Source organism: Schistocerca piceifrons, unplaced genomic scaffold (assembly GCF_021461385.2).
Source record: "Schistocerca piceifrons isolate TAMUIC-IGC-003096 unplaced genomic scaffold, iqSchPice1.1 HiC_scaffold_835, whole genome shotgun sequence".
Classification (NCBI taxonomy): domain Eukaryota; kingdom Metazoa; phylum Arthropoda; class Insecta; order Orthoptera; family Acrididae; genus Schistocerca; species Schistocerca piceifrons.
The window spans coordinates 1,469,786-1,541,294 of record NW_025729097.1 but is presented as its reverse complement, the minus strand read 5'-3'; the positions used below and the strand labels follow the sequence as shown (position 1 = coordinate 1,541,294).

Sequence of the window (71,509 nt, the reverse complement as noted above, 5' to 3'; positions counted from 1 at the left end):
TTTTGTGTAACCCGTGCTGGCGTTCGAGTGGCGTCCCTTTTGGTAGTCAGTCACTGACGTGTGTGAGGAAACGCAAACGTAAGCAGTGGCGGTTGGGCGGGGTTTTGTCATCCTGCACTGTCACACATTATCAGACAAGACCAGGGTGCTGACCGCAGTCTCAATTCTTCGATAAAATGAAAGTGCTTAAAACCGTAAAATGATGGAATGCTGTGGTAGTGTTTTTTTCCCTCGAAATACAGCAAGAAATCCGGCACCTGTGACCATGTTTCGGGAGTCGATATGATAGCGTTTACATGACGAACCAGAAGCGGTAGCGGCAGTTCGGTTTATGGAAAGCACATTCGTTAGCCGTGTGTAGAACTGTTAAATAACGTTTATATTTTGTTTGACAGAATGGAAGCGATTATTAACATACCGTTACTTTCTCGAAACGGAAACACAAGAGATTCAAAAATTTTATTTTTACGCTAAACATTCTCCTCCGTTCGACATTTATAATTTACTATAAAAAGGTATCAGAATTTCAGTGTCCATATTATCCACAATGGAGCCCGTATGCATCTTTTTCGCGCTGTGTATTCCGTTTCACCGTCATATTCCCTGTATCAAAGCTTAACACTGGAAGTCGCATTCTGCCATCTGTCGGCCATCAACGACACTGCGTCCTCTGTAACTCCTTTCGCAGTTACCTTCTTCTGCAACACGGGGCGCCATCACAGCGTATACCGCTGATTCGGGTGCGAACACGCACTTCCAAGAAATAAAAACAGAACATCCGTACATCGAAATCTCTTGTAGTGGGCAACGAGGGAGGGCTGTAGCCTATATGTATGACAGACGATAAAATGAGATAACTGTGAGCGGACAAGACCGCCACACCAGAGAAACAGGCGGCTGCGGTTCCAAATTCGCCTCCACACAGCACCAGAGAATATCGTATAACGCAGTCAGGAGTCGTAGAATAAATTTCAGACTGTTTTCGTTCTCGAGCGAAGCGTTGCTCATCGCTGTCAAATAAGTAGTAGCATATTAAAACATAAAATAAGTTTATATTTCGTATTTCTTTTGCAAAGAATGGAAATAAATACTGTTTTTTTCCTCACATTCCAACACTCCCCGGAACATCTTTTCTTTTTTCCTGAGAGGAAAAAAAATTGATTTCAATGTGAGGTGCAAGTATATTGCCTACGAAGTGTACTTTTCAACTACTCAAAATAATACGTGGCATTAATTTTTCTTTAGTTGTTCGGTAAAAGGGCACAATTCGTAGCATGGAGTAACAAGAGGCATAAGCAGTTAGGTGCGACGCTGGAAGATACATCATCTGAATGGAGAAAGAGCCAAATTAACAACCGGCGGCAGTCTATAGAGAAAGCGGTCGCGGACCGCGTGTTACGAGCGATCGACTGTCTGGCGGATCTTGAAACGGAAAATCTGAACTACATCGACAGCAGCGGGAAGCAAAGAGCGGAAAAGTTCTGTTACGTAGGGGGACTACCCAGAAATCTGTGGGCGGCGATATGGCACCGGGTGGACAGATTAAAATCGGCGTAGCTGGTCAGTGAGTGGGACACGTTACTTGAATGCATCTTACAACTGGCAGCAGACGCGTAATAAAGTCTGCCTTTTTCATAGATCAAGTTTTGCACGCAAATCATACAGACGTGTTAAGCACCTAATACTACTAGAGATGTACCTTGTAAAGGCGGGCCAAGTTTCAGAGGTGCACGTAACTTGCTTGACGCTGGGTTTAGATTGAGGAAATACAGTAACTAACGAACAAGTGCCCGACAAAATTGAATGTAAAATTGTTAATAATCGTGCCGCTCGTAAAAAAGTATTATACAGAGCGTTTAAATTGATTGTATTGATACCGAGAAAATATACCAGACTTCAAAGGTGAGTAAATATGGAAATGCCCGATAAAGAGAAATAAGTGATAAGATATAGTAACACACGTCGTGCGTTGTCTTGGAGACAGGGGTGCCTTGTGACGTCACCCCACACTGTGGGCTGCTGCTGCATCTGTGGACGAGCCTCGGCAGCCGTGGCCGCCATTAAGATTTCACGAATGACTCAGCTGCCACTGCAGCTCGGTGACGGCAGATATCTGTAGCCGAGTCTCAGTATTTTGTGCCCGTTGTTCTTTGTTGGAAAATCGCAGCATTCATTCACACTATGCAGTACTTAACTCGGTTCGCCCTTTTACTAAATATTCAGTTTATACAGTAAAGTATGAATTACATGCAAAGGTAATTGTAAAATCATTCCTGTGTCGGAGAAAGAAATGCTCTGGCTGGAGGAATTGTTTCCAGGATGATTGCATGATGGACGCAAGACCGCTTTCTCGTGTGAGCATTGTGCTAATTATTTACCTAAAAAAAATACGAGAGTAGCAGTAGTAGTAATAGTCAACTTGGTCATGAATTACAGGCTCAGTTATGTGTAGTTCATTGGAAATAGTACAATTCCGTTGGGTTTAAAATGAAACTTGGCACGGACGATAACTATAGTGAGTTTGTCTGTGGAGGGCCCAACTTAAAACCTGGGTTTCTGTAATTGCTGGTAACGCAGTCGCATCACCAAAGTTATCATTCAAAATTGTCATCGCATTAAACTACCAGAAACGTACTGTTTGATTCCGAGTTGGCTCATTCGTTACTTCTTTCTGTTTTCATTCCTTTAACAGAATCCCAGTTACTCCGGAGAAACTCTGAATGTTAACTGCCATCATCCCGTGGCGCCAGCAGCAACAATCGACCGCTGATGCAGCGACAGAGCTCTGTGGTCTGCGGGAGACGGAGAATTAACGGAAAGATAATCTCAGCTTCTACATTACAACGATCTGCAATTGCGATTAATGTCCGAATGTGCTTACAACCAGTACAGTGTCACTATGCGAATCTGGTGCGGTTTCGTGATTTGTGGATCGCGTGCTGGCTTTCCAGTGACGTGGCGGAATATAGGCGGACAAGCTGGCTTGGTGTCATTCAGTGACATATGTGTAACGAACGCATAAAGCGACTTATTTAAACAGTGCTGTTTGAGCGAGGTTTGCCATGCAGCACCGATGTACAGGGCGTGGAGAAACAGTTTGACCAAAAATGCAGGGCGGAAGGACAGCATGAAACATAGCAATGTGTGTATGGCAACTAAGAGTCGTAAATGCATATTTTCAGCGCTACGGGAATGTAATTGAAATCTGCCATACTGAGGCCCTTGTTCAAAATGATAGGTATTTTCCAGAAAATGTATACGTAAACAGAATGTTTGCACTAACCAGTCGTCACGATAGGAACAAGATAAATTTCAAGCGTCACAAACACGTGTATCTTATTTAGCTGACGAACGAGACAGTACTTCTTCAGAAATGAGGACAATCACATGCCCATGTTTCTTGTTTGAGTATATTTAAAAAAAGTGAAAATGAGTGAAAAATGAGCGACCACTTAATTAACAGGAGTATGTATAGAAAACGTTTTAACTGACCACCGTTTCCATGCTGCCGTAGCGCCTTAAATATTTCACTGCGACCTGTATTTCTATACTCAGATTCCTTCGTTTGACACTCTCTTTGTGCCCTACGCTTTTGGTGAAACAATGGCAAAATGTCAGAATGCGTTGGTAGCGATTTGTAACTTTAAAGCTCAGTAGACAGTAACTATGTTAAAGGAAATGTGACTCATATAACGAGGCACTACGGAATTAGACGTGTAATATGTTTTCAGATTACAAAAAATTCGCTAGTAGAGCGGTAACCGCATAAATGTCGTGACAAGTGTGTCTGTCACGCTATTATGGAACAACGTATGAGACACCACAGAATCTGTATTAGTGAAAGCACGCACCGTTGGTCAGTTGACAAAGCGTTCATAATTAAACAAAACACCTAACTGGGTCTATGACATTGGAACTAGCATCGTGAATGAAGACGAAATAAATTTATAGTGTCTATGATGTGGAAGTGTGGATTCAGAGACTGATGAATACGGTGAATTAAATTCCTCTATATTTTTTTTTGTTCGATAAATATCTACGACACTATGGAACCAAGTAGCCACTATTCCTTCTCCTGACCAGAGGCAAACACTATTCTACTTACTAACTGTTTTGACAATACTGAAATGTGGTGAATATTGCTTCTAGCCCTCCATCAAGGTGGGCTAACAGAATCGGATACCTGCCGCGAGTTTCCATGTTTGTACTGAGCAGTCAAGATGTAAGGCGCGGCAGAGACATCGACTACGCGGGACACAACATTGGGATGCCCAAAATTTCGGAAACCAATTTTCTGTTGTGATGGTTACATGTGAGACCTTAATCGATTCCACTAGCCGGAAGGAACGCCTGCGGTGCGTTCCAAGCTTCATACGTTTCACACCCATGGTCTTCGCTGAGCAACTGTCGACGATGAAACAAACTTGGCGGTGTTGTGAAAGGAAGACGTCAACAAGTAATGTAGAGTACAAATTCCTTACGGACGCCAGTGAAAATATAAGATGGAGAAGTGTGAGGAGCAGATCACACGTAAAGGGATGTTCAAAAGTCTTATCTAGGCCCATTAAAGCGTTCGTGGCTGCTTTATTAATACACCGGAATTACGCTCGTTGTCGAAAGAAATACGAGGCGGGCACTGGTGGAAGCGTTTTGCACCTGAAAAGATTAGGCGTTTAGGTGTGGGCAGAAGACTTGAAGTAAATTCACATTCCCACCGCTGTACGCAGCGTTAGGGGATGTTTTTGTCACCAGCGACTGTTGTGAGCCGGAGGCTGAGCCACTAAGCGAGAGGCGGCTGTGGTTGTAGGGACACATCCAGCATCGATATCGCAGATGTGGAATGTAGTAGCAGTCCTACTATTTTACTGTCACAAAACGATTTGAGGGTCGCATACAGCTCCGTAAATATGTATATAACCGCCAAATCAGAGATTCGAATACTAGATAATAATTGTATCATAACGAATTTCCCGCAGATGTGCTTGTCCCACACTGGGTAATCATTTAGAAAGAGTACGTAGACATACAAATCGCACTGGCTCGTGGGACAACTTTGCGATGTCGACTATTGAAACACGAATTATAGCACGTTTAATAAGAGACAATCAAAATACTAACTTTTGTTTTACGTGATAATAAAAAAAAATTTCAAGATTGTTTCAATATATGGCAAGAATATGAAGGACACTACGGCAGACTTTCGAGATTGGCGGAAGGTACGGAACACGGTTTGTGTCCAAAATTTTGCACAGGCCGGCGTGCAGCGTGTAACGCATTCAGGCACCGTGAACAAAGCTCTTGCGGTATTGGTTCTCGCGACCTGCTCTGCCCAGAAACAGGACAGAAGAATATGGATGAGACAAGTTTTTTTGTGTTATTTTTCTACCGCCTTGTCAGTGAATTACTGTTTGACTTGAACGTGTTCTTTGTCCTCACAGGTGCAGTGTGTAAAGGTTCTGGATAGATATAATTTAATCTGTTTCCAGTTACGAATGGAATCTGTCGATACACACCGCGTTTAAATTCCGCATCGGCACAAAGCAGGTGATATTGTCGACTACTTTTAATACATCTTCACAATCGATGTCTGTTGACAAAATAGACGCTGACAATGCGTATGTGATTAAGACTTGGCCGTGACTCAAGACGAATCTTTCTAGCCGCTACAAGTCTTCATAACCTTGAGGCGTAAATACGTAACAACTATTACGACACAAAGCGTGTGATCCGGGTGGGCATAATAAAACAGAATCTCATGCATTAACTGACCCGGATAAAAACGTTTTGACGGTGTTTTTTGACGATTTCTGTACGTGTTTTCTGGAAGATTTTCTCACACAACCTCCACCTCCTCCTCAGAAATTTAGGATACCATCAGCTGGAGGCAGCTGTGACAGAAGGCCGGCCATGAATGTGCGGACTGCGAAACAGCACTGTCGGCATGCATTAAAATGGTGCAACTGGCCATCGACTAGGCGTGTGATTCACATGTTGGAACGGACACGCATCTCGTGAATGGCGGGCGACGCGACGTCCTGCTGTGGGTGGATTTCAAGAAAGGTCAGATAACAGCCGCGAGAGAGTCGAACTGCCATCAGTGGCAAAGCTCTGTAGGCCGCAGGGGATGGAGAAATATGTTCGGCTTAACTATGTATAATATTTCGCACTTGGGTTTTAAGCAAAAATATTGGCAGCACTGTTGACGACGCAAAACCGAGACAAACAGACTTTTTTTATTTCATACAAGGGTTTTACGTATTGTCATCAGAGAGGCCGCACAGATCAGATTTCGCAACTGTAGTTTCAACCTGGACAGCGGCTGTACTCCAGAGTAATTCGTCGAATCATTGACGCCCCGACGTGGGGAAACAGCGTCGCAGACATCGACATCTTCCCTGGCAGCCCGACGACAATGATACGGTCACCAAAAAAAGAGCCATGGAACTTCATAAGATAATCCTGAATCGCTACTCAAGTTTAACTCGTCAAGAGCACCGACAGCGTCTGACGCATGAATGGCGTCGCGAGCAACTCCGTTCCCAGCTGTATCGGAATTTTCGGCCCACAGCAGGTTTCGCGGCAATTTATAAACACCGCGTCATTTTAATTGTCCGTTTATCTCATACCGAACAGCTATAGAGCGGTGACCGAGAAGGAAATCCAATTACGATGATGAAGTGAAGGCTTTTCTCAACTGTAGTTTAATCGGAAGACCGTAATATTTCTTGTCGTCTTTTCTATTGGTTAAGGGAGACAACACTACGCTCTTTCAGTGAATTCCCCTAGTCAATGAAAGTAAAAAACAGAAGATTTACCCAGAGTTGGGAAATTGCTTCATCGCCTCACTAGTAAAGACGACCTCATTTCGTGGCAGATGTGGTTTGGAAACTGAGTTTCAGCTGTGGGCAAAAGTTTGCTACCGAAACTAACTAGAGACGCTCCTTACTTCCCAAATAAAGCATCGCATACGGCGAGAACTGAATAACAGGCACAGAAGTGAAAGAGAGGAACTCATATATAATGATTTAATCGTTGTTTTCCTTTCTGGTCTCAATATACACCTGCGGCACAACCTGAGCAAAACGCGTGTGACGTTGTGGTCCACGTGTAGGAACGGTCAAGCATAGTCTGTCGGAACAAAGAGGTGCTATCAGTTTCTTAAGACCAGAAGACAAAACAGCTTCATTTGTCACCAATCCTGATTAGACTGAAAGCTGCTACACGTAGCCTCTGGAACCGTACGTGGATAAACTCCAAAGCAGTTTCGGTATTTACTTCGAAGCGTCGGTCGGAACGAAAGAAAAGTAGTATGCGTCATTCACAGAAATATTCAGAGTACGTTATAGTGCTACAACGATGAAAAATACTATTACGACAATGTCAAAACTTATTTTCATAAAATAAACAATAACTGACGATATTAAAATTGTAATTATAATTTTATTATTTTAATTTTTGTGCTCTGTGAATCAAATACTTTCTATTGCACGGAATAAACTAGCATTGTTTGTACTACGAAACTATATATGATTCTTAAGTGAGAACTAATTCTATGTAAGACATTTTGTCTGGGCGGGTTTTGTCCTCGTACTGGTCGGTAGAGAAAGAAAAGTTTCTTAATCGATGTATGTAATGTGAATGTATAAAGGCTATAAAAAGGAGAGAGCGGGAGAGAGAGAGATAATTCTCGCGGACAATGACCATATTGTATAAGAAAAGGTAAATACAAGTTATTCAAAACAAATATCTCTAAAGCGTATCGTACTGTGATTTAAAAAGACTGAAAATTGCGATGTTTAATCTAAACCTGTCCTGCATAACAGCGAAGAACATTTATGTCATCATATATTTTCTTCGTTTGACCACGGTTGTGATTCGCATGTTACTTTTTGTTACGCGACGTGTTAGGAATATTTTCATTATACGCGCGAAAGCGCACACAGCTTTGATCGAACCTGCATCTTTCGGAAACGATAACTCTTAATCAGTACAATGACGCGAATACCGTCTGAATCGCAACCGTGATCACAAAAGTGTTTCCTGGACCTGATTTTTATAAATGTGTAGACTTGAAAGCGAACAATATTGCACCATCGCTGGCTCGCAACAATTGAAAGAAAACAAAACAGGGACTGAACAACTTTAAATTTTAAGGCCGTCATCGTTACGAAATCTGAACGACGTAAGTTAATTAAGTAAATATTAACAGGAAGAGAATTATTAAATTTTAAATATTAAATGATAGCAAGAATTTAAAGCATTTTAGCATCAGTACGTTTCTTTGCATTAGTAGCTGAGTATCAGATACCATCATATCTATTTAAAAGATAGTGCGTAAATAACATTGCCACCTTTTAAAATTATTGTTCTAGCAATTCAACGTGAGACGCTTCCCTATGTAAAGTCAGTGTATTGGAGACATATTAAACATTTTATTAGTACACACTAGTTTTAGCTTAGCAACTGTGCTTGCCGTAATTGGGACACGGTTTTTAAAGATTATCAACATACACAATGCGTGCCATTTTGTAGTGCGGTTTCCTGGTATGGACTTTTCGGACGCGTCGGAGAGCGGACACCACACTTCGTACGAGCACCTAGTAATGTTAAATTTCTTCTCTATTCTCATTAGGGCAACTTTCATGCTGATTTGATACGTGCATGGAATGCATAAGAAATCACAGCACTACTTCGCAGAGGAGGAAGCAAACCACAACGAAAACTCTTTGGCAACAAAGGCTGTGCAATTCGAATGTCGATGCAGAAAATAAAGCGATGGAAATTTGTGCGTTTGGAACATGTAATCCCCGTTTTCCTAACGATCGATTAGATGTACGCCATTTATATGTTTAGATAACATATTAAAGCAGTAGCAGAACAAACAGTACACCATTTAAAAGCTAAAACTTAATTATAGGACAAATCTTTCGCAGTACTAAACGCATCGTCTTAGTGAGAAGACTGTAAGGCCGAGCTCTGTCGAAGGCAGGGGCTGCACGTGTGGCGCTGCAGAGTCGGCCGTAATAAACAGGGCGAGTGTGTCCTTCCATGGGTTGAAAGCAGGGATGCGTGTCGGTCGTCAGGTGTAAAACGCTACGAATGGCGAAGATTTTGAGACGACGGGATGTTAATCTCTAACTCGGTATACGGGCGTCCTCCATCAGTAACGTATTCGGTTCTTCACGCTTCATATCTCGATACTGTGTCGCTATCTGTACTGGAGTATGCAGGGACCATAGCCACTTGTTCTGTGTAAATTCGGACATCACAGATGTTAGTTCTTAAGGCATAATGACGCACACCACACGTACTCCCGAGGAAACGGCCAGAAAACTGTATGCTTCCCGCCAGGCCGATATTTGCTCTCCTGTAGAAGCGGCCAGCTAAATGAGCCACAGTCTAACAAGAACAGGAATTCTGTCGTTCGTGAAAATAAAGAATTGTCAGGACAGTGTGTGAAACGTTTGCTGTCGTCCCACCTGACCAAACGCAACAAGGATAGATACCGGATTAGCACTGCGAGTCTTGGGGAAATTAGCTTAACAGAATTGCTACACGTGTGACGCTAATACGACACGGAGATCCGTCGTTGAAATGAGTGCTTAATACTGCAACTGTCTTATCCACCTGGTTTCGAACCTCGGCACGGCAAGGATAGATGCATTTGCCGTCTACATGTGTGTGACTATGGCCTAAGGTATGAAACGCTGTGTGTGTGTGGCCAAAGTTTCACGTGCGCCAACGAGCGCCGTACAACGCAAACAGGCGCCGTAAATTAAAATAAAGCTTTGGTGGCGTTCGTTCTCGCGTTCGGCGCTGCCCAGACACGACAGAATAATATCGCTGACGCAAGATTTTTTTTTCGATTTTTATCACGTTTCCAGTAAATTACTTGTTAGTTTCCATACGGTGCTCCTCTTCACATGCGCAGTGTGTTAGGGGCGATGATAGATCTTTTTCCTTATCCGTTACCAGATACGAATGCAGTCTGTAGAAACACAGAAGGACAATAGCTGGACACATTGCCACGAAGTAAGACAGCTTTTCACACTGCGATTATATTCCGCCTCGATGCGAAACAGACGACGCTGTCAACTTGTTTATTAAACCTTCACAATCGATGGGTGGTGACAACATATCTGCTAATCCTGTGTACTTGTTTAAGGTTCCGCCTCGACTCGACAGGAATTTTTCTAGCCATGATACGTTTTCAAAGCCGTGGGGTGTAAATAAGTTCCATCCCTTACCGCTACGCATATTCTGCACCACGTGTGTCATTAAAGTGAGCATAATATAAGAAGCACAAGCGTTAACTGGCTTGGATAGAAAGGTTCTGAAGGTATTTTTTGGCGATTTCTATACGTGTTTTCCAGAAGATTTTCTCACAGAATCGTCTACTTCTTAGGAGTGTAGGATACAATCAGCTGGAGGCAGCTGAGACACAAGACCATCCATGTACTGTAGGTGCGGTGTGCGAAAGAGCACACTTCGAATGCATTACAATGTTACAACTGCCAGCGACTAGGGGTGCGATTCACGTGTCGGAATGGACACGCATCTCGCAACTGGACGGCTACGCCAGGCTCTGCTGCTCGTAAATATTAAAAATTAAGTCGCTGTGCCAATTAGGGATTCACTCTCGATCAGATGATGCATATACATTTTTCTCCCGCTTTCGTTTGCTTCAGAAAACCGCCATTACTCGCGGCAGACTTTAAAATTGACATCGTTCTGCGTAGTAGCAGCAACAATCAGTCGCTGAGGCAGCGACAAAGCTCTGTCGGTTGCAGGACGCGGAAGACTAATGGAGAAAGAAATTCATCTTACACATTACTGCAATCTACATTTGTGATTAACGTTTAAATATGCACATAATCGGTACAGTGTAATTACGCGGATCTGATCCTGGTTTCGTGATTTTATATGTCGCGTGCTAGCGTTCCAGTGACGTGGCAGAATATGGGTGGCAGTCACCCAGCGTTCGTAAGAAAAGAAAAATTTAAGCTGTTGTGATTCAGCGAAGTTTGCCATCCGGCGTCGTCATACAGGGTGCATAGAAACAATCTGACCAAAAGTGTATCGTGGAAACGCAGTATGAAACACAAAAATTTGAGTATAGCAACTAGGCTTCGCGACTGAATATTTTCGGCGGCACCGGAACGTAATTAAAATCCCACACACGACCGTCTTGGCTCCAAATGACTGGTAGTTTACAGAAAATGCATACGTAAACACAGGCTGTGTGAACTAACCAACCGCCACCATGAGAACAAGATAAATTTAAAGCGCCACTTACACGTGTATCGCACTTAGCTGACTTAGGACACTGCACGTTTTTAGAGATGAAGAGAATCAGATGTCCATGTCTCATGTTTCAATATGTCTTAAAAAGGTGAAAATGAGTAAGAAGGGAGCCGCCACTTATTGCTATAAGTATGTCATAGCAAATCTTCAAAGTGACCACAGTTGCCATGTTGGCATAGCGCCCGAAATATTCAACTGACACTTGCAATACCGAAATTCCTTCATTTGATGCTGCCTTCCTGCTCTGCACTTTCGGTCAAATTGTTTTTCCCCACCCTGTTTGTTCTAGACGTGACGCGACAGTAATGGTCGAATTCTCAAGTCATACAATACACTTCGTCTATGGTAGAAAGTGCTAAATACGGCAAAATGACGGAATGCGTTACGAGCGATTTATAACTTTGAAGTTCAGTACACAGTGACTACGTAAAAGCACATGTGATACATTTAACCAAATTGTTACGAAGCAAGATTTAAATACGTTTCCTCATTAGAATGGGCAATGATTTCTGAAGAGTATGTAGATACACAAATCGTGCCAATCTGTGGTACAACTGTGCAATGTCGGTCATTTAAACGCGACGGATAGCACACTTCACAAGAAGAAATAAAAATGATAATCTCGTTTCTCGTAGTAAAAAAAAAAAATTGCGGTATTTTTTTTAACGTATAGCAAAAATGTGAAACAGACCACTGTAGAATTTCGAGGAGGAAGACGTGACGGGAACAATGTCAGCATGTTGTCAACAGAGGACAGGAGATCCGTTTGTCGAGGCGAAGACAATGCCGTAAAAAAGTATTTTTGCGCTTATCGCCCAGAGAGTAAAACACAGTCGAACAGATATCCGCCATTTCCACGTTTTAAAACTGTTTTACACTTACAGTAGAACAAAATTGAGACGCTTTGAAATAGCGAAGAATTTAATTTTATCAAAAAACCATAATGTGTCAGAGCACTCACTGTATTATTTTAGTGAGGAGAATGTGAGGCCAGCCACACTCCATTACAGAGCTAGCATATGTGGCAGTGCAGAGCCATTCGTAATGAATGAGTCGCGAGTGTGGATGTTATGACGTCACCATAGTGTATCAGCAAGAGACGCCTGCCCTGATCTTTAGGTAATAAAGTACTGTCGCAAAGAAACTGCATAGATACTCACTAAGCTCTTGATAGTACGAGACACAATAAGAACAACTTTCTCTTTTCCATCATCATTGTCATCAGGACAATCATAACACTCTCTTCATATGTGGCCGGAATATGTAAAGGGCCACAGCCCCACTTCGCAATGGAAAATGCTGTAATAAGGAAAACATGTCACCAGTCAGCTAGTAGAAACACGGGTAAGGCGAGAAAAATAATTTGTAAGGTGCAGAGTTGCAAAAGGTTACATATACACGACTAAATGTTTTTATGGCGCTTTAAAGCTAGAGCCAAACAAAAAGTGCGCCCTTGACATTCCCTAAGTTCCTAAACAGACGGTATTTTTCGAGTGCTAATTTTATTTTCTTAGTGTGGCCAATAACAGAGTAAGCTGTGTAGGTTCCAGAATACATGTAAACTCTCGTAAGTAGCTACCTTTGCAGGTACGCAAATTCGTCTCCGATGCCGGTTTGACGACGATGAGTTTTCTGCGCTGGTAATGATGCATTTGCTTGCCGACGACCACAAGCACATACGAAAACAGTTAAGGTATTACAAAACCTGAATACATTTAAGATGAGTAATGCGAAAAAGCAGTTACTAGTAACTGTAAATATTGGCTGTGGTGTTGTACGCAATAATAGTTACGTTACTTATATTCACGTAAAACCGAGCCCCATCACTTGTGTGAGAAGACAGGCCGCAGAGAGGAGAATGTACAGCAGCAACTTGTAGCCGCACGGCGGCTGTTGCCGTAGCATCGACAGATGACAGAGGAGTCTCAAGACTCGTTTACGTTTTAAGCACGGGGGAAGCAGCGTCGCAGACGTCGACACCTCGTTTGGCAGCACGGCTGGTGTCAGCTGGTCCAGGAAGAGGCGGTGGAGACATTCATCCGAACCTCGATTTGTTACTCACGTCTAAGCCGGTCAAGAACGCCGGAAGTGTGTGTCAGAAGAATGTCGTTGCGACACACTCCGTCCACAGTCGTAACGGAATTTTCGGCGCAGTGCTGTTTTAGTGGCATTTCATAAATATCTCGTCTTTGAAACTGTTACTTTATGTTTTGCTGAAGAACTGAAAACCCTTGAACTAAGAAGAATGCAATTAACAGTTGACGAAAGAGAACGGTTACAGAAATTACTGTCGCTTTTATCAATAAGTACTGTTTTCTAGAGACGAATACGATAGTTAACTCATGTTCGGATGAACGACGAGTTTGGTGATTCGGTTTCCACATGTGCTGTTTGATGACAACAAATCATCATCTCTCCGTGTGAGCAAACCGGTGGTCGACGCTCACATAACATATGTGAATACTGACGTGATAATTAAGAGGACCAAAGGTGACAGCTTTGAGTATCTCCTAAATTACTATTGCGGAAATATTGAAGTGCTTCTACATCGGACAGAATGTGTAATAGAGCTCACAGCCGTTTATTGTAGTGAGGTGGAAGTGTTATGAAAACATTACGCCACAAGTGATTAGTGGAAGTCAGTGGCATTTTTCATCGAAGAATACGATGCGTAATTTCGTTTGGACATAACGGTAACTTTTGCGACATTGTGCGTGGAAGGCCCAACTCTGAATGTGGATTTATGCAATAACGGTTATGTGTGCCCCATTGTCGTAATTTTTGGCTTAAGGCTTTGCTCGCCTATAACTTCGCTAAACGTTACGTTTGACTGGTGGTTGTGCAATTATCATCATTTTCCTCCGTTTTCACTTACTTAATAAAATCGACATTACTAGCTAGAAAGTTCAACTGCCGACGTTGCGGAAGGCTAGCACCAACAATCAATGGCTGGGGCACTGACAAAGCTCTGTGGGCTGCAGAAGAGGGAGAATCAACAGAAAAATACATTCGGCTTCTACGTTACTAAGATCTGCAAGCATAATTAAATACGTTCAAAGTCAATACAATGTCATTATTTGGCGATTTCGTGTAACCAGTGCTGGTATTCGAGTGACGTGGCGGAACATGGGGGGTCGACCCGTTTGGAAGTCATCCAGAGACGTATGTGCCACGTTTGTGAAAAAAGGCGTAACTTAAGCAGTGCTGTTTAAGCGAGATTTTGTCATCGTGCACCGTCATTCATGCCAGAGATGAGCCGACTTGAGCGCTGACCGCTTTCCCAGGAGTTCAATACTTACTTAGTCTCTGATAAAATGATTGTGCTACAAAAGGTAAAATGATGGAATGTGGTGGTAGTGTGCTTTACCTTTAAAATACAGTAAAAAAACCCGGAACCGGTAACCGCATTTCGAAAACCGATATGATAGTGTTTACATGACGAACCACAAGCGGTGGTGAAAGATCGGTTTGTGAAAAACACACTCGGTAGGCATACGTAGAACTGCTAAGGAATGTTTTACTTTTTGTTTCACGCAATGAAAGTAAATATTAACATACCTTTCCTGTTACAAAACGGAAACACAGGGAAGCAAAGATTTTATTTTTACGCTTAACATTTCTCCCGCTTTCGATATTTACAATTCTCAACAAAAGGCTATCAGAATTTTCGTGTGCACTATTATATACAATGTCGGTGATCGCCGCGTGTCACAAGATGCCCAGTAGACATGTTACTCTTTTCCGCGCTGTTTATTTCTTTTTAGCGTCTTATTGTTTATATCACTGCCGGACACTGCAAGTCGCCTACTGCCATCTGTCGACCAACGGCTGCACTGCGTCCTCCGAAACTCCTTTCGCAGTCAACGTCTTCTGCCACGCGAGGCGCCAATAGAACGTCTTTCCATATCGCTGGTTCGGCGCGAATCACGCATTTTCGTGAAATGAATAAAAAAAAAATAGAAATCTGTTTTTGTGTGCGTCGAGAGAAGGCTGCGGTCTTTTAGCATGAAAGGAGGTAACACGAAATATGAAATAACTGTGAGCGAACAAGACTGCCACGTCACAGAGACAGGCGGCTGCGATTTCAAATCCGTCAGCACACAGCGCCAGAGAGTATCGCATAACGCAGTCTGGCGGTGTGGAATAAACTTTGGATTGCCTTCGTACGACCGTAGCGATGGCCAGCGCTTTCAAATAAATTTGTATTACAGATATGGGATAAGTTGATTTTTTTGTACTTCCTTTGTAGAGAATGGAAATAAATAGATTCCTTTTTTCGTCACAGCTTTCAACACTACACAGAACGTTTTTTCTCGTCCGAGGTAAACTCTGAATTGAATATCGGGTTCGAGGCTACTCGCTAAGAACTGTTACTTCCATCAGTTTAAAATAATAGTCTACGTTGCATTAATTTTCATTTAGCTCTTCGGAATGCAGATAACCATTCATGGCATGGAGTAACAAGAGGCATCAGTCATTACAACCAACGTTGGAAGAAAGGTTATGTGACTGGAAAAGGAGCTAAGTTCACAATCGGCGGCAGACTGCAAAGAAAGCGGTCGTGAAACACGGACTGGGAGCGACTGTCATTTGGCAAACCTTGAAACGGAAAGTCTAAAATACATAAACTGGGTATAAAGGCCGTGCACGTTCTGTAATAATCTGTGGACGGCGAAACAGCTCACTCTGGACAGATTACAATGGCGTAACTGATCAGTGACTACTGGGCACGCACGTTGCAATCGGCAGTATATGCGGGGATGAGCTATGGGCGGAGTTTCGGACATACGTTCGCCGCTTCAAGTAGGGAGAGATTCCGACGCGTATCTTAAACAGAGATAAGGATTGACGTCTGTCTTTTTCGTAGAAAATTAAGTTCTGCGTGTAAATTACAAAGACATGTTATGTACCTAATACTTCTAGAGATGTACCTGGTAAAAAGGTCCAAGTTTCGAAGGTACGCGTGATTTGCTTGACGCTAACTGAGCGTAGAAAGAGGAAATGGGGCAACTAGCAAATAAGCTATTGATAAAAATTGAATGTAAAATTGTTAATAGTAATGCCCCTCGTAGGGGAGTATTATACAACACGTTTCATTTGTTTATACCGATCACAAAAAAAACTTACTAACGTTTCAGGTATGAGCAAATAGTGAATTGATCAAATGTAGCGAAACACGTTGTGGGTGGTCAACCGAGACAGGGGTGCCGTGTGACGTCACACCTCAGTGTGGGCTGCTGTGCGGTTGCTACGGCTGTAGACGCGCCTCAGCCGCTGTGGTCACGGCCAAGGCTTCATGAACCACTCGGCTGCAACGGTAGCTCTGTGTTGCCACTATTCTACAGCCAAATCTCGGCACTGACTGGTTGTTTGTTGTTGTTGCCACCAAAATTGCAGCAATTATTCACACTGTGCAGTATGTAATTCGGTTGGCCCTCTTACTAAATATTGAGTTCATAAAGTTACAGATGAATTCCATACAGAAGTAATCACATAATCATTCCTATGCCGCAACAGAAAATGCTCTGACTGTAGAAATTGTATCCTGGATGATTGCATGCTAAACGCAAAACTGCTATTTTGCTCGTTCTTTACCTAAGAAAGATACGATAGTAGTAATACAAACAGACAACTTCGACATGAGTTATGGCCTCAGTTCAGCTCATAAGAAGTAGTCAGAATCAGTTGTCTGTAAAATGAGAAGTGGCAAGGACGAAAACTTTACTCAGTTTGTCCATCGAGGGTATATTGCAGATTCCTGTGATAGCTCTCAGTTCCACTGCGTAGTTTATTGTTTAAAATTGTCATAGCATTAAACCACCAGGATCGTTGAGTTTGACTACTAGTTGCCGCTTTCGTTACTTCTTTCCATTTTCATTTATATCGTAGAATCCCTTATACTTGGAGGCTATTTGAATTTAACTGCCACCATTCCGTGGCGGCAACAGCAACAATCGACCGCTGATGCAGCGATAGAGCTCTGTGGGTCGCACAGTGCGGGAAACGGTCGGAGAAACGAGACGAGACATATTCATTGCTGCTTTCTGCAATTGTGATTAATATCGAAAGTAGCACACGTTTAATACAATAGCTTTACAAGAATGTGATGCATGTATCGTAATCAAAGTCTTAACTGTATTGTTCGCCGAAACTTTCAAAAATGACCATTCTACGTGAATCTATTGTGAAACGAATCAAAATTATATACACCTCTTAACCGAGCCAGTCAATTTACTTCCTCGCATCGTCAGTCAGGATGACCGTGTGTAAATAGTGTCTTTGCATTAAGCATTTAGAAGATGTTCACTACAACAACAACTTGCAATGTCATTTTACTTAGGAAATTTATACTATCTCAGCGAAGAAGAACTGAATGATGTCGATGTGTGTAGGTTACCTAGCCCCATAAACTGAGTAGCTGTGACGTAAAGTCTTTATGTTATCTCGTTATATGCATACGACAGAGTAACGAATCTGCCCCTTGGATGGGACAGTGTACTGATACGAATTGTTAAGCTCTGTCTGTGGAAACACATAATCGCTTTTAGTTTCTCCTGACCAGAGACTACTTTCATTCTGCTTACTAACAATGACAACAATATCGGAAGGTGGTAAATGTTTCCCATTTTCCTTAATGTAGGTGAGCGACAAGAATAAAATACTTGCTGTAAGTTACACAATGGCGATATCGAGACATTAGTATGAACCATGCAACAGAATTCTTTGCGGAGGTTTCAAACACATGGTGGCATTACACTAGGCCCTGAATCACAGCTATCGAACTGATTCGGTCAATTTAAGAGTTTCACATGTGTGTCTGTGCACGATTTTCGCTGCATGCTTACTAAGATTGCAAGGGGGGACGGGAATGGTTACCTCATCCAAACCAAGCGACAGAGGTAGATACGTATGTGACACTTATCCATAGCTTTCATACTGACTGCATGCGATGAAAGAGTTGAATTTATGAAATGTGATACATTATGAATCCATAAACAGCATAGGGAGCTCCCTAAAAGCAAGTACCTTGAAAGACTTTATGTATGAGCCAAACATTGATATTATTCTAGTTACAGAAGTAAAGGATACTGCACTACACGTTGTATTGGGATATAGCGCTGTAATTAATGCTGGAACTGGAGATGAATTAGAGACCGTGATACTCGCGAAAGAGGGCATAATAGTGGATCACGTTGAAAACTCACATGTAATACAGTTGTAGCTTGTACTGTTTACAACACCTGGCTATTTAATATATATGTTCAACCTGGTAGCAGTAAACTACGTAAACGAGCAGAGTTCCTTTAATTACAAAATGGTCCCTCTCTTCAGATTTCATTAAGGTAATATCATTTTGGCAGAAGATATGAAAGGCATTCTACGTCCAAGAGGTCAATCTCCTAATAGGAACTCTTCTATTGAATTATAAAACGTAAGACAAGAGTACCATTAAATTAACACGTAGAGCATAAAACAGCGACATGGCTGGGTTTACATTAATTATTAACTGCTTGGAAGGTCGCTCGTACAGGCTACACCTGTGGAACAGAGACCAACGTGCTGCACACAGAAGTGTGGCGCAGCAGCTGCACTGAGCACGCTGCACTCGCGTGCACAGCTGATGTGGAGCGACAGTGCGCCCACCACACCAGAAGTCATGACGGACGGAACCTCAACCCTGCACACCTACTGCCAGATGCCGAATGCTGCGACCGTTCCCGCAAAAATATGCAGGAATGGGAAGGTAACTTCACATCCTATATTTCTTTCCTCAGTTTGTGGACAATATGCACGAAAGTAAACTGTCTCCAGAAGGTGTGCTGCCTTTGGGATATGTGCTGTCCTTTGGAGGAGGGCTGTATTTAGGAAATGTGCTGTCTTTGCAAGGTGTCCTGCATTTGCAATGTGTGCAGCCTCCACAAGGTGTGCTGCCTTTGCAAGGCAGTTGTTCTTTGCAAGGTGTTCTCCTTTGCAAGATTTTGTGCCATTGCATTCTGTCCTGTCTTCGCAAGGTGTGCTACTTTCGTGAGGTGTGCTGCCTTTGCAAGCTGTTCTGCCTTGACACAGTGTGTAACCTTCGCAAGGTTTTCTGCCTCTACTATCAGAAGATGTGCTACCTTCACAAAATGTGCTGGCTTCTCAAGGAGTGCTGCTTCACAAGAAATGCTGCATTAGCTAGGTGTGTTGCCTTCACAATATGTGCTGCCTTTGCAAGGTTACCTTGCGGAAGCTGCATATCTGGTGAAGGCAGTCAACCTCTCGAAAGTAGCAAACCTTGCGAAGGTAGCACAGCATGCAAAGGAAGAAGACCATGTGAAGAAATAAGACACTGCAAAGGCAGTACATATTGTGAAGGAGGGCCAACTTGTGAAGGCAGCACACCTTGTGAAGCCAGTACACTGTATAAATGCAGCATACCGTATGAAGGCAGCACACATTGTGAATAAGCCGGCCGCGGTGGCCGACAGGTTCTAGGCGCTTCAGTCAGGACCTGCGCAACTGCTATGGTCGCTGGTTCGAATCCTGCCTCGGGCATGGATGTGTGTGATGTCCTTAGGTTGGTTAGGTTTCAGTAGTTCGAAGTTCTAGGTGACTGATGACCTCAGATGTTAAGTCCCATAGTGCTCAGAGCCATTTGAACCACATTGCGAAGACAGAATCACTTGTGAAGGCTGCAAACATTGCAAAGGCAGCACACATTGTGAACATAGCACACTTTGCTAAGGCAGCATACCTTGTGAAAGCTGCACAGATTGCGAATGCTGCACACCTTGAAATCACTGCAAGCATTGCAAATACTACAAATTTTATGAAGGATGCACACCTTGTAAAGGCTGCATACCCTGCAAAAGCAGCACATGCTGCAAAGGCGGCACACAATGAAAATGCAACACATGTTCAAATGCAGCACAGACTGCAAAGAGGCACATGCAGCAAAGGAAGCACATGCTGCAAAGGCAGCACATGCTGCAAAGGCAGCACACATTGAGAAGCCTGAAACACACTGGAAAGGCAGCACAAACTGGAAAAGCAGCATATACTGGAAAGGAAGAACACAGTGGAAAGGCGCAGACATTGGTAAGGCATCACAAACTGGATAGGCAACACTCACTGGAAACGCAGAACACACTGCGGAGCCACATCACTTGAAAACCACACACAATGTGAGGCAGCACACGCTGCGACTGCAGCCTTACCAGTGTGTGATGCCTTTTCAGTACGTGGTGCCTTTCTAGTGTGTGGTGCCTTTCCAATGTGGTTCAAAATGGCTCTGAGCACTATGGGACTTAACATCTATGGTCATCAGCCCCTAGAACTTAGAACTACTTAAACCTAACTAACCTAAGGACAGCACACAACACCCAGTCATCACGAGGCAGAGAAAATCCCTGACCCCGCCAGGAATCGAACCCGAGCGTGGGAAATGAGAACGCTACCACACGACCACGAGCTGCGGACTCCAGCGTGGTGCTTTCCACTATGTGTGCTTCTCCAGTGTTGCTGCATATTAAATGTGTGCTTCCTTTCCGATGTGTGCTGCCTTCCCAATATGTGCTGCCTTCCCAATGTGTGCTGTCTTTAAAATATGAGGTGACTTTCCAATGTGTGTTGCCTTTCTAATATGTGCTACCTTTGCAACATGTGCTGTCATGGCAGTATGTTCTGCCATTGCAGCGTGCTGCTGCCACAGCAGTGTGTGCTGCTATTGCAGCGTGTTCTGCCGTTGCAGCATGTGCTCCTTTCCAATTTGTGCTGCCTACCATTGTGTGTGGATTTCTAGTGTGCACCGCTTTTCTAGTGACTGCTGCCTATCCAGTTTGTGATGCATTTCCATTGAGTGCTGCCTTTCCAGTGTGTGCTGCATCTCCAGTGAGTGCTGCCTGTCCAGTTTGTGATGCATTCCAGTGTCTGCTGCCTTTATAGTGTGTGTTGCATATCCAAAGTGTGCTGCCTTTATAGTGTGTGTGTTGCATATCCAGGTTGTGATGCATATCCAGGGTGTGCTGCCTTTCTAGGGTGTGTTGCCCTTCCAGGGTGTGCTGCCTTTCCAGGTTGTGCTGCCTTTCCAGGGTGTGCTGCCTTTCTGGGGTATGCTGGCTTTCCAGAGTATGCTGCCTTTCCATGGTGAGCTGCCTTCCCAGTGTGTGTGATTTGCTGTGTGTGCGGCCTTTCAAGTGTGTATTGCTTTCCGATGCATGTGCAAGCATGTGCTGCCTTTGCAGTGTGTATTACCTTTCCAGCATGTGCTACCTTTCCTGCATATCCTGCCAATGTAGCGCATGCTGACATTACCACATGTGCTGCCATAGGACCACATGCTGCCATAGCAGCGAGTGTGGCTATAGAGGCATGTGCTGTTATAGAGGGAGGTGCATGCTGCCTTTGCAGCATTTGCTGAATTCCCAATGTATGCTGCCTTTTCAGCGAGTGCTGGCTATGCAGTGTGTACTGCCATTGCACCAGGTGCTGCCTTATGATCATGTGCTTCACAGCATGTGCAGTGTTTGCAGGGCCTGCTGCCTTTGCAGTGTGTCCTGCCTTTGCAGTGCATGTTTTCTTTGCAGTGCCTACTACCTTTGCAGCGTGTGATGCATTTAAAGTGCAGGCTGCCTTTGACATGCATGGTGCCTTTCCTTTGTCTTCTGCTTTTCTAGTGTTTCCGGCCTTTCAGTGTGTGCTGCCTATCCACATTGTGACACTTTACAGTGTGTTGTTATTTCATTGTATGCCTGCTTCCCAGTGCATGCTGGGTTTCAGTGTGCAGTACCTTGCCATTGTGTGACGCCTTTCCGATATGTGCTGAATTTTCAGTTTGTGCTGCCTTTTTCAGCATGGGCTGCCTTTGCAGTGTGTGCTGCCTAGTATTGTGTGCCGCCTTTGTAGCATGTGCTGCCTTTGTAGTGTGTGCTGCCATTGCAGCATGTGCTGCTGTTGCAGCGTTTGCACCCTTTACATGGTGTGCAGTCTTTGTAGCATATGCAGCCTTTGTAGCATATGCAGCCATTGTAGCATGTGCTGCCTTTGCAGCTTGTGCTGCCATTCCATTGTGTGCTTGTTTTATAGTGCATATTGCCTTTACAGTGTGTGCTGCCTGCCACCTTTCCAAGACAGCAAAGACAGTACGATTTCCAAAGGCAGTACACCGTGTGAAGATAGCACACCTTGTGTAGACAGCTCGACTTGCGAAGATGGCACACCTTGCGAAGACAGCATGTCTTGCCAAGACAGCATGTCATGGCAAGACAGCACGACTTGCATACGCAGCACACCTTGTAAAAGCAGTATGACTTACAAAATCAGCTGACCTTGAGGGGACAGCTCAACTTGAGGGGACAGCTCAACTTAAGAGGGCAGCTCAACTTGAGAGGGCAGCTCAACTTGAGAGGACAGCTCAACTTGAGAGGACAGCTCAATTTGAGAGGACAGCTCAACTTGACAGCTCAACTTGAGAGGACAGCTCAACTTAAGAGGGCAGCACAACTTGAGAGGGCAGCTCAACTTGAGACGACAGCACAGCTTGCGAGGACAGCACAGCTTGCGCGGACAGCACAGCTTGCGAGGACAGCACAGCTTGCGAGGACAGCAAAGCTTGCGAGGACAGCACGGCTTGCGAGGACAGCACAGCTTGCGAGGACAGCACGGCTTGCGAGGACAGCACAGCTTGCGAGGACAGCACAGCTTGCAAGGACAGCACAGCTTGCGAGGCCAGCAAGGCTTGCGAGGACAGCACAGCTTACGAGGACAGCTCTACTTGAGAGGACAGCTCAACATGAGAGGACAGCTCAACTTGAGAGGACAGCTCAACTTTAGAGGACAGCTCAGCTTGAATGGACAGCTCAACTTGAGAGGACAGCTCAACTTGAGTGGACAGCTCAACTTGAGAGGACAGCTCAACTTGAGAGGACAGCTACACTTGAGAGGACAGCTCAACTTGAGATGGCAGCTCAACTTGAGTGTACAGCTCAACTTGAGTGTACAGCTCAACTTGAGAGGAAATCTCAACCTGAGAGGACACATCAACCTGAGAGGACAGCTGAACTTGAGAGGACAGCACAACTTACGAGGACAGCAAAGCTTGTGAGGACAGCAAAGCTTGTGAGGACAGCAAAGCTTGTGAGGACAGCACGGCTTGCGAGGACAGCAAGGTTTGCGTGGACAGCACGGCTTCCGAGGACAGCACGGCATGCAAGGACAGCACGGCTTGCAAGGACAGCACGGCTTGCGAGGACAGCACGGCTTGCGAGGACAGCACGGCTAGGGAGGACAGCACGGCTCGCGAGGACAGCACGGTATGCGAGGACAGCACGGCTTGCGAGGACAGTACGGCTTGCGAGGACAGCACGGCTTGCAAGGACAGCACAGCTTGCGAAGACAGCACAGCTTGCGAGGACAGGACAGCTTGCGAGGACAGCTCAACTTGAGAGGACAGCTCAACTTGAGAGGACAGCTCAACTTGAGAGGACAGCTCAACTTGAGAGGACAGCTCAACTTGAGAGGACAACTGAACTTGAGAGGACAGCTCATCTAGAGAGGACAGCTCATCTAGAGAAGACAACTCAACTTGAGAGGACAGCTCAACTTGAGAGGACAGCTCAACTAGAGATGACAGCTCAACTAGAGAGGACAGCTCAACATGATAGGACAGCTCAACATGATAGGACAGCTCAACTTGAGAGGACAGCTCAACTTGAGAGGACAGCTCAACTTGAGAGGACAGCTCAACTTGAGAGGACAGCACAACCTGAGAGGACAGCACAACTTGAGAGGACAGCTCAACTTGAGAGGGCAGCTCAACTTGAGAGGACAGCTCAACTTGAGAGGACAGCCCAACTTGAGAGGAAAGCACTACTTGAGAGGAAAGCACAACATGCGAGGACAGCAAAGCTTGCGAAGACAGCACGGCTGGCGAGGACAGCACGGCTTGCGAGGACAGCAAGGCTTGCGATGACAGCTAAGCTTGCGAGGACAGTACAGCTTGCGAGGACAGCGCAGCTTGCGAGGACAGCACAGCTTGCGAGGACAGCACAGCTTGCGAGGATAGCACAGCTTGCGAGGACAGCACGGCTTGCGAGGACAGCACAGCTTGCGAGGACAGCACAGCTGGCGAGGACAGCATAGCTTGCGACACAGGACAGCTTGCGAGGACAGCACAGCTTGCGAGGATGGCTCAGCTTGCGAGGACGGCACAGCTTGCGAGGACGGCACAGCTTGCAAGGACATCACAGATTGCGAGGACAGCTCAACTTGAGAGGACAGCTCAACTTGAGAGGACAGCTCAACTTCAGAGGACAGCAAAACTTGAGAGGACTGCTCAACTTGAGAGGGCTGCTCAGCTTCAGAGGGCAGCTCAACTTGAGAGGGCAGCTCAACTTGAGAGGGCAGCTCAACTTGAGAGGGCAGCTCAACTTGAGTGTACAGCTCAACTTGAGAGGAAATCTCAACCTGAGAGGACACCTCAACCTGAGAGGACACCTGAACTTGAGAGGACAGCACAACTTACGAGGACAGGAAAGCTTGCGAGGACAGCAAAGCTTGTGAGGACAGCAAAGCTTGTGAGGACAGCAAAGCTTGTGAGGACAGCACGGCTTGCGAAGACAGCAAGGCTTGCGTGGACAGCACGGCTTCCGAGGACAGCACGGCTTGCAAGGACAGCACAGCTTGCGAGGACAGCACAGCTTGCGAGGACAGCACAGCTTCCGAGGACAGCATTACTTGAGAGGACAGCTCAACTTGAGAGGACAGCTCAACTTTGGAGAACAGCTCAACATAAGAGGGCAGCTCAACTTGAGAGGGCAGCTCAACTTGAGAGGGCACCTCAACTTGTGAGGACAGCTGAAATTGAGAGGGCAGCACAACTTGCGAGGACTGCACAACTTGCGAAAACAGCAAAGGTCGCGAGGACAGCAAAGCTCGCGAGGACAGCAAAGCTCGCAAGGACAGGATAGCTTGCGAGGACAGCAAAGCTTGTGAGGACAGCAAAGCTTGTGAGGACAGCACGGCTTGCGAGGACAGCAAGGCTTGCGTGGACAGCACGGCTTCCGAGGACAGCACGGCTTGCGAGGACAGCACGGCTTGCAAGGACAGCACGGCTTATGAGGACAGCACACCTTGCGAGGACAGCACGGCTTGCAAGGACAGCACGGCTTGCGAGGACTGCACAGCTTGCCAGGAGAGCACAGCTTTTGAGGACAGCACAGCTTGGGAGGACAGCAACGCTTGCGAGGACAGCACAGCTTGCCAGGACAGCACGGCTTTCTAGGACAGCACAGCTTGCGAGGACAGCACAGCTTGCGAGGAAAGCACTGCTTGCGAGGACAGCACAGCTTGCGAGGACAGCACAGCTTGCGAGGACAGCACTGCTTGCGAGGACTGCTCAACTTGAGAGGACAGCTCAACCTGTGAGGACAGCTCAACGTGAGAGAACAGCTCAGGTAGAGAGGACAGCTCAACTAGAGACGACAGCTAAACTAGGGAAGACAGTTCAACTAGAGAGGACAGCTCAACTAGAGAGGACAGATCAACTAGAGAAGACAGCTCAACTTGAGATGACAGCTCAACATTAGAGGACAGCACAAGTTGAGAGGACAGCTCAACTTGAGAGGACAGCTCAACCTGAGACGACAGCTCAACTTGAGAGGACAGCTCAACTTGAGAGGACAGCACAACTTGAGAGGACAGCACAACTTGGGAGGACAGCACAACTTGGGCAGACAGCACAGCTTGCGCCGACAGCAAAGCTTGCACCGACAGCAAAGCTTGCAAAGACAGCATGGCTTGCAAGGACAGCACGGATTGCGACGACAGCACGGCTTGCGAGGACAGCACGGCTTGCGAGGACAGCACAGCTTGCGAGAGCAGCACAGCTTGCAGGGACAGCACAGCTTGCGAGGACAGCACAGCTTGCGGGGACAGCTAAGCTTGAGGGGACAGAACAGCTTGCGGGGACAGCACAGCTTGCAGGGACAGCACAGCTTGCGAGGACAGCACAGTTTGCGAGGACAGCACAGCTTGCGAGGACAGCACTGCTTGCGAGGACAGCTCAACTTGTGAGGACAGCTCAACGTGATAGAACAGCTCAACTAGAGAGGACAGCTCAACTAGAGAGGACAGCTCAACTAGAGAGGACAACTCAACTAGGGAAGACAGCTCAACTAGAGAGGACAGCTCAACTAGAGAGGACAGATCAACTAGAGAAGACAGCTCAACTTGAGAGGACAGCTCAACTTTAGAGGACAGCTCAACTTGAGAGGACAGCTCAACTTGAGAGGACAGCTCAACTTGAGAGGACAGCTCGACCTGAGACAACAGCTCAACTTGAGAGGACAGCTCAATTTGAGAGGACAGCACAACCTGAGAGGACAGCACAACTTGCTAGGACAGCACAACTTGGGCGGATAGCACAGCTTGCGCCAACAGCAAAGCTTGCACCGACAGCAAAGCTTGCAAGGACAGCATGGCTTGCGAGGACAGCACAGCTTGCGAGGACAGCACAGCTTGCAAGGACAGCACAGCTTGCGATGACAGCACAGCTTGCGAGGACAGCACAGCTTGCGAGGACAGCACAGCTTGCAAGGACAGCACACCTTGCGGGGACAGCACAGATTGCGAGGACAGCTCAACTTGAGAGGACAGCTCAACTTGAGAGGACAGCTCAACTTGAGAGGACAGCTCAACTTGAGAGGACAGCTCAACTTGAGAGGACAGCTTAACTTGAGAGGACATCTCAACTTCAGAGGACAGCTCAACTTCAGAGGACAGCTCAACTTCAGAGGACAGCTCAAGTTGAGAGGACAGCTCAATTAGAGAGGACAGCACAACTTGAGAGGTCAGCTCAACTTGAGAGGACAGCTCAAGTTGAGAGGACAGCTCAACTTGAGAGGACAGTTCAACTTGAGAAGACAGCTCAACTTGAGAGGACAGCTCAACGTGAGAGGACAGCTGAACTTGAGAGGGCATCTCAACTTGAGAGGGCAGCTCAACTACAGAGGGCAGCTCAATTTGAGAGGGCAGCTCAACTTGAGAGGGCAGCTCAACTTCAGAGGGCAGCTCAACTTGAGAGGACAGCCCAACTTGAGAGGACAGCACTACTTGAGAGGAAAGCACAACATGCGAGGACAGCAAAGCTTGCGAAGACAGCACGGCTGGCGAGGACAGCACAGCTTGCGAGGACAGCAAGGCTTGCGATGACAGCACAGCTTGCGAGGTCAGTACAGCTTGCGAGGACAGCGCAGCTTGCGAGGACAGCACAGCTTGCGAGGACAGCACAGCTAACGAAGACAGCACAGCTTGCGAGGACAGCACAGCTTGCGAGGACAGCACAGCTTCCGAGGACAGCACAGCTTGCGAGGACGGCACAGCTTGCGAGGACGGCACAGCTTACAAAGACGGCACAGCTTGCGAGGACAGCACAGCTTGCGAGGACAGCACAGCTTGCGAGGACAACACAGGTTGCGGGGACAGCACAGCTTCCGTGGACAGCACAGGTTGCGAGGACAGCACAGCTTGCGAGGACAGCACGGCTTGCGAGGACAGCACAGCTTGCGAGGACAGCACAGCTTGCGAGGACAGCATAGCTTGCGGGGACAGGACAGCGTGCGAGGACAGCACAGCTTGCGAGGATGGCTCATCTTGCGAGGACGGCACAGCTTGCGAGGACAGCACAGCTTGCAAGGACATCACAGCTTGTGAGGGCAGCTCAAATTGAGAGGACAGCTCAACTTGAGAGGACAGCTCAACTTGAGAGGACAGCTCAACTTCAGGGGACAGCAAAACTTGAGAGGACTGCTCAACTTGAGAGGGCTGCTCAGCTTCAGAGGGCAGCTCATTTTGAGAGGGCAGCTCAACTTGAGAGGGCAGCTCAACTTGAGAGGGCAGCTCAACTTGAGTGTACAGCTCAACTTGAGAGGAAATCTCAACCTGAGAGGACCCCTCAACCTGAGAGGACAGCTCAACTTGAGAGGACAGCACAACTTACGAGGACAGGATAGCTTGCGAGGACAGCAAAGCTTGTGAGGACAGCAAAGCTTGTGAGGACAGCACGGCTTGCGAGGACAGCAAGGCTTGCGTGGACAGCACGGCTTCCGAGGACAGCACGGCTTGCGAGGACAGCACGGCTTGCAAGGACAGCACGGCTTATGAGGACAGCACACCTTGCGAGGACAGCACGGCTTGCAAGGACAGCACGGCTTGCGAGGACTGCACAGCTTGCCAGGAGAGCACAGCTTTTGAGGACAGCACAGCTTGGGAGGACAGCAACGCTTGCGAGGACAGCACAGCTTGCCAGGACAGCACGGCTTTCTAGGACAGCACAGCTTGTGAGGACAGCACAGCTTGCGAGGAAAGCACTGCTTGCGAGGACAGCACAGCTTGCGAGGACAGCACAGCTTGCGAGGACAGCACTGCTTGCGAGGACTGCTCAACTTGAGAGGACAGCTCAACCTGTGAGGACAGCTCAACGTGAGAGAACAGCTCAGGTAGAGAGGACAGCTCAACTAGAGACGACAGCTAAACTAGGGAAGACAGCTCAACTAGAGAGGACAGCTCAACTAGAGAGGACAGATCAACTAGAGAAGACAGCTCAACTTGAGAGGACAGCTCAACATTAGAGGACAGCACAAGTTGAGAGGACAGCTCAACTTGAGAGGACAGCTCAACCTGAGACGACAGCTCAACTTGAGAGGACAGCTCAACTTGAGAGGACAGCACAACTTGAGAGGACAGCACAACTTGGGAGGACAGCACAACTTGGGCAGACAGCACAGCTTGCGCCGACAGCAAAGCTTGCACCGACAGCAAAGCTTGCAAAGACAGCACGGCTTGCGAGGACAGCACGGATTGCGACGACAGCACGGCTTGCGAGGACAGCACGGCTTGCGAGGACAGCACAGCTTGCGAGAGCAGCACAGCTTGCAGGGACAGCACAGCTTGCGAGGACAGCACAGCTTGCGGGGACAGCTCAGCTTGACGGGACAGATCAGCTTGCGGGGACAGCACAGCTTGCAGGGACAGCACAGCTTGCGAGGACAGCACAGTTTGCGAGGACAGCACAGCTTGCGAGGACAGCACTGCTTGCGAGGACAGCTCAACTTGTGAGGACAGCTCAACGTGATAGAACAGCTCAACTAGAGAGGACAGCTCAACTAGAGAGGACAGCTCAACTAGAGAGGACAACTCAACTAGGGAAGACAGCTCAACTAGAGAGGACAGCTCAACTAGAGAGGACAGATCAACTAGAGAAGACAGCTCAACTTGAGAGGACAGCTCAACTTTAGAGGACAGCTCAACTTGAGAGGACAGCTCAACTTGAGAGGACAGCTCAACTTGAGAGGACAGCTCGACCTGAGACAACAGCTCAACTTGAGAGGACAGCTCAATTTGAGAGGACAGCACAACCTGAGAGGACAGCACAACTTGCTAGGACAGCACAACTTGGGCGGATAGCACAGCTTGCGCCAACAGCAAAGCTTGCACCGACAGCAAAGCTTGCAAGGACAGCATGGCTTGCGAGGACAGCACAGCTTGCGAGGACAGCACAGCTTGCAAGGACAGCACAGCTTGCGATGACAGCACAGCTTGCGAGGACAGCACAGCTTGCGAGGACAGCACAGCTTGCAAGGACAGCACACCTTGCGGGGACAGCACAGATTGCGAGGACAGCTCAACTTGAGAGGACAGCTCAACTTGAGAGGACAGCTCAACTTGAGAGGACAGCTCAACTTGAGAGGACAGCTCAACTTGAGAGGACAGCTTAACTTGAGAGGACATCTCAACTTCAGAGGACAGCTCAACTTCAGAGGACAGCTCAACTTCAGAGGACAGCTCAAGTTGAGAGGACAGCTCAATTAGAGAGGACAGCACAACTTGAGAGGTCAGCTCAACTTGAGAGGACAGCTCAAGTTGAGAGGACAGCTCAACTTGAGAGGACAGTTCAACTTGAGAAGACAGCTCAACTTGAGAGGGCAGCTCAACTTGAGAGGGCAGCTCAACTTGAGAGGGCAGCTCAACTTGAGAGGGCAGCTCAACTTGAGAGGGCAGCTCAACTTGAGAGGGCAGTTCAACTTGAGAGGGCAGCTCAACTTGAGAGGGCAGCTCAACTTGAGAGGGCAGCTCAACTTGAGAGGGCAGCTCAACTTGAGAGGGCAGCTCAACTTGAGATTACAGCTCAACTAGAGAGGAAAGCTCAACCTGAGAGGACACCTTAACCTGAGAGGACAGCTCAACTTGAGAGGACAGTCCAACTGTAGAGGACAGCTCAACTTGAGAGGACAGCACAACTTGAGAGGACAGCACAACTTGAGAGGACAGCACAACTTGCAAGGATAGTAGACCTTGTGATTAACCTTGTAGTGCCTTAACTATTGTGCATTCTGTAGCAGTTTCATTTGCAGCAACCTTTCTGTATACAGTAACACTTGCATGTACAGATATACTGATATGAATAGGAATAATTTTACTTTCAGCAGTTTTCGCTAATAGAACATGGATAGTGTGTGCTGCAACTCTTGCATCTACAGTATCTCAAATGTGCAGAGTAAGTTTTGCGTAAGCAGTCACTCCTCCATGCAAGCTATCTCTTGCATGTTCAGTAACAGATGCTTTTGCAGCTGAGATGTGTGTATTAACCACAGAACTTGAATAGACTGCTTTGCATGCAGCAATGCGGAAAGAAAGAGATGGGGAGGAGAAAAAGTAGTATGTAGAAAGAAGGGAGGGAGGGAGGGAGGGAGTGTAGGAGGAAAGTATGTTTGAGAGAGTTGAAGAGGATAGTAATATGGGGAAGGATGAGAGGAGGAGAAGGAAGCCATGGTGAGAAGAGGGAGGATGTATCGGGCAAAGAGGAAACGGCGGAGAGAAATAAGGAAGGAACGAAAGTAACAGGTAATATAAGTATAAAGTGAGTGGAGGGGGATAGAGAAAAATATATATAAATATATATATACATAGTGTGTAGATGGTATGTTTACTACAATTGAGAACACACGAAAACGCTGTACAGGCAGTGAAGTGGAGACGCAAAAGGTGAAAACAAGCACTAAGTCTGAGGTGAGGCAAGAAGGAATAACTTCCACAACAGTAGGCGCTACTGAATAATAAAGTGGGGAAACCAAAGTGCAGAATTGTAGTTGAGCAACATGGTGGCTAGAATAAAAGACACTCGTCGGTGTGGTGTCTAATATCAGTCATACTGTCTGTCAAGACACAACAGGAATGTGCAGATCAAACAGGTGCATCGAAATTCCTGACGACTGGAGCATTACAATAATCAGTACCATAAGCTGTGCTGTGTGGCGCCAAATAACAAGTTGTCAGATGAGAATCAAAGGCAAGAAATCCACTGTAATACAAAAGATGAGAGACAGATGTACCAGTACTGCAAGACATGCCTAATGCCGCATAAATCCACGCTGCCACTTGTGCCGCCCGTTCACATAACGTAGTGTTACAGATGAAGTGCCTGCCGAAAACGCGGAGGGATTTCTATAGACTGTAACAATAAAAAAAAAGGGAAAGTGTGAAGAGCGTGGGACACAGGGCAGACGATACATAGTACGCCAAGGACGGAATGTGATGTGTTGGCAAATGTGCCAACACCTTGTAGATAGAGGAGGCCGAAATGGACGCTATCTAACGCAGACGGGCGTGAATTCTGGAACAGGATAAGTATTGAATGCTAATAAGAAAAGTATGCAGCTCCTCGAATACTTAACTTTATTCCATCCTTGTGGTACATCGCTCTTGATAATACAAATAAGACTATCTTCAGATACGGTTAATGGCGCCTTGCTATGTCGTAGTCATGGACTTAGTTGAAGGCTATTCTAACTGTCTCTCGGCAAATGAGAGAAAGGCTTCGTAAGTATAGTCGCTAGCAAAGTCGTCGTTCAAATGGGGCGAGTGCTATTCCGCATCTCGAGACCTGCCTTGTGGTGGCGCTCGGTCTGCGATCACACAGTGGCGACACGCGGGTCCGACATGTACTAAATGGACAGCGGCCGATTTAAAGTACCAACTAGCAAGTGTGGTGTCTGGCGGTGACACCACAGAATGCGTCGGAAAGCGCGGTCCAGTATTGCGATAGGGGGTGTGGTGGGGGGGGGGGGGTTATGGGGCACAAAATGCGGCCCGTCATTCGTCGGAATTCGCAGCTCGCGGCCGATATCCCGTGGTGCGAATCCAGGGATGAGCACAGCCTCTCACAGTCGCCTGGAGGCGTCATAAAATCCATGTTCAGCTATTTGCTTCCAGGTTGCACTTCCTGAGTTAGCAGGCTTCAATATAATATTGTTGCAACCCTAGCTTCCCGACTGAGAAAGCAAAACAGAAATTTCCAGATCACACACACACACACACACACACAAATCGTCGCAATTGGGCTGCATTAAAATTATTGGAGCGTTACATAATATTTAAAACACAACCAGTACTGTGTGGCAGCAGTGAAAGGGTGTCTAGAAGGAAAGCCAGGGGGAAAAAAAAAATACGCGCCGTCAGACCAAGCCGCCCGACTTAGCAAGCGACTTCTTGTTCCCCTCTAAGCCGCCCGACTTAGCAAGCGACTTCTTGTTCCCCTCTAAGCCGCCCGACTTAGCAAGCGACTTCTTGTTCCCCTCTAAGCTGCCCGACTTAGCAAGCGACTTGGTTTGTGTGTGGGGGGGGGGGGGGAGGGTGAGTGTAGTGCGCAGCCTGTTGGCTTTGGCTTCGCAGACTTTGCAATGCGACTCCGCTGCGCTCCGCTTGCTTCCAGTTACGTTATAAGGCGGCCACTCCGACCAAGTGACAGCGAGAGGCCGGGGTACACTTAGCGGTGCCCGGAATATCTACTGCATCAACGCATCTAACGACACGTCACCTACAGTCTTAAAACTCTGACACCGCCAAGAGACCACCGACCTCAGTACGTGATATCAATTTCAACTAGATACCACCTTACTGTCCCAGGCAAAAACGCACTCAAAGACGCAAATACAAACCGAAAAACGGATCACACAAACTCGCGCAAAAGCTACGTTTTCGTCTTATGTAGTTACAAATTAAACACTTTCCGTTACTCTCCTTTCATTCCACTGTGGAAACTAGTATTTTTTTACCTCGCCACACGCTCCAATATCAAAGCAAACTACGCTCACTGGGCCAGGCGGCGCGGCGCGGCGCGGCGCGGCGCGGCGCGTCTCTGCTCTTCGTGTTTTTCAAAACATGCTGCATAAACGTCCGTAACTCCTCGATGCCTTCACTTACAATTTTAAAACTCTGACACCGCCAAGCGACTACCGACCTCAGTACGTAATATCAATTTCAGCTCGATACCACCTTACTGTCCCAGGCAAAAACGCACTCAAAGACGCAAATGCAAACCGAAAAGAAAAACCGATTACACAAACCCACGCAAAAGCTGCTTCTTAGTCACATGTAATTACAAATTAACCACTTTCCGATACTCTCCTTTCATTCTACTGTGGAAACTAGTATTTTTTTACGTCGCCACACGGTCCTATATCAAAGCAAACTACGCTCACTGGGCCAGGCGGCGCGGCGCGTCTCTGCTCTTCGTGTTTTTCAAAACATGCTGCATAAACGTCCGTAACTCCTCGATGCCTTCACTTACAATTTTAAAACTCTGATACCGCCAAGCGACTACCGACCTCAGTACGTGATATCAATTTCAACTAGATACGACCTTACTGTCCCAGGCAAAAAAACACTCAAAGACGCAAATGCAAACCGAAAAGAAAAACCGATTACACAAACCCACGCAAAAGCTACTTCTTCGTCACATGTAATTACAAATTAACCACTTTCCGATACTCTCCTTTCATTCTACTGTGGAAACTAGTATTTTTTTACGTCGCCACACGGTCCTATATCAAAGCAAACTACGCTCACTGGGCCAGGCGGCGCGGCGCGTCTCTGCTCTTCGTGTTTTTCAAAACATGCTGCATAAACGTCCGTAACTCCTCGATGCCTTCACTTACAATTTTAAAACTCTGACACCGCCAAGCGACTACCGACCTCAGTACGTAATATCAATTTCAGCTCGATACCACCTTACTGTCCCAGGCAAAAACGCACTCAAAGACGCAAATGCAAACCGAAAAGAAAAACCGATTACACAAACCCACGCAAAAGCTACTTCTTAGTCACATGTAATTACAAATTAACCACTTTCCGATACTCTCCTTTCATTCTACTGTGGAAACTAGTATTTTTTTACGTCGCCACACGGTCCTATATCAAAGCAAACTACGCTCACTGGGCCAGGCGGCGCGGCGCGTCTCTGCTCTTCGTGTTTTTCAAAACATGCTGCATAAACGTCCGTAACTCCTCGATGCCTTCACTTACAATTTTAAAACTCTGATACCGCCAAGCGACTACCGACCTCAGTACGTGATATCAATTTCAACTAGATACGACCTTACTGTCCCAGGCAAAAAAACACTCAAAGACGCAAATGCAAACCGAAAAGAAAAACCGATTACACAAACCCACGCAAAAGCTACTTCTTCGTCACATGTAATTACAAATTAACCACTTTCCGATACTCTCCTTTCATTCTACTGTGGAAACTAGTATTTTTTTACGTCGCCACACGGTCCTATATCAAAGCAAACTACGCTCACTGGGCCAGGCGGCGCGGCGCGTCTCTGCTCTTCGTGTTTTTCAAAACATGCTGCATAAACGTCCGTAACTCCTCGATGCCTTCACTTACAATTTTAAAACTCTGACACCGCCAAGCGACTACCGACCTCAGTACGTAATATCAATTTCAGCTCGATACCACCTTACTGTCCCAGGCAAAAACGCACTCAAAGACGCAAATGCAAACCGAAAAGAAAAACCGATTACACAAACCCACGCAAAAGCTACTTCTTAGTCACATGTAATTACAAATTAACCACTTTCCGATACTCTCCTTTCATTCTACTGTGGAAACTAGTATTTTTTTACGTCGCCACACGGTCCTATATCAAAGCAAACTACGCTCACTGGGCCAGGCGGCGCGGCGCGTCTCTGCTCTTCGTGTTTTTCAAAACATGCTGCATAAACGTCCGTAACTCCTCGATGCCTTCACTTACAATTTTAAAACTCTGATACCGCCAAGCGACTACCGACCTCAGTACGTGATATCAATTTCAACTAGATACGACCTTACTGTCCCAGGCAAAAAAACACTCAAAGACGCAAATGCAAACCGAAAAGAAAAACCGATTACACAAACCCACGCAAAAGCTACTTCTTCGTCACATGTAATTACAAATTAACCACTTTCCGATACTCTCCTTTCATTCTACTGTGGAAACTAGTATTTTTTTACGTCGCCACACGGTCCTATATCAAAGCAAACTACGCTCACTGGGCCAGGCGGCGCGGCGCGTCTCTGCTCTTCGTGTTTTTCAAAACATGCTGCATAAACGTCCGTAACTCCTCGATGCCTTCACTTACAATTTTAAAACTCTGACACCGCCAAGCGACTACCGACCTCAGTACGTAATATCAATTTCAGCTCGATACCACCTTACTGTCCCAGGCAAAAACGCACTCAAAGACGCAAATGCAAACCGAAAAGAAAAACCGATTACACAAACCCACGCAAAAGCTACTTCTTAGTCACATGTAATTACAAATTAACCACTTTCCGATACTCTCCTTTCATTCTACTGTGGAAACTAGTATTTTTTTACGTCGCCACACGGTCCTATATCAAAGCAAACTACGCTCACTGGGCCAGGCGGCGCGGCGCGTCTCTGCTCTTCGTGTTTTTCAAAACATGCTGCATAAACGTCCGTAACTCCTCGATGCCTTCACTTACAATTTTAAAACTCTGATACCGCCAAGCGACTACCGACCTCAGTACGTGATATCAATTTCAACTAGATACGACCTTACTGTCCCAGGCAAAAAAACACTCAAAGACGCAAATGCAAACCGAAAAGAAAAACCGATTACACAAACCCACGCAAAAGCTACTTCTTCGTCACATGTAATTACAAATTAACCACTTTCCGATACTCTCCTTTCATTCTACTGTGGAAACTAGTATTTTTTTACGTCGCCACACGGTCCTATATCAAAGCAAACTACGCTCACTGGGCCAGGCGGCGCGGCGCGTCTCTGCTCTTCGTGTTTTTCAAAACATGCTGCATAAACGTCCGTAACTCCTCGATGCCTTCACTTACAATTTTTGATATAGGACCGTTTGGCGACGTAAAAAAATACTAGTTTCCACAGTGGAATGAAAGGAGAGTAACGGAAAGTGTTTAATTTGCAAGTACATCAGACGAAAAAGTAGCTTTTGCGCGAGTTTGTGTGATCCGTTTTTCGGTTTGTATTTGCGTCTTTGAGTGCGTTTTTGCCTGGGACAGTAAGGTCGTATCGAGGTGAAATTTGTATGACGTACTGAGGTCGGTGGTCTCTTGGCGGTGTCAAAGTTTTAAGATTTGAAGTGAGGGCATCGAGGAGTTTCGGACGTTTATGCAGCGTATTTTGAGACGATGAGAAGAGACGCGCCGCGCCGCGCCGCCCCGCCTGTCCCAGTAAGTGTAGTTTGCTTTGATATAGGACCGTTTGGCGACGTAAAAAAATACTAGTTTCCACAGTGGAATGAAAGGAGAGTAACGGAAAGTGTTTAATTTGCAAGTACATCAGACGAAAAAGTAGCTTTTGCGCGAGTTTGTGTGATCCGTTTTTCGGTTTGTATTTGCGTCTTTGAGTGCGTTTTTGCCTGGGACAGTAAGGTCGTATCGAGGTGAAATTTGTATGACGTACTGAGGTCGGTGGTCTCTTGGCGGTGTCAAAGTTTTAAGATTTGAAGTGAGGGCATCGAGGAGTTTCGGACGTTTATGCAGCGTATTTTGAGACGATGAGAAGAGACGCGCCGCGCCGCGCCGCCCCGCCTGTCCCAGTAAGTGTAGTTTGCTTTGATATAGGACCGTTTGGCGACGTAAAAAAATACTAGTTTCCACAGTGGAATGAAAGGAGAGTAACGGAAAGTGTTTAATTTGCAAGTACATCAGACGAAAAAGTAGCTTTTGCGCGAGTTTGTGTGATCCGTTTTTCGGTTTGTATTTGCGTCTTTGAGTGCGTTTTTGCCTGGGACAGTAAGGTCGTATCGAGGTGAAATTTGTATGACGTACTGAGGTCGGTGGTCTCTTGGCGGTGTCAAAGTTTTAAGATTTGAAGTGAGGGCATCGAGGAGTTTCGGACGTTTATGCAGCGTATTTTGAGACGATGAGAAGAGACGCGCCGCGCCGCGCCGCCCCGCCTGTCCCAGTAAGTGTAGTTTGCTTTGATATAGGACCGTTTGGCGACGTAAAAAAATACTAGTTTCCACAGTGGAATGAAAGGAGAGTAACGGAAAGTGTTTAATTTGCAAGTACATCAGACGAAAAAGTAGCTTTTGCGCGAGTTTGTGTGATCCGTTTTTCGGTTTGTATTTGCGTCTTTGAGTGCGTTTTTGCCTGGGACAGTAAGGTCGTATCGAGGTGAAATTTGTATGACGTACTGAGGTCGGTGGTCTCTTGGCGGTGTCAAAGTTTTAAGATTTGAAGTGAGGGCATCGAGGAGTTTCGGACGTTTATGCAGCGTATTTTGAGACGATGAGAAGAGACGCGCCGCGCCGCGCCGCCCCGCCTGTCCCAGTAAGTGTAGTTTGCTTTGATATAGGACCGTTTGGCGACGTAAAAAAATACTAGTTTCCACAGTGGAATGAAAGGAGAGTAACGGAAAGTGTTTAATTTGCAAGTACATCAGACGAAAAAGTAGCTTTTGCGCGAGTTTGTGTGATCCGTTTTTCGGTTTGTATTTGCGTCTTTGAGTGCGTTTTTGCCTGGGACAGTAAGGTCGTATCGAGGTGAAATTTGTATGACGTACTGAGGTCGGTGGTCTCTTGGCGGTGTCAAAGTTTTAAGATTTGAAGTGAGGGCATCGAGGAGTTTCGGACGTTTATGCAGCGTATTTTGAGACGATGAGAAGAGACGCGCCGCGCCGCGCCGCCCCGCCTGTCCCAGTAAGTGTAGTTTGCTTTGATATAGGACCGTTTGGCGACGTAAAAAAATACTAGTTTCCACAGTGGAATGAAAGGAGAGTAACGGAAAGTGTTTAATTTGCAAGTACATCAGACGAAAAAGTAGCTTTTGCGCGAGTTTGTGTGATCCGTTTTTCGGTTTGTATTTGCGTCTTTGAGTGCGTTTTTGCCTGGGACAGTAAGGTCGTATCGAGGTGAAATTTGTATGACGTACTGAGGTCGGTGGTCTCTTGGCGGTGTCAAAGTTTTAAGATTTGAAGTGAGGGCATCGAGGAGTTTCGGACGTTTATGCAGCGTATTTTGAGACGATGAGAAGAGACGCGCCGCGCCGCGCCGCCCCGCCTGTCCCAGTAAGTGTAGTTTGCTTTGATATAGGACCGTTTGGCGACGTAAAAAAATACTAGTTTCCACAGTGGAATGAAAGGAGAGTAACGGAAAGTGTTTAATTTGCAAGTACATCAGACGAAAAAGTAGCTTTTGCGCGAGTTTGTGTGATCCGTTTTTCGGTTTGTATTTGCGTCTTTGAGTGCGTTTTTGCCTGGGACAGTAAGGTCGTATCGAGGTGAAATTTGTATGACGTACTGAGGTCGGTGGTCTCTTGGCGGTGTCAAAGTTTTAAGATTTGAAGTGAGGGCATCGAGGAGTTTCGGACGTTTATGCAGCGTATTTTGAGACGATGAGAAGAGACGCGCCGCGCCGCGCCGCCCCGCCTGTCCCAGTAAGTGTAGTTTGCTTTGATATAGGACCGTTTGGCGACGTAAAAAAATACTAGTTTCCACAGTGGAATGAAAGGAGAGTAACGGAAAGTGTTTAATTTGCAAGTACATCAGACGAAAAAGTAGCTTTTGCGCGAGTTTGTGTGATCCGTTTTTCGGTTTGTATTTGCGTCTTTGAGTGCGTTTTTGCCTGGGACAGTAAGGTCGTATCGAGGTGAAATTTGTATGACGTACTGAGGTCGGTGGTCTCTTGGCGGTGTCAAAGTTTTAAGATTTGAAGTGAGGGCATCGAGGAGTTTCGGACGTTTATGCAGCGTATTTTGAGACGATGAGAAGAGACGCGCCGCGCCGCGCCGCCCCGCCTGTCCCAGTAAGTGTAGTTTGCTTTGATATAGGACCGTTTGGCGACGTAAAAAAATACTAGTTTCCACAGTGGAATGAAAGGAGAGTAACGGAAAGTGTTTAATTTGCAAGTACATCAGACGAAAAAGTAGCTTTTGCGCGAGTTTGTGTGATCCGTTTTTCGGTTTGTATTTGCGTCTTTGAGTGCGTTTTTGCCTGGGACAGTAAGGTCGTATCGAGGTGAAATTTGTATGACGTACTGAGGTCGGTGGTCTCTTGGCGGTGTCAAAGTTTTAAGATTTGAAGTGAGGGCATCGAGGAGTTTCGGACGTTTATGCAGCGTATTTTGAGACGATGAGAAGAGACGCGCCGCGCCGCGCCGCCCCGCCTGTCCCAGTAAGTGTAGTTTGCTTTGATATAGGACCGTTTGGCGACGTAAAAAAATACTAGTTTCCACAGTGGAATGAAAGGAGAGTAACGGAAAGTGTTTAATTTGCAAGTACATCAGACGAAAAAGTAGCTTTTGCGCGAGTTTGTGTGATCCGTTTTTCGGTTTGTATTTGCGTCTTTGAGTGCGTTTTTGCCTGGGACAGTAAGGTCGTATCGAGGTGAAATTTGTATGACGTACTGAGGTCGGTGGTCTCTTGGCGGTGTCAAAGTTTTAAGATTTGAAGTGAGGGCATCGAGGAGTTTCGGACGTTTATGCAGCGTATTTTGAGACGATGAGAAGAGACGCGCCGCGCCGCGCCGCCCCGCCTGTCCCAGTAAGTGTAGTTTGCTTTGATATAGGACCGTTTGGCGACGTAAAAAAATACTAGTTTCCACAGTGGAATGAAAGGAGAGTAACGGAAAGTGTTTAATTTGCAAGTACATCAGACGAAAAAGTAGCTTTTGCGCGAGTTTGTGTGATCCGTTTTTCGGTTTGTATTTGCGTCTTTGAGTGCGTTTTTGCCTGGGACAGTAAGGTCGTATCGAGGTGAAATTTGTATGACGTACTGAGGTCGGTGGTCTCTTGGCGGTGTCAAAGTTTTAAGATTTGAAGTGAGGGCATCGAGGAGTTTCGGACGTTTATGCAGCGTATTTTGAGACGATGAGAAGAGACGCGCCGCGCCGCGCCGCCCCGCCTGTCCCAGTAAGTGTAGTTTGCTTTGATATAGGACCGTTTGGCGACGTAAAAAAATACTAGTTTCCACAGTGGAATGAAAGGAGAGTAACGGAAAGTGTTTAATTTGCAAGTACATCAGACGAAAAAGTAGCTTTTGCGCGAGTTTGTGTGATCCGTTTTTCGGTTTGTATTTGCGTCTTTGAGTGCGTTTTTGCCTGGGACAGTAAGGTCGTATCGAGGTGAAATTTGTATGACGTACTGAGGTCGGTGGTCTCTTGGCGGTGTCAAAGTTTTAAGATTTGAAGTGAGGGCATCGAGGAGTTTCGGACGTTTATGCAGCGTATTTTGAGACGATGAGAAGAGACGCGCCGCGCCGCGCCGCCCCGCCTGTCCCAGTAAGTGTAGTTTGCTTTGATATAGGACCGTTTGGCGACGTAAAAAAATACTAGTTTCCACAGTGGAATGAAAGGAGAGTAACGGAAAGTGTTTAATTTGCAAGTACATCAGACGAAAAAGTAGCTTTTGCGCGAGTTTGTGTGATCCGTTTTTCGGTTTGTATTTGCGTCTTTGAGTGCGTTTTTTGCCTGGGACAGTAAGGTCGTATCGAGGTGAAATTTGTATGACGTAACTGAGGGTCGGTGGTCTCTTGGCGGTGTCAAAGTTTTAGATTTGAAGTGAGGGCATCGAGGAGTTTCGGACGTTTATGCAGCGTATTTTGAGACGATGAGAAGAGACGCGCCGCCCCGCCTGTCCCAGTAAGTGTAGTTTGCTTTGATATAGGACGTTTGGCGACGTAAAAAAAATACTAGTTTCCACAGTGGAATGAAAGGAGAGTAACGGAAAGTGTTTAATTTGCAAGTACATCAGACGAACAAGTAGCTTTTGCGCGAGTTTGTGTGATCCGTTTTTTCGGTTTGTATTTGCGTCTTTGAGTGCGTTTTTGCCTGGGACAGTAAGGTCGTATCGAGGTGAAATTTGTATGACGTACTGAGGTCGGTGGTCTCTTGGCGGTGTCAAAGTTTTAAGATTTGAAGTGAGGGCATCGAGGAGTTTCGGACGTTTATGCAGCGTATTTTGAGACGATGAGAAGAGACGCGCCGCGCCGCGCCGCCCCGCCTGTCCCAGTAAGTGTAGTTTGCTTTGATATAGGACCGTTTGGCGACGTAAAAAAATACTAGTTTCCACAGTGGAATGAAAGGAGAGTAACGGAAAGTGTTTAATTTGCAAGTACATCAGACGAAAAAGTAGCTTTTGCGCGAGTTTGTGTGATCCGTTTTTCGGTTTGTATTTGCGTCTTTGAGTGCGTTTTTGCCTGGGACAGTAAGGTCGTATCGAGGTGAAATTTGTATGACGTACTGAGGTCGGTGGTCTCTTGGCGGTGTCAAAGTTTTAAGATTTGAAGTGAGGGCATCGAGGAGTTTCGGACGTTTATGCAGCGTATTTTGAGACGATGAGAAGAGACGCGCCGCGCCGCGCCGCCCCGCCTGTCCCAGTAAGTGTAGTTTGCTTTGATATAGGACCGTTTGGCGACGTAAAAAAATACTAGTTTCCACAGTGGAATGAAAGGAGAGTAACGGAAAGTGTTTAATTTGCAAGTACATCAGACGAAAAAGTAGCTTTTGCGCGAGTTTGTGTGATCCGTTTTTCGGTTTGTATTTGCGTCTTTGAGTGCGTTTTTGCCTGGGACAGTAAGGTCGTATCGAGGTGAAATTTGTATGACGTACTGAGGTCGGTGGTCTCTTGGCGGTGTCAAAGTTTTAAGATTTGAAGTGAGGGCATCGAGGAGTTTCGGACGTTTATGCAGCGTATTTTGAGACGATGAGAAGAGACGCGCCGCGCCGCGCCGCCCCGCCTGTCCCAGTAAGTGTAGTTTGCTTTGATATAGGACCGTTTGGCGACGTAAAAAAATACTAGTTTCCACAGTGGAATGAAAGGAGAGTAACGGAAAGTGTTTAATTTGCAAGTACATCAGACGAAAAAGTAGCTTTTGCGCGAGTTTGTGTGATCCGTTTTTCGGTTTGTATTTGCGTCTTTGAGTGCGTTTTTGCCTGGGACAGTAAGGTCGTATCGAGGTGAAATTTGTATGACGTACTGAGGTCGGTGGTCTCTTGGCGGTGTCAAAGTTTTAAGATTTGAAGTGAGGGCATCGAGGAGTTTCGGACGTTTATGCAGCGTATTTTGAGACGATGAGAAGAGACGCGCCGCGCCGCGCCGCCCCGCCTGTCCCAGTAAGTGTAGTTTGCTTTGATATAGGACCGTTTGGCGACGTAAAAAAATACTAGTTTCCACAGTGGAATGAAAGGAGAGTAACGGAAAGTGTTTAATTTGCAAGTACATCAGACGAAAAAGTAGCTTTTGCGCGAGTTTGTGTGATCCGTTTTTCGGTTTGTATTTGCGTCTTTGAGTGCGTTTTTGCCTGGGACAGTAAGGTCGTATCGAGGTGAAATTTGTATGACGTACTGAGGTCGGTGGTCTCTTGGCGGTGTCAAAGTTTTAAGATTTGAAGTGAGGGCATCGAGGAGTTTCGGACGTTTATGCAGCGTATTTTGAGACGATGAGAAGAGACGCGCCGCGCCGCGCCGCCCCGCCTGTCCCAGTAAGTGTAGTTTGCTTTGATATAGGACCGTTTGGCGACGTAAAAAAATACTAGTTTCCACAGTGGAATGAAAGGAGAGTAACGGAAAGTGTTTAATTTGCAAGTACATCAGACGAAAAAGTAGCTTTTGCGCGAGTTTGTGTGATCCGTTTTTCGGTTTGTATTTGCGTCTTTGAGTGCGTTTTTGCCTGGGACAGTAAGGTCGTATCGAGGTGAAATTTGTATGACGTACTGAGGTCGGTGGTCTCTTGGCGGTGTCAAAGTTTTAAGATTTGAAGTGAGGGCATCGAGGAGTTTCGGACGTTTATGCAGCGTATTTTGAGACGATGAGAAGAGACGCGCCGCGCCGCGCCGCCCCGCCTGTCCCAGTAAGTGTAGTTTGCTTTGATATAGGACCGTTTGGCGACGTAAAAAAATACTAGTTTCCACAGTGGAATGAAAGGAGAGTAACGGAAAGTGTTTAATTTGCAAGTACATCAGACGAAAAAGTAGCTTTTGCGCGAGTTTGTGTGATCCGTTTTTCGGTTTGTATTTGCGTCTTTGAGTGCGTTTTTGCCTGGGACAGTAAGGTCGTATCGAGGTGAAATTTGTATGACGTACTGAGGTCGGTGGTCTCTTGGCGGTGTCAAAGTTTTAAGATTTGAAGTGAGGGCATCGAGGAGTTTCGGACGTTTATGCAGCGTATTTTGAGACGATGAGAAGAGACGCGCCGCGCCACGCCGCCCCGCCTGTCCCAGTAAGTGTAGTTTGCTTTGATATAGGACCGTTTGGCGACGTAAAAAAATACTAGTTTCCACAGTGGAATGAAAGGAGAGTAACGGAAAGTGTTTAATTTGCAAGTACATCAGACGAAAAAGTAGCTTTGGCGCGAGTTTGTGTGATCCGTTTTTCGGTTTGTATTTGCGTCTTTGAGTGCGTTTTTGCCTGGGACAGTAAGGTCGTATCGAGGTGAAATTTGTATGACGTACTGAGGTCGGTGGTCTCTTGGCGGTGTCAAAGTTTTAAGATTTGAAGTGAGGGCATCGAGGAGTTTCGGACGTTTATGCAGCGTATTTTGAGACGATGAGAAGAGACGCGCCGCGCCGCGCCGCCCCGCCTGTCCCAGTAAGTGTAGTTTGCTTTGATATAGGACCGTTTGGCGACGTAAAAAAATACTAGTTTCCACAGTGGAATGAAAGGAGAGTAACGGAAAGTGTTTAATTTGCAAGTACATCAGACGAAAAAGTAGCTTTTGCGCGAGTTTGTGTGATCCGTTTTTCGGTTTGTATTTGCGTCTTTGAGTGCGTTTTTGCCTGGGACAGTAAGGTCGTATCGAGGTGAAATTTGTATGACGTACTGAGGTCGGTGGTCTCTTGGCGGTGTCAAAGTTTTAAGATTTGAAGTGAGGGCATCGAGGAGTTTCGGACGTTTATGCAGCGTATTTTGAGACGATGAGAAGAGACGCGCCGCGCCGCGCCGCCCCGCCTGTCCCAGTAAGTGTAGTTTGCTTTGATATAGGACCGTTTGGCGACGTAAAAAAATACTAGTTTCCACAGTGGAATGAAAGGAGAGTAACGGAAAGTGTTTAATTTGCAAGTACATCAGACGAAAAAGTAGCTTTTGCGCGAGTTTGTGTGATCCGTTTTTCGGTTTGTATTTGCGTCTTTGAGTGCGTTTTTGCCTGGGACAGTAAGGTCGTATCGAGGTGAAATTTGTATGACGTACTGAGGTCGGTGGTCTCTTGGCGGTGTCAAAGTTTTAAGATTTGAAGTGAGGGCATCGAGGAGTTTCGGACGTTTATGCAGCGTATTTTGAGACGATGAGAAGAGACGCGCCGCGCCGCGCCGCCCCGCCTGTCCCAGTAAGTGTAGTTTGCTTTGATATAGGACCGTTTGGCGACGTAAAAAAATACTAGTTTCCACAGTGGAATGAAAGGAGAGTAACGGAAAGTGTTTAATTTGCAAGTACATCAGACGAAAAAGTAGCTTTTGCGCGAGTTTGTGTGATCCGTTTTTCGGTTTGTATTTGCGTCTTTGAGTGCGTTTTTGCCTGGGACAGTAAGGTCGTATCGAGGTGAAATTTGTATGACGTACTGAGGTCGGTGGTCTCTTGGCGGTGTCAAAGTTTTAAGATTTGAAGTGAGGGCATCGAGGAGTTTCGGACGTTTATGCAGCGTATTTTGAGACGATGAGAAGAGACGCGCCGCGCCGCGCCGCCCCGCCTGTCCCAGTAAGTGTAGTTTGCTTTGATATAGGACCGTTTGGCGACGTAAAAAAATACTAGTTTCCACAGTGGAATGAAAGGAGAGTAACGGAAAGTGTTTAATTTGCAAGTACATCAGACGAAAAAGTAGCTTTTGCGCGAGTTTGTGTGATCCGTTTTTCGGTTTGTATTTGCGTCTTTGAGTGCGTTTTTGCCTGGGACAGTAAGGTCGTATCGAGGTGAAATTTGTATGACGTACTGAGGTCGGTGGTCTCTTGGCGGTGTCAAAGTTTTAAGATTTGAAGTGAGGGCATCGAGGAGTTTCGGACGTTTATGCAGCGTATTTTGAGACGATGAGAAGAGACGCGCCGCGCCGCGCCGCCCCGCCTGTCCCAGTAAGTGTAGTTTGCTTTGATATAGGACCGTTTGGCGACGTAAAAAAATACTAGTTTCCACAGTGGAATGAAAGGAGAGTAACGGAAAGTGTTTAATTTGCAAGTACATCAGACGAAAAAGTAGCTTTTGCGCGAGTTTGTGTGATCCGTTTTTCGGTTGCGTCTTTGAGTGCGTTTTTGCCTGGGACAGTAAGGTCGTATCGAGGTGAAATTTGTATGACGTACTGAGGTCGGTGGTCTCTTGGCGGTGTCAAAGTTTTAAGATTTGAAGTGAGGGCATCGAGGAGTTTCGGACGTTTATGCAGCGTATTTTGAGACGATGAGAAGAGACGCGCCGCGCCGCGCCGCCCCGCCTGTCCCAGTAAGTGTAGTTTGCTTTGATATAGGACCGTTTGGCGACGTAAAAAAATACTAGTTTCCACAGTGGAATGAAAGGAGAGTAACGGAAAGTGTTTAATTTGCAAGTACATCAGACGAAAAAGTAGCTTTTGCGCGAGTTTGTGTGATCCGTTTTTCGGTTTGTATTTGCGTCTTTGAGTGCGTTTTTGCCTGGGACAGTAAGGTCGTATCGAGGTGAAATTTGTATGACGTACTGAGGTCGGTGGTCTCTTGGCGGTGTCAAAGTTTTAAGATTTGAAGTGAGGGCATCGAGGAGTTTCGGACGTTTATGCAGCGTATTTTGAGACGATGAGAAGAGACGCGCCGCGCCGCGCCGCCCCGCCTGTCCCAGTAAGTGTAGTTTGCTTTGATATAGGACCGTTTGGCGACGTAAAAAAATACTAGTTTCCACAGTGGAATGAAAGGAGAGTAACGGAAAGTGTTTAATTTGCAAGTACATCAGACGAAAAAGTAGCTTTTGCGCGAGTTTGTGTGATCCGTTTTTCGGTTTGTATTTGCGTCTTTGAGTGCGTTTTTGCCTGGGACAGTAAGGTCGTATCGAGGTGAAATTTGTATGACGTACTGAGGTCGGTGGTCTCTTGGCGGTGTCAAAGTTTTAAGATTTGAAGTGAGGGCATCGAGGAGTTTCGGACGTTTATGCAGCGTATTTTGAGACGATGAGAAGAGACGCGCCGCGCCGCGCCGCCCCGCCTGTCCCAGTAAGTGTAGTTTGCTTTGATATAGGACCGTTTGGCGACGTAAAAAAATACTAGTTTCCACAGTGGAATGAAAGGAGAGTAACGGAAAGTGTTTAATTTGCAAGTACATCAGACGAAAAAGTAGCTTTTGCGCGAGTTTGTGTGATCCGTTTTTCGGTTTGTATTTGCGTCTTTGAGTGCGTTTTTGCCTGGGACAGTAAGGTCGTATCGAGGTGAAATTTGTATGACGTACTGAGGTCGGTGGTCTCTTGGCGGTGTCAAAGTTTTAAGATTTGAAGTGAGGGCATCGAGGAGTTTCGGACGTTTATGCAGCGTATTTTGAGACGATGAGAAGAGACGCGCCGCGCCGCGCCGCCCCGCCTGTCCCAGTAAGTGTAGTTTGCTTTGATATAGGACCGTTTGGCGACGTAAAAAAATACTAGTTTCCACAGTGGAATGAAAGGAGAGTAACGGAAAGTGTTTAATTTGCAAGTACATCAGACGAAAAAGTAGCTTTTGCGCGAGTTTGTGTGATCCGTTTTTCGGTTTGTATTTGCGTCTTTGAGTGCGTTTTTGCCTGGGACAGTAAGGTCGTATCGAGGTGAAATTTGTATGACGTACTGAGGTCGGTGGTCTCTTGGCGGTGTCAAAGTTTTAAGATTTGAAGTGAGGGCATCGAGGAGTTTCGGACGTTTATGCAGCGTATTTTGAGACGATGAGAAGAGACGCGCCGCGCCGCGCCGCCCCGCCTGTCCCAGTAAGTGTAGTTTGCTTTGATATAGGACCGTTTGGCGACGTAAAAAAATACTAGTTTCCACAGTGGAATGAAAGGAGAGTAACGGAAAGTGTTTAATTTGCAAGTACATCAGACGAAAAAGTAGCTTTTGCGCGAGTTTGTGTGATCCGTTTTTCGGTTTGTATTTGCGTCTTTGAGTGCGTTTTTGCCTGGGACAGTAAGGTCGTATCGAGGTGAAATTTGTATGACGTACTGAGGTCGGTGGTCTCTTGGCGGTGTCAAAGTTTTAAGATTTGAAGTGAGGGCATCGAGGAGTTTCGGACGTTTATGCAGCGTATTTTGAGACGATGAGAAGAGACGCGCCGCGCCGCGCCGCCCCGCCTGTCCCAGTAAGTGTAGTTTGCTTTGATATAGGACCGTTTGGCGACGTAAAAAAATACTAGTTTCCACAGTGGAATGAAAGGAGAGTAACGGAAAGTGTTTAATTTGCAAGTACATCAGACGAAAAAGTAGCTTTTGCGCGAGTTTGTGTGATCCGTTTTTCGGTTTGTATTTGCGTCTTTGAGTGCGTTTTTGCCTGGGACAGTAAGGTCGTATCGAGGTGAAATTTGTATGACGTACTGAGGTCGGTGGTCTCTTGGCGGTGTCAAAGTTTTAAGATTTGAAGTGAGGGCATCGAGGAGTTTCGGACGTTTATGCAGCGTATTTTGAGACGATGAGAAGAGACGCGCCGCGCCGCGCCGCCCCGCCTGTCCCAGTAAGTGTAGTTTGCTTTGATATAGGACCGTTTGGCGACGTAAAAAAATACTAGTTTCCACAGTGGAATGAAAGGAGAGTAACGGAAAGTGTTTAATTTGCAAGTACATCAGACGAAAAAGTAGCTTTTGCGCGAGTTTGTGTGATCCGTTTTTCGGTTTGTATTTGCGTCTTTGAGTGCGTTTTTGCCTGGGACAGTAAGGTCGTATCGAGGTGAAATTTGTATGACGTACTGAGGTCGGTGGTCTCTTGGCGGTGTCAAAGTTTTAAGATTTGAAGTGAGGGCATCGAGGAGTTTCGGACGTTTATGCAGCGTATTTTGAGACGATGAGAAGAGACGCGCCGCGCCGCGCCGCCCCGCCTGTCCCAGTAAGTGTAGTTTGCTTTGATATAGGACCGTTTGGCGACGTAAAAAAATACTAGTTTCCACAGTGGAATGAAAGGAGAGTAACGGAAAGTGTTTAATTTGCAAGTACATCAGACGAAAAAGTAGCTTTTGCGCGAGTTTGTGTGATCCGTTTTTCGGTTTGTATTTGCGTCTTTGAGTGCGTTTTTGCCTGGGACAGTAAGGTCGTATCGAGGTGAAATTTGTATGACGTACTGAGGTCGGTGGTCTCTTGGCGGTGTCAAAGTTTTAAGATTTGAAGTGAGGGCATCGAGGAGTTTCGGACGTTTATGCAGCGTATTTTGAGACGATGAGAAGAGACGCGCCGCGCCGCGCCGCCCCGCCTGTCCCAGTAAGTGTAGTTTGCTTTGATATAGGACCGTTTGGCGACGTAAAAAAATACTAGTTTCCACAGTGGAATGAAAGGAGAGTAACGGAAAGTGTTTAATTTGCAAGTACATCAGACGAAAAAGTAGCTTTTGCGCGAGTTTGTGTGATCCGTTTTTCGGTTTGTATTTGCGTCTTTGAGTGCGTTTTTGCCTGGGACAGTAAGGTCGTATCGAGGTGAAATTTGTATGACGTACTGAGGTCGGTGGTCTCTTGGCGGTGTCAAAGTTTAAGATTTGAAGTGAGGGCATCGAGGAGTTTCGGACGTTTATGCAGCGTATTTTGAGACGATGAGAAGAGACGCGCCGCGCCGCGCCGCCCCGCCTGTCCCAGTAAGTGTAGTTTGCTTTGATATAGGACCGTTTGGCGACGTAAAAAAATACTAGTTTCCACAGTGGAATGAAAGGAGAGTAACGGAAAGTGTTTAATTTGCAAGTACATCAGACGAAAAAGTAGCTTTTGCGCGAGTTTGTGTGATCCGTTTTTCGGTTTGTATTTGCGTCTTTGAGTGCGTTTTTGCCTGGGACAGTAAGGTCGTATCGAGGTGAAATTTGTATGACGTACTGAGGTCGGTGGTCTCTTGGCGGTGTCAAAGTTTTAAGATTTGAAGTGAGGGCATCGAGGAGTTTCGGACGTTTATGCAGCGTATTTTGAGACGATGAGAAGAGACGCGCCGCGCCGCGCCGCCCCGCCTGTCCCAGTAAGTGTAGTTTGCTTTGATATAGGACCGTTTGGCGACGTAAAAAAATACTAGTTTCCACAGTGGAATGAAAGGAGAGTAACGGAAAGTGTTTAATTGCAAGTACATCAGACGAAAAAGTAGCTTTTGCGCGAGTTTGTGTGATCCGTTTTTCGGTTTGTATTTGCGTCTTTGAGTGCGTTTTTGCCTGGGACAGTAAGGTCGTATCGAGGTGAAATTTGTATGACGTACTGAGGTCGGTGGTCTCTTGGCGGTGTCAAAGTTTTAAGATTTGAAGTGAGGGCATCGAGGAGTTTCGGACGTTTATGCAGCGTATTTTGAGACGATGAGAAGAGACGCGCCGCGCCGCGCCGCCCGCCTGTCCCAGTAAGTGTAGTTTGCTTTGATATAGGACCGTTTGGCGACGTAAAAAAATACTAGTTTCCACAGTGGAATGAAAGGAGAGTAACGGAAAGTGTTTAATTTGCAAGTACATCAGACGAAAAAGTAGCTTTTGCGCGAGTTTGTGTGATCCGTTTTTCGGTTTGTATTTGCGTCTTTGAGTGCGTTTTTGCCTGGGACAGTAAGGTCGTATCGAGGTGAAATTTGTATGACGTACTGAGGTCGGTGGTCTCTTGGCGGTGTCAAAGTTTTAAGATTTGAAGTGAGGGCATCGAGGAGTTTCGGACGTTTATGCAGCGTATTTTGAGACGATGAGAAGAGACGCGCCGCGCCGCGCCGCCCCGCCTGTCCCAGTAAGTGTAGTTTGCTTTGATATAGGACCGTTTGGCGACGTAAAAAAATACTAGTTTCCACAGTGGAATGAAAGGAGAGTAACGGAAAGTGTTTAATTTGCAAGTACATCAGACGAAAAAGTAGCTTTTGCGCGAGTTTGTGTGATCCGTTTTTCGGTTTGTATTTGCGTCTTTGAGTGCGTTTTTGCCTGGGACAGTAAGGTCGTATCGAGGTGAAATTTGTATGACGTACTGAGGTCGGTGGTCTCTTGGCGGTGTCAAAGTTTTAAGATTTGAAGTGAGGGCATCGAGGAGTTTCGGACGTTTATGCAGCGTATTTTGAGACGATGAGAAGAGACGCGCCGCGCCGCGCCGCCCCGCCTGTCCCAGTAAGTGTAGTTTGCTTTGATATAGGACCGTTTGGCGACGTAAAAAAATACTAGTTTCCACAGTGGAATGAAAGGAGAGTAACGGAAAGTGTTTAATTTGCAAGTACATCAGACGAAAAAGTAGCTTTTGCGCGAGTTTGTGTGATCCGTTTTTCGGTTTGTATTTGCGTCTTTGAGTGCGTTTTTGCCTGGGACAGTAAGGTCGTATCGAGGTGAAATTTGTATGACGTACTGAGGTCGGTGGTCTCTTGGCGGTGTCAAAGTTTTAAGATTTGAAGTGAGGGCATCGAGGAGTTTCGGACGTTTATGCAGCGTATTTTGAGACGATGAGAAGAGACGCGCCGCGCCGCGCCGCCCCGCCTGTCCCAGTAAGTGTAGTTTGCTTTGATATAGGACCGTTTGGCGACGTAAAAAAATACTAGTTTCCACAGTGGAATGAAAGGAGAGTAACGGAAAGTGTTTAATTTGCAAGTACATCAGACGAAAAAGTAGCTTTGCGCGAGTTTGTGTGATCCGTTTTTCGGTTTGTATTTGCGTCTTTGAGTGCGTTTTTGCCTGGGACAGTAAGGTCGTATCGAGGTGAAATTTGTATGACGTACTGAGGTCGGTGGTCTCTTGGCGGTGTCAAAGTTTTAAGATTTGAAGTGAGGGCATCGAGGAGTTTCGGACGTTTATGCAGCGTATTTTGAGACGATGAGAAGAGACGCGCCGCGCCGCGCCGCCCCGCCTGTCCCAGTAAGTGTAGTTTGCTTTGATATAGGACCGTTTGGCGACGTAAAAAAATACTAGTTTCCACAGTGGAATGAAAGGAGAGTAACGGAAAGTGTTTAATTTGCAAGTACATCAGACGAAAAAGTAGCTTTTGCGCGAGTTTGTGTGATCCGTTTTTCGGTTTGTATTTGCGTCTTTGAGTGCGTTTTTGCCTGGGACAGTAAGGTCGTATCGAGGTGAAATTTGTATGACGTACTGAGGTCGGTGGTCTCTTGGCGGTGTCAAAGTTTTAAGATTTGAAGTGAGGGCATCGAGGAGTTTCGGACGTTTATGCAGCGTATTTTGAGACGATGAGAAGAGACGCGCCGCGCCGCGCCGCCCCGCCTGTCCCAGTAAGTGTAGTTTGCTTTGATATAGGACCGTTTGGCGACGTAAAAAAATACTAGTTTCCACAGTGGAATGAAAGGAGAGTAACGGAAAGTGTTTAATTTGCAAGTACATCAGACGAAAAAGTAGCTTTTGCGCGAGTTTGTGTGATCCGTTTTTCGGTTTGTATTTGCGTCTTTGAGTGCGTTTTTGCCTGGGACAGTAAGGTCGTATCGAGGTGAAATTTGTATGACGTACTGAGGTCGGTGGTCTCTTGGCGGTGTCAAAGTTTTAAGATTTGAAGTGAGGGCATCGAGGAGTTTCGGACGTTTATGCAGCGTATTTTGAGACGATGAGAAGAGACGCGCCGCGCCGCGCCGCCCCGCCTGTCCCAGTAAGTGTAGTTTGCTTTGATATAGGACCGTTTGGCGACGTAAAAAAATACTAGTTTCCACAGTGGAATGAAAGGAGAGTAACGGAAAGTGTTTAATTTGCAAGTACATCAGACGAAAAAGTAGCTTTTGCGCGAGTTTGTGTGATCCGTTTTTCGGTTTGTATTTGCGTCTTTGAGTGCGTTTTTGCCTGGGACAGTAAGGTCGTATCGAGGTGAAATTTGTATGACGTACTGAGGTCGGTGGTCTCTTGGCGGTGTCAAAGTTTTAAGATTTGAAGTGAGGGCATCGAGGAGTTTCGGACGTTTATGCAGCGTATTTTGAGACGATGAGAAGAGACGCGCCGCGCCGCGCCGCCCCGCCTGTCCCAGTAAGTGTAGTTTGCTTTGATATAGGACCGTTTGGCGACGTAAAAAAATACTAGTTTCCACAGTGGAATGAAAGGAGAGTAACGGAAAGTGTTTAATTTGCAAGTACATCAGACGAAAAAGTAGCTTTTGCGCGAGTTTGTGTGATCCGTTTTTCGGTTTGTATTTGCGTCTTTGAGTGCGTTTTTGCCTGGGACAGTAAGGTCGTATCGAGGTGAAATTTGTATGACGTACTGAGGTCGGTGGTCTCTTGGCGGTGTCAAAGTTTTAAGATTTGAAGTGAGGGCATCGAGGAGTTTCGGACGTTTATGCAGCGTATTTTGAGACGATGAGAAGAGACGCGCCGCGCCGCGCCGCCCCGCCTGTCCCAGTAAGTGTAGTTTGCTTTGATATAGGACCGTTTGGCGACGTAAAAAAATACTAGTTTCCACAGTGGAATGAAAGGAGAGTAACGGAAAGTGTTTAATTTGCAAGTACATCAGACGAAAAAGTAGCTTTTGCGCGAGTTTGTGTGATCCGTTTTTCGGTTTGTATTTGCGTCTTTGAGTGCGTTTTTGCCTGGGACAGTAAGGTCGTATCGAGGTGAAATTTGTATGACGTACTGAGGTCGGTGGTCTCTTGGCGGTGTCAAAGTTTTAAGATTTGAAGTGAGGGCATCGAGGAGTTTCGGACGTTTATGCAGCGTATTTTGAGACGATGAGAAGAGACGCGCCGCGCCGCGCCGCCCCGCCTGTCCCAGTAAGTGTAGTTTGCTTTGATATAGGACCGTTTGGCGACGTAAAAAAATACTAGTTTCCACAGTGGAATGAAAGGAGAGTAACGGAAAGTGTTTAATTTGCAAGTACATCAGACGAAAAAGTAGCTTTTGCGCGAGTTTGTGTGATCCGTTTTTCGGTTTGTATTTGCGTCTTTGAGTGCGTTTTTGCCTGGGACAGTAAGGTCGTATCGAGGTGAAATTTGTATGACGTACTGAGGTCGGTGGTCTCTTGGCGGTGTCAAAGTTTTAAGATTTGAAGTGAGGGCATCGAGGAGTTTCGGACGTTTATGCAGCGTATTTTGAGACGATGAGAAGAGACGCGCCGCGCCGCGCCGCCCCGCCTGTCCCAGTAAGTGTAGTTTGCTTTGATATAGGACCGTTTGGCGACGTAAAAAAATACTAGTTTCCACAGTGGAATGAAAGGAGAGTAACGGAAAGTGTTTAATTTGCAAGTACATCAGACGAAAAAGTAGCTTTTGCGCGAGTTTGTGTGATCCGTTTTGCGGTTTGTATTTGCGTCTTTGAGTGCGTTTTTGCCTGGGACAGTAAGGTCGTATCGAGGTGAAATTTGTATGACGTACTGAGGTCGGTGGTCTCTTGGCGGTGTCAAAGTTTTAAGATTTGAAGTGAGGGCATCGAGGAGTTTCGGACGTTTATGCAGCGTATTTTGAGACGATGAGAAGAGACGCGCCGCGCCGCGCCGCCCCGCCTGTCCCAGTAAGTGTAGTTTGCTTTGATATAGGACCGTTTGGCGACGTAAAAAAATACTAGTTTCCACAGTGGAATGAAAGGAGAGTAACGGAAAGTGTTTAATTTGCAAGTACATCAGACGAAAAAGTAGCTTTTGCGCGAGTTTGTGTGATCCGTTTTTCGGTTTGTATTTGCGTCTTTGAGTGCGTTTTTGCCTGGGACAGTAAGGTCGTATCGAGGTGAAATTTGTATGACGTACTGAGGTCGGTGGTCTCTTGGCGGTGTCAAAGTTTTAAGATTTGAAGTGAGGGCATCGAGGAGTTTCGGACGTTTATGCAGCGTATTTTGAGACGATGAGAAGAGACGCGCCGCGCCGCGCCGCCCCGCCTGTCCCAGTAAGTGTAGTTTGCTTTGATATAGGACCGTTTGGCGACGTAAAAAAATACTAGTTTCCACAGTGGAATGAAAGGAGAGTAACGGAAAGTGTTTAATTTGCAAGTACATCAGACGAAAAAGTAGCTTTTGCGCGAGTTTGTGTGATCCGTTTTTCGGTTTGTATTTGCGTCTTTGAGTGCGTTTTTGCCTGGGACAGTAAGGTCGTATCGAGGTGAAATTTGTATGACGTACTGAGGTCGGTGGTCTCTTGGCGGTGTCAAAGTTTTAAGATTTGAAGTGAGGGCATCGAGGAGTTTCGGACGTTTATGCAGCGTATTTTGAGACGATGAGAAGAGACGCGCCGCGCCGCGCCGCCCCGCCTGTCCCAGTAAGTGTAGTTTGCTTTGATATAGGACCGTTTGGCGACGTAAAAAAATACTAGTTTCCACAGTGGAATGAAAGGAGAGTAACGGAAAGTGTTTAATTTGCAAGTACATCAGACGAAAAAGTAGCTTTTGCGCGAGTTTGTGTGATCCGTTTTTCGGTTTGTATTTGCGTCTTTGAGTGCGTTTTTGCCTGGGACAGTAAGGTCGTATCGAGGTGAAATTTGTATGACGTACTGAGGTCGGTGGTCTCTTGGCGGTGTCAAAGTTTTAAGATTTGAAGTGAGGGCATCGAGGAGTTTCGGACGTTTATGCAGCGTATTTTGAGACGATGAGAAGAGACGCGCCGCGCCGCGCCGCCCCGCCTGTCCCAGTAAGTGTAGTTTGCTTTGATATAGGACCGTTTGGCGACGTAAAAAAATACTAGTTTCCACAGTGGAATGAAAGGAGAGTAACGGAAAGTGTTTAATTTGCAAGTACATCAGACGAAAAAGTAGCTTTTGCGCGAGTTTGTGTGATCCGTTTTTCGGTTTGTATTTGCGTCTTTGAGTGCGTTTTTGCCTGGGACAGTAAGGTCGTATCGAGGTGAAATTTGTATGACGTACTGAGGTCGGTGGTCTCTTGGCGGTGTCAAAGTTTTAAGATTTGAAGTGAGGGCATCGAGGAGTTTCGGACGTTTATGCAGCGTATTTTGAGACGATGAGAAGAGACGCGCCGCGCCGCGCCGCGCCGCCCCGCCTGTCCCAGTAAGTGTAGTTTGCTTTGATATAGGACCGTTTGGCGACGTAAAAAAATACTAGTTTCCACAGTGGAATGAAAGGAGAGTAACGGAAAGTGTTTAATTTGCAAGTACATCAGACGAAAAAGTAGCTTTTGCGCGAGTTTGTGTGATCCGTTTTTCGGTTTGTATTTGCGTCTTTGAGTGCGTTTTTGCCTGGGACAGTAAGGTCGTATCGAGGTGAAATTTGTATGACGTACTGAGGTCGGTGGTCTCTTGGCGGTGTCAAAGTTTTAAGATTTGAAGTGAGGGCATCGAGGAGTTTCGGACGTTTATGCAGCGTATTTTGAGACGATGAGAAGAGACGCGCCGCGCCGCGCCGCCCCGCCTGTCCCAGTAAGTGTAGTTTGCTTTGATATAGGACCGTTTGGCGACGTAAAAAAATACTAGTTTCCACAGTGGAATGAAAGGAGAGTAACGGAAAGTGTTTAATTTGCAAGTACATCAGACGAAAAAGTAGCTTTTGCGCGAGTTTGTGTGATCCGTTTTTCGGTTTGTATTTGCGTCTTTGAGTGCGTTTTTGCCTGGGACAGTAAGGTCGTATCGAGGTGAAATTTGTATGACGTACTGAGGTCGGTGGTCTCTTGGCGGTGTCAAAGTTTTAAGATTTGAAGTGAGGGCATCGAGGAGTTTTTCGGACGTTTATGCAGCGTATTTTGAGACGATGAGAAGAGACGCGCCGCGCCGCGCCGCCCCGCCTGTCCCAGTAAGTGTAGTTTGCTTTGATATAGGACCGTTTGGCGACGTAAAAAAATACTAGTTTCCACAGTGGAATGAAAGGAGAGTAACGGAAAGTGTTTAATTTGCAAGTACATCAGACGAAAAAGTAGCTTTTGCGCGAGTTTGTGTGATCCGTTTTTCGGTTTGTATTTGCGTCTTTGAGTGCGTTTTTGCCTGGGACAGTAAGGTCGTATCGAGGTGAAATTTGTATGACGTACTGAGGTCGGTGGTCTCTTGGCGGTGTCAAAGTTTTAAGATTTGAAGTGAGGGCATCGAGGAGTTTCGGACGTTTATGCAGCGTATTTTGAGACGATGAGAAGAGACGCGCCGCGCCGCGCCGCCCCGCCTGTCCCAGTAAGTGTAGTTTGCTTTGATATAGGACCGTTTGGCGACGTAAAAAAATACTAGTTTCCACAGTGGAATGAAAGAAGAGTAACGGAAAGTGTTTAATTTGCAAGTACATCAGACGAAAAAGTAGCTTTTGCGCGAGTTTGTGTGATCCGTTTTTCGGTTTGTATTTGCGTCTTTGAGTGCGTTTTTGCCTGGGACAGTAAGGTCGTATCGAGGTGAAATTTGTATGACGTACTGAGGTCGGTGGTCTCTTGGCGGTGTCAAAGTTTTAAGATTTGAAGTGAGGGCATCGAGGAGTTTCGGACGTTTATGCAGCGTATTTTGAGACGATGAGAAGAGACGCGCCGCGCCGCGCCGCCCCGCCTGTCCCAGTAAGTGTAGTTTGCTTTGATATAGGACCGTTTGGCGACGTAAAAAAATACTAGTTTCCACAGTGGAATGAAAGGAGAGTAACGGAAAGTGTTTAATTTGCAAGTACATCAGACGAAAAAGTAGCTTTTGCGCGAGTTTGTGTGATCCGTTTTTCGGTTTGTATTTGCGTCTTTAAGTGCGTTTTTGCCTGGGACAGTAAGGTCGTATCGAGGTGAAATTTGTATGACGTACTGAGGTCGGTGGTCTCTTGGCGGTGTCAAAGTTTTAAGATTTGAAGTGAGGGCATCGAGGAGTTTCGGACGTTTATGCAGCGTATTTTGAGACGATGAGAAGAGACGCGCCGCGTCGCGCCGCCCCGCCTGTCCCAGTAAGTGTAGTTTGCTTTGATATAGGACCGTTTGGCGACGTAAAAAAATACTAGTTTCCACAGTGGAATGAAAGGAGAGTAACGGAAAGTGTTTAATTTGCAAGTACATCAGACGAAAAAGTAGCTTTTGCGCGAGTTTGTGTGATCCGTTTTTCGGTTTGTATTTGCGTCTTTGAGTGCGTTTTTGCCTGGGACAGTAAGGTCGTATCGAGGTGAAATTTGTATGACGTACTGAGGTCGGTGGTCTCTTGGCGGTGTCAAAGTTTTAAGATTTGAAGTGAGGGCATCGAGGAGTTTCGGACGTTTATGCAGCGTATTTTGAGACGATGAGAAGAGACGCGCCGCGCCGCGCCGCCCCGCCTGTCCCAGTAAGTGTAGTTTGCTTTGATATAGGACCGTTTGGCGACGTAAAAAAATACTAGTTTCCACAGTGGAATGAAAGGAGAGTAACGGAAAGTGTTTAATTTGCAAGTACATCAGACGAAAAAGTAGCTTTTGCGCGAGTTTGTGTGATCCGTTTTTCGGTTTGTATTTGCGTCTTTGAGTGCGTTTTTGCCTGGGACAGTAAGGTCGTATCGAGGTGAAATTTGTATGACGTACTGAGGTCGGTGGTCTCTTGGCGGTGTCAAAGTTTTAAGATTTGAAGTGAGGGCATCGAGGAGTTTCGGACGTTTATGCAGCGTATTTTGAGACGATGAGAAGAGACGCGCCGCGCCGCGCCGCCCCGCCTGTCCCAGTAAGTGTAGTTTGCTTTGATATAGGACCGTTTGGCGACGTAAAAAAATACTAGTTTCCACAGTGGAATGAAAGGAGAGTAACGGAAAGTGTTTAATTTGCAAGTACATCAGACGAAAAAGTAGCTTTTGCGCGAGTTTGTGTGATCCGTTTTTCGGTTTGTATTTGCGTCTTTGAGTGCGTTTTTGCCTGGGACAGTAAGGTCGTATCGAGGTGAAATTTGTATGACGTACTGAGGTCGGTGGTCTCTTGGCGGTGTCAAAGTTTTAAGATTTGAAGTGAGGGCATCGAGGAGTTTCGGACGTTTATGCAGCGTATTTTGAGACGATGAGAAGAGACGCGCCGCGCCGCGCCGCCCCGCCTGTCCCAGTAAGTGTAGTTTGCTTTGATATAGGACCGTTTGGCGACGTAAAAAAATACTAGTTTCCACAGTGGAATGAAAGGAGAGTAACGGAAAGTGTTTAATTTGCAAGTACATCAGACGAAAAAGTAGCTTTTGCGCGAGTTTGTGTGATCCGTTTTTCGGTTTGTATTTGCGTCTTTGAGTGCGTTTTTGCCTGGGACAGTAAGGTCGTATCGAGGTGAAATTTGTATGACGTACTGAGGTCGGTGGTCTCTTGGCGGTGTCAAAGTTTTAAGATTTGAAGTGAGGGCATCGAGGAGTTTCGGACGTTTATGCAGCGTATTTTGAGACGAAGAGAAGAGACGCGCCGCCCCGCCTGTCCCAGTAAGTGTAGTTTGCTTTGATATAGGACCGTTTGGCGACGTAAAAAAATACTAGTTTCCACAGTGGAATGAAAGGAGAGTAACGGAAAGTGTTTAATTTGCAAGTACATCAGACGAAAAAGTAGCTTTTGCGCGAGTTTGTGTGATCCGTTTTTCGGTTTGTATTTGCGTCTTTGAGTGCGTTTTTGCCTGGGACAGTAAGGTCGTATCGAGGTGAAATTTGTATGACGTACTGAGGTCGGTGGTCTCTTGGCGGTGTCAAAGTTTTAAGATTTGAAGTGAGGGCATCGAGGAGTTTCGGACGTTTATGCAGCGTATTTTGAGACGATGAGAAGAGACGCGCCGCGCCGCGCCGCCCCGCCTGTCCCAGTAAGTGTAGTTTGCTTTGATATAGGACCGTTTGGCGACGTAAAAAAATACTAGTTTCCACAGTGGAATGAAAGGAGAGTAACGGAAAGTGTTTAATTTGCAAGTACATCAGACGAAAAAGTAGCTTTTGCGCGAGTTTGTGTGATCCGTTTTTCGGTTTGTATTTGCGTCTTTGAGTGCGTTTTTGCCTGGGACAGTAAGGTCGTATCGAGGTGAAATTTGTATGACGTACTGAGGTCGGTGGTCTCTTGGCGGTGTCAAAGTTTTAAGATTTGAAGTGAGGGCATCGAGGAGTTTCGGACGTTTATGCAGCGTATTTTGAGACGATGAGAAGAGACGCGCCGCGCCGCGCCGCCCCGCCTGTCCCAGTAAGTGTAGTTTGCTTTGATATAGGACCGTTTGGCGACGTAAAAAAATACTAGTTTCCACAGTGGAATGAAAGGAGAGTAACGGAAAGTGTTTAATTTGCAAGTACATCAGACGAAAAAGTAGCTTTTGCGCGAGTTTGTGTGATCCGTTTTTCGGTTTGTATTTGCGTCTTTGAGTGCGTTTTTGCCTGGGACAGTAAGGTCGTATCGAGGTGAAATTTGTATGACGTACTGAGGTCGGTGGTCTCTTGGCGGTGTCAAAGTTTTAAGATTTGAAGTGAGGGCATCGAGGAGTTTCGGACGTTTATGCAGCGTATTTTGAGACGATGAGAAGAGACGCGCCGCGCCGCGCCGCCCCGCCTGTCCCAGTAAGTGTAGTTTGCTTTGATATAGGACCGTTTGGCGACGTAAAAAAATACTAGTTTCCACAGTGGAATGAAAGGAGAGTAACGGAAAGTGTTTAATTTGCAAGTACATCAGACGAAAAAGTAGCTTTTGCGCGAGTTTGTGTGATCCGTTTTTCGGTTTGTATTTGCGTCTTTGAGTGCGTTTTTGCCTGGGACAGTAAGGTCGTATCGAGGTGAAATTTGTATGACGTACTGAGGTCGGTGGTCTCTTGGCGGTGTCAAAGTTTTAAGATTTGAAGTGAGGGCATCGAGGAGTTTCGGACGTTTATGCAGCGTATTTTGAGACGATGAGAAGAGACGCGCCGCGCCGCGCCGCCCCGCCTGTCCCAGTAAGTGTACTTTGCTTTGATATAGGACCGTTTGGCGACGTAAAAAAATACTAGTTTCCACAGTGGAATGAAAGGAGAGTAACGGAAAGTGTTTAATTTGCAAGTACATCAGACGAAAAAGTAGCTTTTGCGCGAGTTTGTGTGATCCGTTTTTCGGTTTGTATTTGCGTCTTTGAGTGCGTTTTTGCCTGGGACAGTAAGGTCGTATCGAGGTGAAATTTGTATGACGTACTGAGGTCGGTGGTCTCTTGGCGGTGTCAAAGTTTTAAGATTTGAAGTGAGGGCATCGAGGAGTTTCGGACGTTTATGCAGCGTATTTTGAGACGATGAGAAGAGACGCGCCGCGCCGCGCCGCCCCGCCTGTCCCAGTAAGTGTAGTTTGCTTTGATATAGGACCGTTTGGCGACGTAAAAAAATACTAGTTTCCACAGTGGAATGAAAGGAGAGTAACGGAAAGTGTTTAATTTGCAAGTACATCAGACGAAAAAGTAGCTTTTGCGCGAGTTTGTGTGATCCGTTTTTCGGTTTGTATTTGCGTCTTTGAGTGCGTTTTTGCCTGGGACAGTAAGGTCGTATCGAGGTGAAATTTGTATGACGTACTGAGGTCGGTGGTCTCTTGGCGGTGTCAAAGTTTTAAGATTTGAAGTGAGGGCATCGAGGAGTTTCGGACGTTTATGCAGCGTATTTTGAGACGATGAGAAGAGACGCGCCGCGCCGCGCCGCCCCGCCTGTCCCAGTAAGTGTACTTTGCTTTGATATAGGACCGTTTGGCGACGTAAAAAAATACTAGTTTCCACAGTGGAATGAAAGGAGAGTAACGGAAAGTGTTTAATTTGCAAGTACATCAGACGAAAAAGTAGCTTTTGCGCGAGTTTGTGTGATCCGTTTTTCGGTTTGTATTTGCGTCTTTGAGTGCGTTTTTGCCTGGGACAGTAAGGTCGTATCGAGGTGAAATTTGTATGACGTACTGAGGTCGGTGGTCTCTTGGCGGTGTCAAAGTTTTAAGATTTGAAGTGAGGGCATCGAGGAGTTTCGGACGTTTATGCAGCGTATTTTGAGACGATGAGAAGAGACGCGCCGCGCCGCGCCGCCCCGCCTGTCCCAGTAAGTGTAGTTTGCTTTGATATAGGACCGTTTGGCGACGTAAAAAAATACTAGTTTCCACAGTGGAATGAAAGGAGAGTAACGGAAAGTGTTTAATTTGCAAGTACATCAGACGAAAAAGTAGCTTTTGCGCGAGTTTGTGTGATCCGTTTTTCGGTTTGTATTTGCGTCTTTGAGTGCGTTTTTGCCTGGGACAGTAAGGTCGTATCGAGGTGAAATTTGTATGACGTACTGAGGTCGGTGGTCTCTTGGCGGTGTCAAAGTTTTAAGATTTGAAGTGAGGGCATCGAGGAGTTTCGGACGTTTATGCAGCGTATTTTGAGACGATGAGAAGAGACGCGCCGCGCCGCGCCGCCCCGCCTGTCCCAGTAAGTGTAGTTTGCTTTGATATAGGACCGTTTGGCGACGTAAAAAAATACTAGTTTCCACAGTGGAATGAAAGGAGAGTAACGGAAAGTGTTTAATTTGCAAGTACATCAGACGAAAAAGTAGCTTTGGCGCGAGTTTGTGTGATCCGTTTTTCGGTTTGTATTTGCGTCTTTGAGTGCGTTTTTGCCTGGGACAGTAAGGTCGTATCGAGGTGAAATTTGTATGACGTACTGAGGTCGGTGGTCTCTTGGCGGTGTCAAAGTTTTAAGATTTGAAGTGAGGGCATCGAGGAGTTTCGGACGTTTATGCAGCGTATTTTGAGACGATGAGAAGAGACGCGCCGCGCCGCGCCGCCCCGCCTGTCCCAGTAAGTGTAGTTTGCTTTGATATAGGACCGTTTGGCGACGTAAAAAAATACTAGTTTCCACAGTGGAATGAAAGGAGAGTAACGGAAAGTGTTTAATTTGCAAGTACATCAGACGAAAAAGTAGCTTTTGCGCGAGTTTGTGTGATCCGTTTTTCGGTTTGTATTTGCGTCTTTGAGTGCGTTTTTGCCTGGGACAGTAAGGTCGTATCGAGGTGAAATTTGTATGACGTACTGAGGTCGGTGGTCTCTTGGCGGTGTCAAAGTTTTAAGATTTGAAGTGAGGGCATCGAGGAGTTTCGGACGTTTATGCAGCGTATTTTGAGACGATGAGAAGAGACGCGCCGCGCCGCGCCGCCCCGCCTGTCCCAGTAAGTGTAGTTTGCTTTGATATAGGACCGTTTGGCGACGTAAAAAAATACTAGTTTCCACAGTGGAATGAAAGGAGAGTAACGGAAAGTGTTTAATTTGCAAGTACATCAGACGAAAAAGTAGCTTTTGCGCGAGTTTGTGTGATCCGTTTTTCGGTTTGTATTTGCGTCTTTGAGTGCGTTTTTGCCTGGGACAGTAAGGTCGTATCGAGGTGAAATTTGTATGACGTACTGAGGTCGGTGGTCTCTTGGCGGTGTCAAAGTTTTAAGATTTGAAGTGAGGGCATCGAGGAGTTTCGGACGTTTATGCAGCGTATTTTGAGACGATGAGAAGAGACGCGCCGCGCCGCGCCGCCCCGCCTGTCCCAGTAAGTGTAGTTTGCTTTGATATAGGACCGTTTGGCGACGTAAAAAAATACTAGTTTCCACAGTGGAATGAAAGGAGAGTAACGGAAAGTGTTTAATTTGCAAGTACATCAGACGAAAAAGTAGCTTTGGCGCGAGTTTGTGTGATCCGTTTTTCGGTTTGTATTTGCGTCTTTGAGTGCGTTTTTGCCTGGGACAGTAAGGTCGTATCGAGGTGAAATTTGTATGACGTACTGAGGTCGGTGGTCTCTTGGCGGTGTCAAAGTTTTAAGATTTGAAGTGAGGGCATCGAGGAGTTTCGGACGTTTATGCAGCGTATTTTGAGACGATGAGAAGAGACGCGCCGCGCCGCGCCGCCCCGCCTGTCCCAGTAAGTGTAGTTTGCTTTGATATAGGACCGTTTGGCGACGTAAAAAAATACTAGTTTCCACAGTGGAATGAAAGGAGAGTAACGGAAAGTGTTTAATTTGCAAGTACATCAGACGAAAAAGTAGCTTTTGCGCGAGTTTGTGTGATCCGTTTTTCGGTTTGTATTTGCGTCTTTGAGTGCGTTTTTGCCTGGGACAGTAAGGTCGTATCGAGGTGAAATTTGTATGACGTACTGAGGTCGGTGGTCTCTTGGCGGTGTCAAAGTTTTAAGATTTGAAGTGAGGGCATCGAGGAGTTTCGGACGTTTATGCAGCGTATTTTGAGACGATGAGAAGAGACGCGCCGCGCCGCGCCGCCCCGCCTGTCCCAGTAAGTGTAGTTTGCTTTGATATAGGACCGTTTGGCGACGTAAAAAAATACTAGTTTCCACAGTGGAATGAAAGGAGAGTAACGGAAAGTGTTTAATTTGCAAGTACATCAGACGAAAAAGTAGCTTTTGCGCGAGTTTGTGTGATCCGTTTTTCGGTTTGTATTTGCGTCTTTGAGTGCGTTTTTGCCTGGGACAGTAAGGTCGTATCGAGGTGAAATTTGTATGACGTACTGAGGTCGGTGGTCTCTTGGCGGTGTCAAAGTTTTAAGATTTGAAGTGAGGGCATCGAGGAGTTTCGGACGTTTATGCAGCGTATTTTGAGACGATGAGAAGAGACGCGCCGCGCCGCGCCGCCCCGCCTGTCCCAGTAAGTGTAGTTTGCTTTGATATAGGACCGTTTGGCGACGTAAAAAAATACTAGTTTCCACAGTGGAATGAAAGGAGAGTAACGGAAAGTGTTTAATTTGCAAGTACATCAGACGAAAAAGTAGCTTTTGCGCGAGTTTGTGTGATCCGTTTTTCGGTTTGTATTTGCGTCTTTGAGTGCGTTTTTGCCTGGGACAGTAAGGTCGTATCGAGGTGAAATTTGTATGACGTACTGAGGTCGGTGGTCTCTTGGCGGTGTCAAAGTTTTAAGATTTGAAGTGAGGGCATCGAGGAGTTTCGGACGTTTATGCAGCGTATTTTGAGACGATGAGAAGAGACGCGCCGCGCCGCGCCGCCCCGCCTGTCCCAGTAAGTGTAGTTTGCTTTGATATAGGATCGTTTGGCGACGTAAAAAAATACTAGTTTCCACAGTGGAATGAAAGGAGAGTAACGGAAAGTGTTTAATTTGCAAGTACATCAGACGAAAAAGTAGCTTTTGCGCGAGTTTGTGTGATCCGTTTCTTATAACGAACTTTGCTCAGACAGACAGCAGCTCGTAGACTATTTACGCTTTTGTGTAAGTCGATGTTAATTTTCCTCCATCGTAAGTTGTTTCCTCAGGTCTGCTGTGAGCGATGTTTCTGGTACACGGCGTCTGATCGCTCACAGCGCTGCCACAGGACGGGTGCCACGTCAACTGTCACCACTGTTACAGCACGTCGCAAAGTCCCACATCCGAGTCACGTGAACATCCAATAGGTACAATCAATTGTGTACCGTAAAACAGCTGATTATTGGACCTCCATACATAATGTTGGCATTTAAAGCTACGCTCCCTAGAACAACACCGTGTTGAACCAGAAGATATGGTGTGTGGTCAGGTTTGAGCAGAGGTAGAACAAGTGGACAGAGGCAGTAGTTCAGTAGTAAGTTTGAAAAACAAAATGCAAGCAGAACAACAAATGTTGTAGAATTTTGGAACACGTATTATGTTCGAGTGTAATGACTTTTCTGGAGACTAGAAATCTACTCTGTAGAAATCAGCATGGGTTTCGAAAAAGACGATCGTGTGAAACACAGCTCGCGCTATTCGTCCGCGAGACTCAGAGGGCCATAGACAAAAAAATCAGCATGGGTTTCGAAAAAGACGATCGTGTGAAACACAGCTCGCGCTATTCGTCCGCGAGACTCAGAGGGCCATAGACACGGGTTCCTGGGTAGATGCCGTGTTTCTTGACTTCCGCAAGATACAGTTCCCCACAGCCGTTAAATGAACAAAGTAAGAGCATATGGACTATAAGACCAATTGTGTGATTGGATTGAAGAGTTCCTGGATAACAGAACGCAGCATGTCATTTTCAATGGAGAGAAGTTTTCCGAAGTAAGAGTGATTTCAGGTGCGCCGTAGGGGAGTGTCGTAGGACCGTTGCTATTCACAATAAACTCCTGGAAATTGAAATAAGAACACCGTGAATTCATTGTCCCAGGAAGGGGAAACTTTATTGACACATTCCTGGGGTCAGATACATCACATGATCACACTGACAGAACCACAGGCACATAGACACAGGCAACAGAGCATGCACAATGTCGGCACTAGTACAGTGTATATCCACCTTTCGCAGCAATGCAGGCTGCTATTCTCCCATGGAGACGATCGTAGAGATGCTGGATGTAGTCCTGTGGAACGGCTTGCCATGCCATTTCCACCTGGCGCCTCAGTTGGACCAGCGTTCGTGCTGGACGTGCAGACCGCGTGAGACGACGCTTCATCCAGTCCCAAACATGCTCAATGGGGGACAGATCCGGAGATCTTGCTGGCCAGGGTAGTTGACTTACACCTTCTAGAGCACGTTGGGTGGCACGGGATACATGCGGACGTGCATTGTCCTGTTGGAACAGCAAGTTCCCTTGCCGGTCTAGGAATGGTAGAACGATGGGTTCGATGACGGTTTGGATGTACCGTGCACTATTCATTGTCCCCTCGACGATCACCAGTGGTGTACGGCCAGTGTAGGAGATCGCTCCCCACACCATGATGCCGGGTGTTGGCCCTGTGTGCCTCGGTCGTATGCAGTCCTGATTGTGGCGCTCACCTGCACGGCGCCAAACACGCATACGACCATCATTGGCACCAAGGCAGAAGCGACTCTCATCGCTGAAGACGACACGTCTCCATTCGTCCCTCCATTCACGCCTGTCGCGACACCACTGGAGGCGGGCTGCACGATGTTGGGGCGTGAGCGGATGACAGCCTAACGGTGTGCGGGACCGTAGCCCAGCTTCATGGAGACGGTTTCGAATGGTCCTCGCCGATACCCCAGGAGCAACAGTGTCCCTAATTTGCTGGGAAGTGGCGGTGCGGTCCCCTACGGCACTGCGTAGGATCCTACGGTCTTGGCGTGCATCCGTGCGTCGCTGCGGTCCGGTCCCAGGTCGACGGGCACGTGCACCTTCCGCCGACCACTGGCGACAACATCGATGTACTGTGGAGACCTCACGCCCCACGTGTTGAGCAATTCGGCGGTACGTCCACCCGGCCTCCCGCATGCCCACTATACGCCCTCGCTCAAAGTCCGTCAACTGCACATACGGTTCACGTCCACGCTGTCGCGGCATGCTACCAGTGTTAAAGACTGCGATGGAGCTCCGTATGCCACGGCAAACTGGCTGACACTGACGGCGGCGGTGCACAAATGCTGCGCAGCTAGCGCCATTCGACGGCCAACACCGCGGTTCCTGGTGTGTCCGCTGTGCCGTGCGTGTGATCATTGCTTGTACAGCCCTCTCGCAGTGTCCGGAGCAAGTATGGTGGGTCTGACACACCGGTGTCAATGTGTTCTTTTTTCCATTTCCAGGAGTGTATATATAAATCATCTTGCGGATAACATGAGGCTTTTTGCGGATGATGCTGTAGTATATCGAGAGGTTGCAACAATGGAAAATTGTACTGAAATGCAGGAGGAACTGCAACGAGTTGACGCATTGTGTACGGAATGGCCACTGAATCTCAATGTAGACAAGTGTAATGTGCTGCGAATACTTAGAAAGAAGGTTTCTTTATCATTAAGGTACAATATAGCAGGTCAGCAACTGGAAGCAGTTAATTCCATAAACTATCTGGGAGTACGCATTAGGAACGATTTAAAATGGAATGACCAGATGCCAGATGCCAGACTGAGATTCATTGAAAAAATCCTAAGGAAATGCAGTCCGAAAACAAAGGAAGTAGGTTACAGTACACTTGCTCTCCCACTGCTTGAATACTGCTCACCGGTGTGGGATCCGTACCAGATAGGGTTGATAGAAGAGATAGAGAAGATGCAACGGAGAGCAGCGCGCTTCGTTACAGAATCGTTAGGTAATCGCGAAAGAGTTACGGAGGTGACAGATAAAGTCCAGTGGAAGACTCTGCAAGAGAGACGCTCAGTGGCTTGGTGCAGGCTTTTGTTGAAGTTTCGAGAACATACGTTCACCTAGGAGTCACGTAGTATATTGCTCCCTTCTACGTATATCTCGCGAAGAGACCATGAGGATAAAATCAGAGAAACTAGAGCCCACACAGAGGCATAGCGACAGTTTTTCTTTCCACGAACAATGGAATAGAAGGGAGAACCGATAGAAGTACTCAAGGTACCCTCCGCCACACACCGTCAGGTGGCTTGCGGAGTATGGATCTGGATGTAGATGTAGAAATGGAATAGGATCATAAATGCAGTGAATGGAAAGAAAACTTAATTGCGACAGCATCATAAAGCTTTTAAGTATTTTCTAATATGGTTTGCAACAGCACGGAAACTGAAAAATTAAAAAAAGGCGTAAAACAGTTTCATTTCGCAAACATTACATTGGGGATACAGTCCACGTTTGCCCGTGGAAATGCAGCAGCCGTCTCAAGCCTAGCGCCTACTCAGCCGGCAACCGGCAACACAGTTGTGTCGTGCGGGCGCGCGTCTCGCAGGGGACAGCTCGGCTCTGCAGACAGCTGGCGAGGGGCGGCCGGGCTGCACCCGGCCAGTGCTCGCCGGCCCCGCACGCCTTCTGTGCGGCCGAAAGCAGCGCCTGCAGCGTCCTGGTGCCTGACCAGTGTTCAGCTCAGTGCCCAGGCTGAGCCCGAGCAGGGCACTCTGAGTTAGTTTCCTGGGCCAGACGCCGGCAGCGAACGCGTTCCCGCAGTCGGGATCTCACTCTGTAGCCACTGCTACGACGCCCACGTCGCCTTCACCTCCAAGAGCTGCCAGCTACGGAGCTGCACCATCGAGGCTTCCGTACCGAAGAGACATGTTGGCAGTATTCGTGTTTGTTTTCCGCTGGCAACTCACCTACATCTGCAGCTACATGGATACTCTGCAGGCGGCCGCGGCCGGGATGGCCGAGCGGTTCTACAGTCTGGAACCGCGCGACCGCTACGGTCATCGAACTACCTTCGCAATTCTCTATTATTCCAATCTCGTATAGCGTGCGGAAAGAATGAACACCTATATCTTTCCGTACAAGCTCTGATTTCCGTTATTTCATCTTGGTCATCGTTCCACCCTATGTAGGTCGATGTCAACAAAATATTTTCGCATTCGGAGGAGAAAATTGGTGATAGGAATTTGGTGAGAAGATTCCGTCGCAACGAAAAACGCCTTTCTTTTAATGATTTCCATCCCGAATTCTGTATCATTTCTGTGACTCTCTCTCCCATATTTTGCAATAACACAAAACGTGCTGCCTTCCTTTGAACTTTTTCGATGTACTCCGTCAGTCCTATCTGGTAAGGATCCCACACTGCGCAGCAGTATTCTAAAACAGGACGGACAAGCGTAGTGTAGGCTGTCTCCTTAGTAGGTCTGTTACATTTTCTAAGTGTCCTGCCAATAAAACGCAGCCTTTGGTTAGCCTTCCCCACAACATTTTCTATGTGTTCTTTCAAATTCAAGTTGTTCATAGTTGTAATACTGCATGGGGTCTTAATTAAAAATATTAATGTATAAATGCAATAATTTTAGTAGCTGTGTGACCGGTTACGAAGTCTCGTAACTGGTTGGCCCTGACTAGTATTAGCACGCAATCTGACTGCATAAAATAAAAATAAAGAATGAATGAATGTCATTTTGACGACACAGGCTGTATGGAAGACGAAACGAGTTGTCTGTCGACTTTCGCGATCACTCGGTCACAGCACGCGAGGCGAACGTGACGTTCACAACAACAACAGTCATCTCCAGTGGAGGCTGACTGGAAGTTACGGTGTTTCTTGATTGCAGGGTTCGTCAACCTAAAGTTACATCCTTCAGAAATGTGTCAAGTTCTGCACTGATTTGGACGCGGCTGTCGATAAAGGAGAGATTAAAATGTTGGCAAGAATTAGCTCCGAACCATACTGAGAAAATTGTGCCAACTGTTTTTGCTAAAACGCCTTCATCAACAGCGAAAGTGAGAAGACTTATAGATTTAAAAGTAAAAAAAAAAAGAAGTGTGCAGCCAACCAGCAATGAATCCAATAACGTGTGTATTCGACTGTGTTCATTACAGTGTCTCAACAAGATAAACTTGTTTGTAGAAACTCTAAGAACTAGTGTCAGGAGTTTGTCTGCAGTCAGGAAGGGCGGGCAGCCACTCCGACAGGCGAGGTAAGGCAGCAGCTCACTCACCTGATGCCCCACGAGCAAATGCTGTTTCAAAACACCAACACAATCAAGATCTCTAGAAAACGAGTCGCTATTAGTAAAAATTTGTTGTAATAAAATGATGAAAAACTTAATATTCGTGGTTAAAAATGCACTTTAATTGGAGACGTTTATTTGGGGAAGAAGCTGCCTAGAAGAACTAGCTCGTAAATTGTCATTTATACACTTTATATGTAGTTGCATTTCATATATTACAGATTACGTTATCTTTTAATTGTGCTGCAAATTAGTGAGTTGGTTCTGTAATTTATATTTTCAATAATGATTTGGTTTGCGAGATGATCAATGTGTGTGTGAATGTACATTTGCATTTGCAAGTTTCACGTTTAATTTGTAAATTACTGACAATGACAACTCACAGCTGAGAGAGGGAGAGAGAGAGAGAGAGAGAGAGAGAGACAGACAGACAGGATGCTGCTATATGTACGGAACATCAAATATTACAAAACATGCTTCTATTAGCTTAACAGAGAAGTCCCAGGAACTTTTGACAAACGTGAAGGCGAGAAGAACGATTTTTGGATGTGGCAGGACGCGACTCATCCCCATAGTTAGCCTGTGCTCAGTACCTCAGCGCTCATAACCGCTGCCTGACAATGGACTGCTGGAACAATAGAAAGAAAACAGCCCTCGGTCACTATTTTTAACGAATAAACCGGGTTTCAACAGTGCTAGGAGCGTCTTCCTCAGAATTTAAATCAAAGAATGGTCTATAAGATGGTCACAGAATTATGACTAAACACGATGGTACAGAATATAAGTACGGAATCATTGTGAAAGACTGGCGGTACTTATATGTCATTTATAAAATAATAAACATGCCAAAAGGGCTTTAGTCGCAAAGAAATTTAAGGTAAAGAAAACTGTGACGGCGAGCCACTAAGGGCTGCTCGTTACTAGCGTGGTGCAGGTTGCAAAACGGACTGAGGTTAAAAATAATGACCGAGGGCAGTTTTCTTTCTATTGTAACTATTCACGGTCTCTGAAAGTGCTGCTGCAAGTTCAGCCTTCTTAGCAAAACTTTAATGAAGGCTTTAACAGCCGATACGTCCTTATATGACGTTCAATTATAACAAATCTGAAAGAAGTGACGCGTTTTTACAAATCTTCAGTGTACCGTTATCTTGAAACGGTACACTTTTATAGTACGCAATTTGGGATGCGAAGTCCACTACGGTGTCTAGAAGCACCCCCCACCAGACGCTGACAAGTCTAATGGCAGTTGCTGCGGTCTCCGATGCCAGTGACGTCAAAACGACGTCTGCACAGTGACGTGTGGACCGTATAAGTTATCCCTGTCTTAACTGGGCAGGGGAGTCAATTACCGCCCTACTGCCACCTGCTGAGATTCTCTGCCGCTCAGTGCCGGCTGCTCACGTGCACACGGCGACCGGACAGCAGGGGGGCGTTTACGGACGTGTCGCCACGTTTTAAGGGCGAGGGGGCCGCGGGAGAGCGACGGGGCTCGCCACACCACGAACTGCTCTTAATGGGAGTACATCCGAACAACACAGAATTCTTAATATCAAAATGTCCCATAATGTGAGGCACTATTTGTCAAAGATAGAGAAAGCATTACTCTATCTGACGAGTTTGTTTAGGGTACACTCTTGTTTTTTATGCCGCAATATTTTTCTTGTACTTGTGAAACATTACTCTCAAACGATACGAAACATATGAAATCCTCTGTTATGGGTATACTTTCATATTCTGACACACAAAATCGTAATTCCATTGGATAAATCGAAGTTTCGCTGATCATGTACCGTGTGTACAAGTAAAACATAAAAA

The 71,509-nt window shown here is 46.4% G+C and overlaps 2 protein-coding genes across 2 annotated transcripts; one reads left to right on the top strand and one right to left on the bottom strand.

The window, feature by feature from the left end:
* The first annotated feature begins 23,241 nt into the window (after positions 1-23,241).
* On the top strand, positions 23,242-24,423 carry LOC124770905 (apical junction molecule-like). The gene has a single exon (XM_047249222.1). The coding sequence runs from the start codon at positions 23,242-23,244 to the stop codon at positions 24,421-24,423; it is 1,182 nt and encodes a 393-aa protein (XP_047105178.1).
* Positions 24,424-26,217: 1,794 nt separating this feature from the next.
* LOC124770904 lies at positions 26,218-27,261 on the bottom strand. The gene is made up of 2 exons (XM_047249221.1): positions 26,692-27,261; positions 26,218-26,601 (listed from the first exon to the last, which is right to left on the bottom strand). Exons 1-2 carry the CDS (start codon positions 27,259-27,261, stop codon positions 26,218-26,220), a joined length of 954 nt encoding a protein of 317 aa, XP_047105177.1.
* Positions 27,262-71,509: the final 44,248 nt, after the last annotated feature.

Bases quoted from the DNA above. Each gene is read 5' to 3' on its own strand.
- LOC124770905 (XM_047249222.1), top strand. From the start codon at position 23,242: ATGGCAGCTCAACTTGAGTGTACAGCTCAACTTGAGTGTACAGCTCAA.
- LOC124770904 (XM_047249221.1), bottom strand. From the start codon at position 27,261: ATGCCCTCTCAAGTTCAGCTGTCCTCTCACGTTGAGCTGTCCTCTCAA. The intron at 26,602-26,691 runs GTTGTGCTGTCC...CTGTTGTCTCAG, and splicing joins AAGCTGTGCTATCCGCCCAA to GTCGAGCTGTCCTCTCAAGT.